General features: G+C 50.7%; 1 protein-coding gene and 1 non-coding gene across 5 annotated transcripts; one reads left to right on the top strand and one right to left on the bottom strand.

Annotated features, from left to right (window-relative positions):
• Positions 1-11,316: 11,316 nt before the first annotated feature.
• On the bottom strand, positions 11,317-52,674 carry FLT4 (fms related receptor tyrosine kinase 4). 4 transcript variants are annotated; one of them, XM_061421255.1, is made up of 30 exons: positions 52,540-52,674; positions 38,634-38,730; positions 37,702-37,946; positions 37,391-37,503; positions 37,104-37,266; positions 36,772-36,911; positions 36,324-36,492; positions 35,911-36,028; positions 33,116-33,270; positions 32,865-33,027; positions 31,257-31,386; positions 30,004-30,112; positions 28,654-29,016; positions 28,226-28,372; positions 27,996-28,127; positions 27,714-27,820; positions 27,301-27,436; positions 26,723-26,827; positions 26,060-26,173; positions 25,804-25,892; positions 25,533-25,683; positions 24,860-24,954; positions 24,365-24,487; positions 23,016-23,127; positions 21,754-21,853; positions 21,289-21,394; positions 20,541-20,689; positions 19,391-19,511; positions 18,215-18,300; positions 11,317-13,212 (listed from the first exon to the last, which is right to left on the bottom strand). In XM_061421255.1, exons 1-30 carry the CDS (start codon positions 52,604-52,606, stop codon positions 13,020-13,022), a joined length of 4,098 nt encoding a protein of 1,365 aa, XP_061277239.1. In that variant the 5' UTR covers positions 52,607-52,674; the 3' UTR covers positions 11,317-13,019. The 4 variants fall into 4 exon arrangements, with proteins under 4 accessions (XP_061277239.1, XP_061277241.1, XP_061277240.1 ...); XM_061421257.1 differs by having other exon boundaries at positions 20,541-20,656; XM_061421256.1 differs by having other exon boundaries at positions 31,257-31,383.
• Positions 52,675-66,830: 14,156 nt separating this feature from the next.
• On the top strand, positions 66,831-66,949 carry LOC133252238 (5S ribosomal RNA). Its single transcript, XR_009737859.1, has one exon. It is a non-coding gene; the product is annotated as a 5S ribosomal RNA (ribosomal RNA).
• The last annotated feature ends 3,565 nt before the right edge of the window (positions 66,950-70,514 follow it).

Raw genomic sequence — 70,514 nt, 5'->3', positions numbered from 1 at the left:
GACCTAAATCAAATCCCTTATGATTATACAGTGGAAATGACAAATAGATTCAATGGATTAGATCTGATAGAATGCCTGAAGAACTATGGACAGAGGTTTGTGACACTGAACAGGAGGCAGTGACCAAGACCATCCCCAAGAAAAAGAAATGAAAAAAGGCAAAATGGTTGTCTGAGGAGGCCTTACAAATAGCTGTGAAAAGAGAAGTGAAAGGCAAAGGAGAAAAGGAAAGATATACCTGTTTGAGTGCAGAGTTCTAAAGAATAGCAAGGAGAGATAAGAAAGCCTTCCTCAGTGATCAGTGCAAAGAAATAAAGGAAAAAAATAGAATGGTAAAGACTAGAGATCTCTTCAAGAAAATTAGAGATACCAAGGGAACATTTCATGCAGAGATAGGCTCAATAAAGAACAGAAATTCTATCCTAACAGAGACTGAAGATATTAAGAAGAGGTGGCAAGAATACACAGAACTGTACAAAAAAATCTTCATGACCCAGATAATCACAATGGTGTGATCCCTCACCTAGAGCCAGACATCTGGAATGTGAAGTCAAGTGGGCATTAGGAAGCATCACTATGAACAAAGCTAGTGGAGGTGATGGAATTCCAGTTGAGCTATTTCAAATCCTAAAAGATAATGCTGTGAAAGTGCTGCACTCAATATGCCAGCAAATTTGGAAAACTCAGCAATGGCCATGGACTGGAAATGGTTAGTTTTCATTCCAATCCCAAAGAAAGGCAATCCCAAAGAATGTTCAAACTACCGCACAATTGCACTCATCTCACACACTAGTAAAGTAATGCTCAAAATTCTCCAAGCCAGGCTTCAGCAGTATGTGAACCGTGAACTTCAAGATGTTCAAGCTGATTTTAGAAAAGGCAGAGGAACAAGAGATCAAATTGCCAACATTGACTGGATCATTGAAAAAGCAAGAGAGTTCCAGAAAAACATCTATTTCTGCTTTATTGACTATGCCAAAGCCTTTGACTGTGTGAATCACAATACACTGTGGAAAATTCTGAAAGAGATGGGAATACCAGACCACCTGACCTGCTGTTGAGAAACCTATATGCAGGTCAAAAAGCAACAGTTAGAACTGGACATGGAACAACAGACTGGTTCCAAATAGGAAATGGAATATGCCAAGGCTCTATACTATCACCCTGCTTATTTAACTTATATGCAGAGTATATCATGAGAAACGCTGGGCTGGAAGAAGCACAAGCTAGAATCAAGATTGCTGGGAGAAATATCAATAACCTCAGATATGCAGATGATACCACCCTTATCGCAGAAAGCCCAAGAAGAACTAAAGAGCCTCCTGATGAAAGTGAAAGAGGAGAGTGGAAAAGTTGGCTTAAAGCTTAACATTCAGAAAACTAAGATCATGCCATCCAGTACCATCATTTCATGACAAATATATGGGGAAACAATGAAAACAGTGGCAGACTTTATTTTTTGGGGCTCCAAAATCACTGCAGATGGTGACTGCAGCCGTGAAATTAAAAGATGCTTACTCCTTGGAAGAAAAGTTATGACCAACCTAGACAGCGTATTAAAACACAGAGACATTATTTTGCCAACAAAGGTCTATCTAGTCAAGGCTATGGTTTTTCCAGTAGTCACGTACGGATGTGAGAGTTGGACCATAAAAAGGGCTGAGCACTGAAGAATTGATGCTTTTGAACTGTGGTGTTGGAGAAGACTCTTGAGAGTCCCTTGGACTGCATTGAGATCCAACCAGTTCATCCTAAAGGAAATCAGTCCTGAATATTCATTGGAAGGACTGATGCTGAAGCTGAAACTCCAATGCTTTGGCTACCTGATGGGAAAAACTGACTCATTGGAAAAGACCCTGATGCTGGGAAAGATTGAAGGTGGGAGGAGAAGGGGACAACTGAGGATTAGATGGTTGGATAGCATCACTGACTCAATGGACATGAGTTTGAGTAAACTCCGGGAGTTGGTGACGGACAGGGAAGCCTGGCATGCTGCAGTCCATGGGGTCGCAAAGAGTCAGACACGACTGAGCAACTGAACTGAACTGAACTGATGCGTCAATAAAAAAATATAATCCATGTTGGACCCATTATTTTATATATATATATAACTATATATGTTCATTACTATGATGTTTTTCTGATTTAAAGCGAAATACAATGAAACCTTTCCATGTCCTAAGTGCATCACTGGTCCTTAGCTCTTCTCTGGAATTCACGTATCTTATGGAGAGCATCAGCCCTGAACAGAAGTAACTGGAGAACACCTAGCACGTTGTCAGAGAAGCTCTATGGGCCTCTCCCAGCTTCTGGTGTGTATCTCTGTTCATTCTGCTCATGACGCCAATTGTCTTGCTGTATCTCACTGTGTTCACTGTTCACTGAACCCAGGGTAGGCAAGGCTAAAGCTAAGATTCTGGAAAAAGACTTGAGGAGCCATGGGAACTGCAGACACCTTTATTCTCTCCTGGCTGACTCGGCAGCCATAGCATAACCTAACACTACACAACCTCTCTCCTGGCTGACACAGCAGCCGTAATAGTATTGTCTCCTCGCTGACGCACAAGCTGTGGCAGTAGACACACTACATTCGCTCCTCTTGTGGCTGACACAACAGACACAGCCATGATACAGCATTAAAACCACCACTTTCTAGGTGGAGCTCATATAGCCTGTGACCAAGCGAGTACCTCGTGACGTGCATGCGTGGTGCTACAAATGATCTCAGCTGTTACATAGTCATTATTTACAAAATGTGGGGTGAGAGAGCCCGAACGGGCCATCATGGCCAATTTGCTCTCTCCCCACACTCCACCCGCTGAGGGTCTCTCACCTCATGTTCTATGCACAGTCCATCTTCTGCGATACTCCCTTGATGAATAACGCTGACCCTTGGACTTACATCCTGCAACAGCAGTAGCTACAACAACAAACAGTTACATTCCCCAGTACATTGCAAAACCCAATGCCAGGTATCACCTGGGACTCGTGTTCCAGTCCTTGCACTCATGGGGCTAGAAGAGCCACCCACCACAGGCACAGTGCCTTTATCTCCCGTGGCCAAGTTCAGTCTACTGTCTGTCCATGTGAAATTGCAGGAACATCTCCACAGGGGCAACTCCACTGCCGTGGGATTTTTTCTTTTTTTTTTTTTTTTGCAGCATTCACATGATCACACTTTGTCCTAATCTGAGGACACTGTCTTTCTAACGCACTATCTACATCCTAGGACACAGCCTCTACAGTACTCTGTTCTAAATCTGTATCACAGGACACAGCTTTATAGTACACCTTCACACAAATCAGCCCACATTGCATCCGTATAACCCAGTGGGACCCCTGCCAGCTCAGGCCCCCTTTGGGATCTTCACATTTTTAAAATGTAGTCTTGCATGCCATCCCTCTACTTCTCTTGGTGAGGACCCACAAACCCCCCACAGGTGCGGGGCCCACCCCTGTGTTCCAGAATTGCAAAAGGCAAGCTGCCAAGGTTTCCCCTTGCTTTTTGCCAAAACTGCTTACCCCAGTGGACCAATGGCTCCTGAGTATATGGTTGATACGTCATCAACTCAGTCACATTGGGGCCCATTGAGGATGTCCCCCCTGGGCCATAAGGTGCTCGTGCTTCACTTTTTGCTGCACAATGGGCCTCTCTGCCAAGTGGGAACCCTCAGTCTCAAAACGTTCATCATCACTGTCACTTACCACCTTGCTGTCAGAGATGCTGGGTTCTTCAGGGCCACAGGGTTCTTGCTGTAACACCAATATACATTGCTCTAGTTCTTCCAAGCGTCTGCACATTGTGCGCTAGCATGGCAACACAGAGGGCATGATACATACTTGCCTTCAGGTCAATCAGGAAAATCCACCCCCCAGTGCCAGCAGCAGTCCGTGCATTCTTATTTGGCAAATGGGAACTCACCACCTGTAACGCCTTTCACTGCTATCCAGTGAACCGTCCACTGCTTCCCAGTCTTCCACCAGAGCCCACACTGAGAGGATTGCAGCCACATGGCACCACATGCTATATGGTGGCTACTGGCTTCCTCCATCCAGTGGAGCCTCCATCCCCTACCTGCTGGGTATTCTGCTGACTGCCTATTGTATGGCTGATCCTGTTTGTGATGCCAGTTGTCTCACTGTATCTCACTGTGTGCACTGCTTGCTGGACCCAGGGTAGGCAAGTCACGAGCTAAGAGTCTGGAAAAAGACTCGAAGAGCCATAGGAACTGCAGACACGTTTATTCTCTCCTGGCTGATGCAGTACCATAGCGGCAGACACACTATATTCTCTCGTCTAGTGGCTGACCCAAGGGACACAGCCACGAAACAGCAGTAAACGCCACTGCTTTCTAGGTGGAGCTCATATATCCCTACAACACAAAGTAGCCCATGACCAAGTGAGCACCTCATGATGCTCATTGGCAGTGCTACAAATGATCTCAGCTGTTACATAGTCATTATTTACAAAATGTGGGGTGAGAGAGCCTGAACAGGCCATGTTGGTCAATTTGCTCTCTCCCCACATGGTGGCTGCCAGCATTCCTCAGCTTGTGGCCACACCACTCCAGTATCTGAGTGATCACACATGATCACACTGCCCCTTCCTTTTATATGTGTGTGTGAGAGAGAAAGAAAAGTCTCTGCCTCCCTCTTAAAAGACTTATATGTGATTTCATTCAGGGCTCATTGTATAATCCAAGATAATCTTATTTCAAGGCAATTAACTTCATCACATATGCTGAGAGTCTTTTTCCACATAAAGTAACATTCAGAGGTTCAGGAATTGGAAGCTGGATATTTTAGGGATACTTCTAAGGCCACCTCATCCTGAAGGCTCTGCATGACATCCCCATCAAGTCCGTAGAGGGTGCTCAGAGGGATATTGGAAGCCCACTTGGCTCAGGGCGAGGGTGCAGAGGTGAGCAGAAGACATCCGGATCCACCTGGGCCTCCCGGATCTGGATCCTGCACGCCTTCCTCCTGCTGGCAGGGACTGGGGTGGCACAGAGATGCCCCTCCTGCAGATGACATGACCAGCCTGTCCTGGGCAGCTCTGGCAGTCCCAGGTGCAGTTCACATACCAAATCTGGGGGCTGAGGCAGACCATGGGGCTAACCAGACCTGGGAGCCAGGTGCTCAGACGGAGTGCTTCCACAGGGAGCCGAGGGCACATGCAGCCACCTCTGCCTGGGCCTCCTCTGTGGCTCTGACTTCAGCAAACCCCTGGAAAGGGCATCTGGCAGTGGTCCCTGTGTTGTGACAGGGACCAGTGGCTCCTTCACACTGGGCTGGGGCTACCTTGCAAGCCACTCCCTGCCCCTGAGGTTCCAAGAGATCCCTCAGTCTCTTCCCATTCTCTTTCTGTTAGATTAGCATCTGTGTTTCTGAGCTCTGTCTGAGAATCTGGCTAAGTAAATTATTAAGCAAACTGGAACAGATTATGGACACCAATTCCACTTCTCACTGAGGGTTAGGGTTAGGGTCAGCCCTAACCCAGCTTCGCCTTTCACACCAGTGGGCAGCTGGAGCCTTGGTTACTGTACATCACTGGAGGGCTCTTGATGCCCACAGTTTTTTGTTTTTGTTTTTTTTTTTTTACAATAACTCACTATGCTGTAGTCTCCTCATATTTGTGATGTTTCTCAAGTATAAACTCCTGAGTCAATCTCTGAAGCCAGTGCACATACAAGCCTGTAAACAGCCCCCACGGTGCCTTGCCTCATTCCTTGGTGCTCCTTTCCCAAGGAAGGTGGGGATGGAAGGGCAGTCTTGAGTTGGTTCCCAGGGTCCTGAGGCCCCTTTGCCATAGCCTGGTCTCAGAGACTCCCCCTGCCCTTATGGCTCCCCTCTCCCCTCCCAGGGATGTCCTCGTGGGCCAGGACTTGCCACACCAACCAACCAGGAGAAGATCCCTCCCTCTCCTGTCCTGAGTAGTCACCACTACTCAGGCAGTCATGCCCAGGGCCCTCCTGGGAGCTCAGATGAGGCCATCCCAGCAAGGCTTCAGGGTTCTCCCTTGTACAGGTCAGAGCAGCTGATGGTAAGCTGGTGGGGGAGGGCCAGAGCAGAAAGCTTGCTGGGCTCGGAGCTGTGTGGTCCTCCCCATGGTCACACCGTGAGTCTCTGCCAATACCAACTTTTGGCTCTTCCCTCCTCCTCCTAGCTCATTCATCTGGGCCCTGGGCTCTGGACTATGTCACCAGCACTTCTATTCCTGCCTCCATGGGCACCTTCCCTTGGGTCAATATTTATCTGGCTCCCTCAGCTACTTCCTTCTTCCCTTCCCCTGTGCAGGGCCCTCCTTCTCTCAGAGCCCTGCTGTGGGGAGGGTGGACAGGGTCAGCTGCCATCCACATGGTTTTGCTGTGTGAAAGGGGTGCACTGCACTGGTAAAAGTGATGGGCTATGGCTTAAGCAAAGAATGAAATTCTGCCTTTTCAGCTAGGTGTCTGGCAGCCAGCAGTACCAAACCTCAGACACTATTTCAGGCTAGGGGGACAAGCTGCTATCCTTAGGCCCAGTGTTGCTCTGCTCCAAGTGGCCAAGCTGTGTCCTGCATAATTAAGTCCAGTTTGCCTGTTTCAGCCTGAGCTAGAGTGGGGTCCTACAATTCGTGGACTGAAGGTATGGTCAGCAGTGGTTCCTTACATGGAGTGGCATCACTCTTGTGAATCAGAAGAAAGGCAGCTCAGAGAATGTTGGTGACCTGCCAGGGGTCTGCAGCCAGTTCTGGGTGTGTCTGCAGGGTCTCCTCAGTCTCACCTTATGCCTTCTAGTGCCGCTCAGGACTGGAAGGTCCCCCGCTGACTAGCACCTTGCGCTGCCTCTACACACAGGGGCTGGGGGCAGCCATCTGCCAGCTGAGCAGTGGGAGTTGGTGGATCAAGCCCGGAGGGACATCCCAGCCCAGAGCCCACCCATACAGAGATGTACTCCCTGCCGTTCCAAAGTGAGGACGCTCTGAAGCTTATTCAACAGCTTCAAACCCAAGGGTTTGATAGCAATCCCTTTGTTATTCCCATCTCTCACAGGCCATGGAGGGAACCATGATATCCATCAGTGCCCAGGGTGGGCAGACCCCCTTCTAGGGTGCCCATGCCTGACTGTACTGATCTACACAAACCAGCTCTGATGGACATCACCCTGGGAGACATTCTGACCTAACTGGACCTCATGTCCCATGGAGGCTGACTGAGGCTTTCAAAGATGCTGCCTTACCACCTTCCTAAGCGCTCAATTCTGTCTCTCCAACCTTTCTGAATTCTTCCCTTAGCCCCTTTGTATTTCCCTGTCAGTATCCCTCACCCCCTACCCTGCCTCCCCCGCACATCAGCACTGAGCTGATGACAAACTTTACCTCCTCTGGCTACAGCTGGAAAGTAAAGGGGTTTCCACCTGGATCTAAAGAGACAGAGGTGCTCTCATTCGCTGTGCACCAGGCCAGGGACGACTCACTCACAGTGGTGGCTGCAGCCAGCTGCTCTAGCAGAGCCTCAGAGGAGGCTCACTGACTTCCAGAAGGTGCCCGTTTGGTCTCATACAAGCGATATATTTTCTTCTATTAACGTCATCTTGACCCTAATCCTCCTAAAAATAGGCTTTTCCACCTTCTCCTACTGAAGCCCTAACCAACTAGCTGAGAATAACTCTGTCCCCATCCTGTGGCTGCAGCCCCCAAAGTCTCTGTGATTCCTGAGAGGGGTATTTGTGGGTGGCTGAGTTCCCATTTATTCTGCCATGGGGAATGGGTGTGGAAATGGATGTATGTTTGTATGAGGATATGGGGCTTCCCTGATGGCTCAGACGATAAAGAATCCGCATGCCATGCAGGAGACCTGGGTTTAATCCCTGGTTTAATCCCTGGGTTCGATCTCTGGGTTGGGCAGATCCCCCGGAGAAGGAAAGGGCAACCCACTCCAGTATTCTTACCTGCAAAATTCCTTGGACAGAGGAGCCTGGCGGGCTACAGTCTATGGGGTTGCAGAGTTGGACACGGCTGAGCGACTAACACACACACACACACACACACACACAAACACACACATATGGATAGATAGATACATGGAGAGAGGGATGGATGCGTGCATGGGTGTGGATAGATGGATGGGTGGACAGATGGGTGGATGGATGGCACAGTGGGTATCTGGATGATGAGCATGGGAGGTGTTGGTGTTGGGTACCACTTCAGACAGGGTCTTTTCAAGCTGAATTAATGTTGCATTGAAGGACATGACTTGGTGAGGGCAGGGCTTCCTCCTCAGTGTGGTCACTCCTAGGGGCATTTAAATTGTTACCTCATTGTCAAGGTGGCAACATAGCAAGTCACAAATAAGAAACTAAGGCCCAAAGGGGCAGTGCCTGGCCCAGGGCCACGCAGCCTCAGGGTGCCGTAGTCACCACTCTTTGCTGTGAGAAGCCTGCAGAGCAGCCTGGCCCAGGCTCTCTGCCCGGTGGCTCAAGGCACCTGGGCCCCACTCAGGGGCGCTCAGGGGCAGGCCTCCATCCTGGCAATGCTGCAGTTCCCGCTATGAACCTGCATGTGGACATCTGGTGGGGTGGACCCCAGGACATAGGCACTGGCTAGTGCCTCAGACACTGTCTCCAGCGGATTATCTGGGCTGAGTGTCCGGCCTCAAGTTGGCCTGGCACTGCTAAAGACAAGCGGCCTGAGGGCTCCACGTGGGGGTGAGGGAGGCCAGTGTCTGTGCTGGAAGCTGCTTTCTGGGTTCCTCCTGCAGACAGTGAACACTGAGTTCATGGATCCTGCATGTCTGAGGGCACTGACAGGGCTGGGCATCCTAGCTGACCCACTCGGGTGTCCCTCTATCTCCCCAGGAGCTCAGCATTGCCACTCCATCCAGCAAGTCCTGGGTGCTTCCAGTACTGCTCTCCCCTCTCTTCTCAACTATTTCTTCTCCCATTTGGACGCTGGCCCCTGCCCAGACCCGAGGAAGTCAGGAAGCCCCCTCCCTGGGTGTGGGTCAGGCCTCATGCCCCCATTATTCTCTCATCCTCAGAGCTCTTTCCCTGGCACTTGCGCTCCTGGACTGAGAATGCCCTGGGCCTCAGGCAGTGTGGGTAGAGGAGGTTTCAGTTCAGTTCAGTTCAGTCGCTCAGTCGTGTCCGACTCTTTGTGACCCCATGAGTCGCAGCACTCCAGGCCTCCCTGTCCATCACCAACTCCCGGAGTTCACTCAGACTCACGTCCATCGAGTCAGTGATGCCATCCAGCCATCTCATCCTCTGTCGTCCCCTTCTCCTCCTGCCCACAATCCCTCCCAGCATCAGAGTCTTTTCCAATGAGTCAACTCTTCTCATTAGCTGGCCAAAGTACTGGAGTTTCAGCTTTAGCATCATTCCTTCCAAAGAAATCCCAGGGCTGATCTCCTTCAGAATGGACTGGTTGGATCTCCTTGCAGTCCAAGGGACTCTCAAGAGTCTTCTCCAACACCACAGTTCAAAAGCATCAGTTCTTCAGCACTCAGCTTTCTTCACAGTCCAACTCTCACATCCATACATGACCACTGGAAAAATCATAGCCTTGACTAGACAGACCTTTGTTGTGAAAGTAATGTCTCTGCTTTTGAATATGCTATCTAGGTTGGTCATAACTTTCCTTCCAAGGAGTAAGCGTCTTTTAATTTCATGGCTGCAGTCACCATCTGCAGTGATTTTGGAGCCCAGAAAAATAAAGTCTGACACTGTTTACAGTGTTTCCCCATCTATTCCCCATGAATGATGGGACCAGATGCCAAGATCTTCATTTTCTGAATGTTGAGCTTTAAGCCAACTTTTTAACTCTCCTCTTTCACTTTCATCAAGAGGCTTTTGAGTTCCTCTTCACTTTCTGCCATAAGGGTGATATCATCTGCATATCTGAGGTTATTAGTATTTCTCCCGGCAATCTTGATTCCAGCTTGTGCTTCTTCCAGCCCAGCATTTCTCATGATGTACTCTGCATATAAGTTAAATAAGCAGGGTGACAATATACAGCCTTGACGTACTCCTTTTCCTATTTGGAACCAGTCTGTTGTTCCATGCCCAGTTCTAACTGTTTGCTTCCTGACCTGCATACAAATTTCTCAAGAGGCTGGTCAGGTGGTTTGGTATTCGCTTCTCTTTCAGAATTTTCCACAGAAGAAGCCAGGTTAGGCACTTAACTGAGTGGAGTTGAGCCCCAGTGTCCCACTGCTTCTAGCGCCCTCTGCTGGTGGCTTTTGGGGGACTCCACAGCAGAGTGAAAGTTAAGTTGCACAGTAGTGTCCGACTCTTTGAGACCCCGTGGACTGTAGCCCCCCAGTCTTCTCCATCCGTGGGATTCTCCAGGCAAGGATACTGGAGTGGGTTGCCATTTCCTTCTCCAGGGGATCTTCCCGACCCAGGGATTGGACCCAGGTCTCCTACATTGCAGGCAGATGCTTTAACCTCTGAGCCACCAGGAAAGCCACACAGCAGAGTGAAAAAGCTGGCTTAAAATTCAACATTCAAAAAACGAAGATTATGGAATCTGGTCCCATCACTTCATGGCAAACATATGGGGAAAAAGTGGAAACAGTGTCAGATTTCATCTTCTTGGGCTCCAAAATCAGAGGACAGTGACTGAAGCCACGAAGTTAAAAGACACTTGATCCTTGGAAGAATAGTTACGACAAACCTAGACAGTATATTAAAAAGCAGAGCCATCATTTTGCTGACAAAGATCCATATAGTCAAAGCTATGGTTTTCTCCGTAGTCATGTATGGGTGTGACAGTTGGACCATAAAGAATGCTGAGTGCTGAAGAATTGATGCTTTCCAACTGTGATGTTGGAGAAGACTCTTGAGAGTCCCTTGGACTGCAAGGAGATCAAACCAGTCAATCCTAAAGAAAACCAACCCTGAATATTCATTGGAAGGACTGATGCTGAAGCTGAAGTTTCAGTACTTTGGCCACCTGATGTGAAGAACTGACTGATTGGAGAAGACCTTGATGCTGGGAAAGACTGAGGGCAAGAGAAGTGGGTAACGGAGGATGAGACAGTTGGATGGCATCACTGACTCAATGGACATGAGTTTGAGCAAACTCTGGAGATACTGAAGGACAGGGAAGCCTGGCGTGCTGTAGTTCACAGGGTGGCCAAGAGTCAGACACAACTGAGTGACTGAACAATAACAACCTTTGGGCAGAGAAAGGGGGCATGAGTTACCTCTACTGCCGTTTCCTTTGCATGGCCTGTCCAATGGGCTTGTAGGGCTGATGATCAGGTGGGAGGAAGGCTAGAATAAAATCTTAATAGAGATCTGGAATTTAGCTGAGAATCTATTCACTGTAACTCAAGACTGGCATCAAATTTATTATTATCTTTTGTTAAATACTTTATCTTTTTGGAGCATATGTTCTGCAAGGGGTAGGGGGAGGTTTTCTTCTCAATACATTTTTGTGTGTGCAGTTATGTGACAGGAGCATAGGTGGACACATGTCGGGAGGGGTCTTGGGCCTGGGCCACTGCACGGAAGTCCTTGAGATGCTTCTCTGATTGAAACACCCTCTGGACCTCAACCAGGTAAACCTGAGACCCAGGTCTTACAAGCAGGTGATATCAGGGGAGAAGGACACCTGGGGACAGTTAGGGTTACAGCCACACTTACATTCAATGTATCTTAAAGGAACAATATACAACGTGGTTGGAGTGGGGGGGGGGCGGTGGTTCCTGCCGGGCACGCCCCTGCTCGCTGCACGGCCGCCTGTCCTGCAAGCGTCTCATGGTGGGGAGCGGGGTGTCAACCTCCGTGATACTAACTGGGATGAGGGTCTTTCTCCTGGGGTGTGGGTGGCCAGGCAGTGCGGAATGGTCCAGCCTCCAGAGGGCCCTCCACTGTTCTGTGGCAGCAGAGGCTTGACCTGCCAGACCACTGATGTCAGGTACAGATCAGGGGGCAGGAGACAGGGGCCTCCATGGGGGTGTAGGGGCATCTGTGGATTGCCTCCTGGTATACAGTAATACTGGTGGGTCCTCTGGGCCAGCCCCAAAGCCTTTCTTGAAGGAACCCATAGTATTTGCCTCTCATAAGGATGTTCACAGCTTGGGTGGCACCTTGGGTAGCAGATCCAGGCCCCAGAGGGAAGAACCAGGTGGCTTTCCAATGGGCAGCTCTAGACCATCAGATGACTCTTCCAATTCTGGACCAGGCAGGTACGGCTGGGGGCCTTCTCCAGAAAGAAGTGGTAGCCACAGTGGGGTCTTTTATGACAGCAGTTGACTGGGTGTCAGAGGCAAGAATTTTCCAGATTCAGAAACACCTTTCCTGGGTTCCCTTCAGACTGAAGTTTTTAAAAGTAAATTCTTCACAGCAGCTCAAATAGCCTCTGAAATTCTAATAAAAAAAAAAAAAGTTGAATAGTTCTCAGCACTCAGGAGAAGAAGGCTGCTGTAACTGGTTTGGAACTGCAGAGATGGCTACTCTGAGCTGCTTGGTCAGGCTCAGGAAAGGAGACTTCCATTCCTCTCCACTCAAATTTCTCATTTGTTGCTTTGAGTTGGAAATATGGCACCTTGTCTGAGCCTTGGAAAGGCAAATGAAGAAAGCCATTCCCACAGGAAGGGGCAGTATTTGGGGCAGGGCTGGGAGACCACAGTTCGACCTGGACTATTATGTTATTCTCATATTTCTCATCAGAAGTCAGGGATCACACCATCTACCATGCTGAGAGAGGCACCCAAAGAGATATTATTTCCTATGAGAGTGCTCAGCCCAGAGCTGGCCCCTGTGGATGTTGAACTAAGTGGAACCTGAATCTGAAGGGGAGGAGGGCCCCAGAGATCTGCAGGGTGTCCTGGGCAGGCATGGTGATGGAATTGAAGGGAACGCTGGAACCTGGGTTTTACTCTTCCTAGCTAAGGAGGAAGAAATGTCTCCTGGCCCAAACTAGATGAGATAAGCTTCCAGCCTGGGTCTCTAGCCCTCTGTTCACTGGCCAGGCGTGACCCCCACCCACTGTAGAGCCCAGGGTCCAGGGTGGCTTGTCCGAAGCTGCTTTAGTAGCTGCTGTCTGTGAAGAAGGGCGATCGGGCGGCTGGGGTGCTGGCGCTCTCCTCCGGGGGCCCTGCCAGCTCCCCATACTCGCTGTTGTAGAACACCTGGCCCCGGGGCCCCGGGTCGGGCCACCGCCTCCCTTGGGGGTCGAGGTGTGCCGTGGTCATGCTCACATTCCTGCCTGGTCCTTTACAGCTGCAGACAGAGGAAGGTGACATCAGTCAGAAAAGAGTAACGATCGGAACTGTGTTCAGGTCTGACTGGAATCACCAGAAACAACCAGAGCAACAAGCAAAGCCAATGGAAACACACACACATTTGACTTAAATAGAAAAACAAAGCAATGTGCCTGCTGGCAAACACCAGGACGTTCTTTGTCATGCCTGGGCACGGGACAATGGAGAAAGCCTGACTCCATCCCCCTCAAACCTGCTTCTCTCCCAGTCTTGCTCATCTCTGTAAATGGCACCAACGTTGATTTAATGTCTCAAGCACCCAGGTGTCATCCTTTCCTCCTCCCCTTCCCTCACCCCTCACATCCAGCCCACACGGCAGTCCTGTCCTTTCCGAGCTGAAATGCACGCTCCACCTCTTCTTTAGAGTGAGCTGCCATGACCGCGTGCTCTGTACTGCCCTATCACATCTTTTTTCTCCCACTCATGCCTCCCTATAGGCCAGCCTTCAGAGATCCTTCAAGTTACACCCTTCAACACAACTCATTCACTACAACTCACTCTCTGAATAAAGTCCAAGCTTCTGCCCCAGGCCCAGAAGGTGCTGCAGCTTCCGGTCCCCTCCTGCCTCACCGATGGCCCAGTGATTCCCCCTCCTTAGCATTCATTTTCTTTGAGATTTCTGCAAGGTTGTTTCATTGTTTTTGCTTTGCATGGTGCTATTGAAAAGCCTGATGCTTCAATCTCTCTCTCTCTTTTTTTTGGGGTGACTTGGTGTTTTACCTGGATGTTTATCTCTAGCTGAACTTGATAGTTCAACTGGGATATGTCTCAGAGTTTACTCTTTTTGGACCAGTTTTCCCAGGTACCCTTCTAAAATGTAGATTTGGTCTCCTTTTATTTAAGAGCATTATCTTGAATTACATATTTAAATATTAGTTCTATTTCACTGTTGGCATTTTTCTTCTTCAGAGACACCAGTTGTACATCTGTGGGAGTTTTCTATTTAACTTCTAAAATTTTCACATTCCTTCTGACCCTTTAGACCTCTTGATTTATTCTTGACCTCTTTTCATATCTATCAAATGTGCCCTCCACTGCAAGTCTGATCGTATTTAATTGTCCCTTGGGCACTCTGCTTTTCATTTTTGAGAGGCTTTGTCTTTTATTTCAATTTCGTGCATAAATTTAGTCGGCTCCCATTTGATATTGTTACACTTCGTCCATTTTTATTCTGAATTTTTGAATTTATGATTCATAGTGCAGCTACTTATTTCACTATGAATTTATGCTGCTGTGTTGTATCACAGTTTTTCCATGCTATTTTTGGAGTGTTTATGGCTACTGAAAAGTTTTAATTCTGATTTTCTTTTTTATTCTTATAATAACTGTATGGATAGTGCTCATTTTTTTTTCTGTTCATGCTTATCAGGCTGAGATTACCTTAATGGGTTTGATCTGACTGCAAGGAGATCAAACCAGTCCATCTAAAGGAAATCAGTCCTGAATATTCATTGGAAGGACTGATGCTGAAGCTGAAACTCCAATACTTTGGCCACCTGATGCAAAGAACTGAATCACTGGAAAAGACCCCGATGCTGGGAAAGATTGAAGGCAGGAGGAGAAGGGGATGGCAGAAGATGAGATGGTTGGATGACTTCACCAACTTGATGGACATGAGTTTGAACAATCTCCAGGAGTTGGTGATGGACGGGAAGCCTGGCGTGCTGCAGTCCATGGGGTTGCAAAGATTCGGACACGACTGAGTGACTGAACTGAACTGAACTACCCTATGGCAGGAGGGCCAGGAATGTAGGTGTCTCCGTAGCTTTCTTCATTCAGGAGTACTGTAACACCATAACCCCTTGAATCCAACTGCATCCCTCTCTCCAAAGGCTCCATTCACGTCCCATGCTGTATCACCAGTGGGGACTTGCCAGTCACTTAAGAGGGAGTGCTGGACGCCTCCCCAGCTGCTGCTGTGCAGCCGCACTGACCAACCACAAGCCCAGGGCTTGCAGATCTCCCTTTCACCTAGAGTTGGATGAACTGCCATGTCACAGGGAATGGGATATGGCATCCTAAGTGCCACTGAAAGGACTGGGTGAGTCACCTTGAAGTGAGGATGAGTTAACTTTCCACAGGATGAGTACTAACCAGTGGTTAACAGAAGATAGGAAAGAACTGAGGAGATAAACTCCTTCCTTCTCCCTGACAGATGCTTTCAAGGCACGTTCCATCCCACCTCTACATCTGTTTGGGGAATGTTCCATTTGCCAAGTGACCAGCTACACCTCTTTGTGGCTCATCACAATGTGTTTCTAAGGGAACCTGGGAAGAGAATAATGTCCTCTGTTGCTTCCATCATGATGTGCAGTTTCTGTAATGAAGAGACCCTTGGGTGTGTAACTGTCTTTTCAACTCTTAATATAACCTTGCTTCTATAAGACTCTTCTCCAACTCTCCTCTTCCTTCCCCACGAGGCACCTGAGAGGCACGCTCCCCTCCTGCTCACTGTCCTTTCAGAAGCAGAGCCTTCCTAAGGCCACTGTCCTAGTGCTCACACTCTGGAATCTCCTCAGTCTGCATGGCCATGGTCCCAAGGACCTGGAAGGTCCCCTCTCAGGGGGCAGTTCCCAGATGGCTCTCCCCAGCCAGGCTGTGGGCATGGCTCTGCTGGTTCTGCTGCTGAGTTCTCTACTCACACACAACTGGAGTCTCTCCCTTGCTTATGTCACAGTCACGGACTCTGAGAGGTCTTGTTTCATGTGCTGATTTTAGAAAGATGTGTGGAGACTGGAATTTAAGTACTTAACATCCTCAGCTCATCCTCTTACTGAAATACTTTTTGGGGAGATTAAAAAAAAGTTTGGTAAAGAAAAATTAGCCAGAAACTATTTTTGTTGAATAAATAAAAAGCATTAATTTTTCAAAACTCAGTTACTCATAGAGGTTACCTGACAGAATCAATGAAAACAAAGAAGGAGGCCAAGATGCATGCTAGAGGTTCAGCAGTCATCTGCAAGCACGCGACCCCACAAACCTGCGTGTTCACAGTGCTGCACGCATGCCTTTGCGGGCTGCTGGGAAGGTAACAGATATTTGGCTAAGTTGCAGAGATCTTAATGATACCTGCCAGAAAGGTGAAGAATGACCTCAACTATCCTACTGTGATACAAACTAACACCTGTGGTCTCGGGTAAACTATTCAATGATAACACCTATTGATTCAAAAACAGCCTAGGCAGAAGACAAGTGGAACTACACCAGATGCCCCAAAAGGGGTCCCTGAAAGACACAGGTGTCACACAAGGATCTGGAAACAGCAAAAAAGAGCACTGTTTTATATTAATATAATATTTTAGGTTCTATCATTTAAACAGCTATGAGCAAGTCAATTACTAAAGTAAATAAGCAGCAGCACAGATGGATACGGGGCACATGAAAAGATGTTCAATATCACTAACCATGGGAGAAATGAAAATAAAAACTACAGTGAGATATCACTTCACTCTGGTCAAAATGGCCATCACCAAAAAACCCACAAACAATAAATGCTGGAGAGGGTGTGGAGAGAAGGGAGCCCTTCTTCAATGTTGCTGGGAATGTAAATTGATATAGTCACTACGGAGAACAGTATGGAGGTTCCTTAAAAAACGAAAAATAGAGCTACCACATGGCCCTGCTATCCCAACTCCTGGGCATATATCCAGAGAAAAACATGATCCGAAAGGATGCATGCATCTCAGTATCCATTGCAGCACTGTTTACAATAGCCAAGACATGGAAGCAACCTAAATGTCCATCGACAGAGGAATGGATAACGATGTGGTACATATATACATCGGAATATTACTCAGCCATGAAAAATAACGAAATAATGCCACTTGGAGCAACATGGATGGGCCTAGACACTGTCATACATACTGAATGAAGTGAGTCAGACAGAGAAGGACAAAGATCATATGACATCCCTTACATGTGGGTGCAATCCAAAAAGATGATACAAAACAGAAAGAGACTCACAGTCTTAAAGAGTGAACTTACAGTTGCTGAGGGAAAAGATGGGCAGAGGGGATATCTAGGGAGTCTGGGATGGACATGTATACACTGCTATATTTAAAAAGGCAACCTACAAGGATGTACGTATAGCACATGGAGCGCTGCTCAATGTTATGTGGCAGCCTAGATGGGAGGGGAGTTTGGGGGAGAATGGACACGTGTGTATTTATGGCTGAGTCCCTTCACTGTTCACTTGAAACTATCACAACATTGTTAACCCGCTGTACCCCAATACAAATAAAAAGTTAAAAGACTGCATGCAAAAAGACACTAATCTTCATTTATGGTTCTATATGCAACAGAGTATCTTAGGCCATTGCCCAGACCCATCTTTAATGTGCAGTTTCCACTGGATTTTAAGAGATGCTGTGTGAAAAAAGAATTGTGTGCTTCTCTATGAAGTTGAAAAAATGGATCAAAAGTTTAAAAAAAAATGCACACATTTAACTATTTAATGTATACCCTTAAAAGTTTAAATATTCAGATCTATTTTTAAAGAGTGGAGATATCTTCTTGGAAAATGGAGGTCATTGTTTATGGAGCTCACCCCCTATGCAAGCACGCTGGAAGATTTCTCTGTAACTGTATTCTCATCAAAAAAGTACAACAGCCAGTTCTAGGTCACATGATCTGTGGCCTCCCCTGGCTGGGTGAAGGGTGTTACATCCATTGGACACAGCCAATGTTTCTTGGATTCACAAAGAGGTTATTGTCTAGTATCTGTCAAAGGGGAGGGAGGTTTGGGGACCAGCACCAGGGTGCTGGGTCAGGACAGTGACGAGGGGTGGGGCTTATGGGAAGGCTGGTGGACAAAATCCTCAAGTCCCAGTGTGGTCTGCCTTGAACACACAAAAAGGTAATTTGGAGACATGAAAAGTTTCAGGTAAGAGAGTGAGAGGCACATGCAGGCCTGGCCTCCCTGCACTGGGCCCTGGCCAGGAGGGGGCCTCCAGAAGCCCTACCTGAGCCTGCTCTCTTCTCTGTGCCTGCTCTCCAGCTGCTCAAACTCCTCGGAGGCCAGCACCATCCCACTGTCCGTCTGGCTGTCCTGCGCAGAGAGATCATGCCAAGGTTGTGGGTGGGCCCTAGGAAGGCCCGTCTGTAGGCAGCTGCCCCTCAGACCTGCCCCTCTGCTGCCTGGACACTCATCCTGCATGTGGGAAACAGGCCTCCGTTCCATCCAGAGGCTGTTGGTCAGGGTTACACACCCCTGCCACAGAGGGAGGAACTGTGACTGGTGGGGCCACACCCTATGATTCAAGAGGGTGGCAAGACTGGGACGCCCCTTTTGGGAGATACACAAGGCAGCCATACACCTGCTCAGGACACAGCAGAGCAGGAGCACCGGGAGAAACAGGGGAAGTCTAGAAAGAACCTGACAGCTCACAGTACAGAAAAAGGATCCTCAGATGCGTCCAAGGATTGGCAGGGCTATGTCACAATCAGTGTGACTTGGAGTGGTCTTGATTTCTGTGGAGGGGGACTGAACCGCACTCTCATCAAAGATGGGAGGCCCTCCCCCTATGCCTTTATCTGACCCTGGGGATGGGAGGTTGGGTCTGCATGGCGCTGGTTCAGGACACCCATTGCAGCCCCTGTACCCAGCCCCACCCTGGGCCTGTACTCACTCCAGCCCCATCTGGATGGAGGCTAGAAGGCTGTGCTTTTACACAACGGTCAGATTGCCTCCAGCCTCACTGAGCTGTAAGAGGTCTCCTCTGCTTGACCGCATCTGAGAACATGAGTGGTCTTCCCGTGCCTCTTACCCTAGACTTCTTGTCTAGTGACACCATCTTCTCCTCTCCAGTCACGGGGCCCGATGGCCACCCAAGGAGGGCCCTGACTCGAGTCAATCCCAGGAGAACCATCTAGAAGGAGGAGCTGACTTTCCACTGGGTTTCTACTGGGGTTTCTACCTTGCTAGGAGAAAGAGGCTGGGTGCTGGGGCGGGTGGGGGGAGGCCCTGGGTGAGTGAGGAGGGCTCAGGTGAAAGGAGCAGAGACATGGTGGCACTGGGCTCCCTGTGCTGAGCTGGCTTCTGCCATGAGCCTCAGGACTTCCTGACGTCCAGCTCCCTGTGGAAGGAGTCCAGCGGCCCTGACCTGGGGCGGGGGCACAGGCCCACTCACCCCACTTACCACTATGGCCTTGTAGGTAGTTGGGGTCATGGGAAATTCCTCAAACGTTTTCATCCTGGAGGAACCCTGGGTTTGCGTTCCTCTGGCAAGGCATCCCGGAAAGGACACACAGTTATAATATCTGTGGGGAGGAAACGGCAAGTGCTGAGAAGTGCCGTCCAGCACCCCTCCTGAACGCTCTCTCCACCTTTCCTTCTGCACCCCTCTCCTCTCGGGAAGGACCCCAGGGGCTGGTCTAGACGGCTCCCCAGGCCCCCGAGTCTTGCCTCTGCTCCCAGGCAAGACGAGCGAACCTCCCTGAGGCCACTGCTGGGGAGGATGTGGGAAGTGAGCAGCAGAGGGCACCTGGCCTGGGTGTGATGTGGAGCTGGAGAGAGGCTGGGGGAGGACTTCCCTCCAGGACAGGCCACCCTATGCAGGACAGGCAGTACTGATGTCACAAGCCCCTGCCTGGCCTGCACGTGTGTACGTGTGTGTGCACATTCGAGTGCCTACGGCGGGGCTGGTGGAAGGAACCTGGCAAAAACCAGCTGGGTGTTCCTGTTCCCCAGGCTCAGCCTTGCTCTCTGCTGGGGAAGATGGCGTGGAGAGTCCCGAGCTCTTCTCTCAGCAACACCAACGCGAATGTGGATGTACGACCTTCTTGGAATGTAAATATTCACTAGCCTCTGACCCCAAACTCTGGATACTTAGGCTCCATTCTAAATCCTGAATAAGGTTAGTGAGTGACCAGCCCCACCCTTGGGGTCCCTGGGAACTCGCCCCTCTCCCCGCCTGCTCCGTTTTATTTCCTTACAGGGTGGAGCTGGCCAGGCCGTGGTGCCTGAGAGCGGCGCTCCCTTGAAATTGATGGTGGAGGGCCTTTCAGGGCCTAGGAGTGTGGGCAAGCGGAGGAAGCCAGAGGGAAGAACTGAGGGGCGTGGAGAAAAGCAAAGTTCAGAGGCCACATGGGCTTGCAAGGACTTGAGACTGACCACACCCACCAGGGCATCAGCGATGCTGTCACTTAGCTCTTTGAGTTGATAAACAATGGCCTCTTAAGTCCTTCTCCTTCACTTTTCCTTGATGACTGATGACTTACTTGTCCAAACTGCTTTCCCCTTGCCTGGGGGACCCTTGGATCTGAAGGCGGGGTGGGGGAGGGGCTGACCTGGCGGCCAGGCTGTGCTGGTGCAGGCTCAGCGGGCTGTCCTCTGTGTCAGCATCCGTCTCTGTGGTGTGCATGGCCGTGGTGGATGCCTGCAAGAAGCTGCCTTCCTCCGAGCTCTGAGAACCACAAGGAGCCACGCAGTCATCTTCCTGGCAGGAATGGCACAAAAAGCCAGGGTCAGAGGCTCCTTGGCCCCACTTCGCCCCTACTCCTGCACTCAGGACTTCCAGAGTTCCTGATCCTTCAAGTGCTATTCTCAAGGGCTCCAAGGGCTAAAGGAGCTGGGCAAGTTCTCCCCACAGCCCTTCCAGGTGCCCCATCTAAGGAGGAGGCAGGCATAATAACAGCATCCTCGTTTCAGAGCCTGGCTGTCCCACAGCCTTGAACATCGGTACTTCCCACCCTCACCTTGGGGGAGCACTGGCCCCCAAGTGCCCATCTCAAGTCCCTGAGACTGGGGCAGCAGGCAGCTCCCTGCTTCCTCCTCCAGGTCTCAGGGCTGCCCTGAGCCAGCCCTGAGCTTGGGGAGGGAGATACAAGTCAGAGGTGGGTGCAGGGGGCAGAGGGGCAAAGAGGGAGGGAGAAGAACATGCCACTCTTCTGCCAGGAGGTGGGGGCTCCTTGCTGGCTCCCTGAGGATCAGCCTGGGGCTCTTCGTGGGAAAGTTGGGCTCTGACCATCCATGTGATGGTCCCTGGCTTGAGGGCCAGAGGTTGCTGCAGCAGGACAGGGAGAGTCGGGGCCTCACCTGCTGGGCCCTGCCCTGAAGCAGGTTCCCCAGGATCTCCACCAGATCTGAGAATGCAGGCCTCTCTTTGGGGTCTCCCGCCCAGCAGCTCAGCATGATGCGGCGTCTGTGGGTATAGCTGGATGCTGGACGGCAGTCTGAGTGCACCCTGCACCTGAGCCCAGCAGACCCAAGTCTCCCACCTCCCGCCGATCCCTCACACCTGCTCTGCCTGCCTCCCTCCCCCGGGCTTAGGCAGGCCGTCCCTCCTACCTGCAAGGAGGAGAGTTGTCAGCAGACCCATGGTGGAGTGAGAGACGGTGTCTGCAGGCCTCCAGCCCGGCTTCTGTGCCTGAACTCCCTCCCACCTCCCACCCCTGCTGGCAAGCCCCCTTTCCCAAGCCTGCACACAACCCCCCTTATCTTTTCCTGGTGCTCACCCACCCCTACGGCCCCTCAGTGCCAGCGGCTTCCCGAGAGACTCACATGGCAGGAGTGGCTAGCTCCGGGGCCCGCATCCGGGTGCCCTCTTTCAGCCGCTGGCAGAACTCCTCATTGATCTGCACCCCAGGGTATGGGGAGGCCCCTGATGGTAGAACAGGATGGGGGCTGGGTGGGGAGCAGGCTACCGCTGTTCAGCTCAGGTCCGACCCACTTCTGCCCCGGCCCCTTATGGCAGGGAGCTCACCCTGCTGCCCCCCTCCCCTCGGACGAGTTCTTTGTTTGTTTAAGAGGATGGTGGCACCCGCTTGTGAGAACTGCTATGAGCATCAGAGCTTTCACAGGCACACTGGCGGAAATGCTTCCCACCCTGGGACCGTCAGGGTCAGTAGAGCTTTGCTGAGCCAGTTGAGTGGCCCTGTCACAGTGAGCCCTCTTCAGAGAAGCCTTCTCCAGTTCTTCCTTAAGTCCTGTGGGCTCTACCAGCAAAAAGGACCTAGCTCCTGCAAGCCATACAGTAGTGGAAAGGCCCTTTTAAGACAAGAGTCCCTCCCTCAAACCCTGCACGGCTCCCAGTAGACTTAAATCCCAGGCCCTCACCCCAGAGGGCCTGCAGGGGCTGCCTGGACCACCAGTACAAGCTTTTGCGGCATCTGCCAATGCTGACTGCTTACACCCTGCTCAGCTCCCAACACAAGGACCACGGCCCTGACCAACCCTGCACCCTGGACTGCTGTTGTGCAGGCCCTCTTGCCTCCAGCCCACCCATCGTCGTTAGCCTGCCCGTCCTGGCCCCTCTGGCTCACACCCAGCACTGTCCTTCCTGTGCTCCCCGTGCGCTTTTATCTTTACTAACAGTACTGGTCATGGTTGCCATTCAGCCTTTTCACTTTTCTACTTGTTTCCCGCCTCACTCCCACCCTGGTTGGGGCCCCTCATCTTGGATCCAGTGAGGCCCGGTTTACTATGTGAGGCGTTAGCAGCTGTGGTCATCAAGGGAGCAGCTGGTCTCCTTCCAGATGCTCCCCAGACCCACGAAGCCAGGAGCAGTGTCCCCAATGGCTTGTGAGGAAGGGGCTCGGCCAGGGAGGGAGGGGTCTGGGGAACTCCTACGGCCTTTCCCTCTGTGACAGGTAACGAGCCCAGGAGCTGCTGGGTGAACACGGGGTTCTGCCGTGGGCACAGCCTGGACATGAGGGGGGACCCAGGGGGCCCTCCAAACAACTGTCTCAGAATGAGCGGGACTGCTCGGCCCAGGTGTGCATCTCTGCTGAGCTTGCCCTGCCCTGCCCCCTGCCTGTACTCACCCAGGGAGAAAATCTCCCAGAGCAGGACCCCAAAGGACCACACGTCGCTCTGCGTGGTGTACACCTTGTCGAAGATGCTCTCAGGGGCCATCCACTTCAGGGGCAGCCGGGCCTGTGGGATGGACGTGTGTCCCAATGGGGAAGGGAAGAATGGAGAGAGGCCAAACCCAGGGGCATCCCTCCCCTGCCCCTCTTCTCCCCAAGAAAGGCTCTTTGGTCAGGACCACCCTGTGTGTATTCAGATGGCTCCTGCAATTGGCTCTGTCCCTGCCGCCTCCCCCAACTCCATTCCAGAGGTGCCTGGTGACTTCTTTGAAGGCTTCTTCCCTGCTACTCTTCTGGGCAGACATCCAGTCCCTCTCTTCCCCTGTGCTCTCCCAGAGAAAACTTGTAGCCTGTCTCCAGCTCCAGACCCTCTGGCCCAGTATATTGAGGGATGCTGTATCCCTGCACACCCTCACCAGCTCCACCTCTATGCATTCACTTGGTCCCCACACTGGAAACCTGGCATCACTCCTGACCCCTCCTCTGGTGGCTCCTAATGTGACTTCCCTCCTATGGCTTCGACCTGGGAGCCTTGAGGACCATGGGCCTTCCTGACTTGCCTCTGCCTCCACCCTAGCACCCCCCACCCCTCTCTTGTTATAGCTTGTAGAGGGAGTTTCTGGACAGCTGACTGTTATCTCCACAGTCCCCACACACCTGAGAGTTAGAATAAAGGACAGAAGCCTGCACGGTGGGCCTCTCATTGTCTGTTGTTTAGTCGCCAAGTCGTGTCCGACTCTTGCAACCCCATGGACTGTAGCCCACCAGGCTCCTCTGTCCATGGAATTTCCCAAGCAAGAATATGGGAGTGGGTTGCCATTCCCTTCTCCATAGCCTGGACCCAATTTGCCTGTCAACCTCCCTCTAAGCCTCTTCCTTCATCCCCTGGGGTAAAACCCTAAACAAATGTAGATGCTCAGATGCCTGCTTGGCTACCTCTGAGCACCACCAAGGAGACACAAGCTGCCGCTAGCACCCAGGTATTTTTCTCTGACTGTGCTACACTAGGTGCGTCCACCTCGAGGACAGACGCCACGTAGGCTCTACCTCTGTATGGCCGGCCCCTACTGAGCAGGTGTGTGGAGTCAGTGCCCACCTAGTGGACCAAGAAGGCCAGACACAAGCTCCATTCGGAGCACTGGGGCCCTTGTTTGCCAGCTCCTGTCTCCACTCACCTGCTCCAGGTGCCTCAGCAGGGTCTCCAGGATCCCTGTGGGTGCAGACCTTCCAGGTCGATGGCAGTGAGTCCCCCACCCTGCTCCGTGGCCCACAGCCCCCAGCCCCGCTCTGTGGCCTGTACTCACACTGCCCTTGCGCACATAGTCAGGGTCCTTGTAGATGTCCCGGGCCAGGCCAAAGTCACAGATCTTCACCACGTCACTTTCTGACAGCAAGATGTTTCGAGCGGCCAGGTCCCTGTGGATACACTAGGGGGGTGAAGAGGAGCAGTGAGGCGATCAGAGCAGGCCCCTGTGGCCACACCCCCACCTAGAGCTCCAGGATGCCCTGCGTGAGTCCCGCTCTCTTGAGGATAGATTTCTGTGTGCCCCATAACTTGCCATGGAGAGAGCTGGTGGCACTGTGCAGACAGCGAAGAAGGCTGTGCAGTAGGACAGACTGGCTCTATACCTAGCTCTGCCTCTGACTAGCGGAATATCTTGGGAGTTCGGTTCTACCCTTTGGACTCAGTCTACAGCTCTGCAAAGTGGGAGAGATGTGCCTTGACTACGGCTTCACCGTGGGGTAAGCTGGTGAGTTTTGGCCTTTCTCCCCTTTGAAGAGACTGCTGGGGCAGTCACCTTTCGAGAGGCCAGGAACTCCATCCCTCGGGCCACCTGGAAGCTGTAGCAGACAAGGTCTTCCATGGTCAGCGGGCTCAGCCACAGGTCCTTGGCTGCACAAAGAAGTGAGGCTGGCTAGGAGGGTCCTCAGCTGTGACTCCCACTTTCCACCCAGCCCCAAAGGGAGCACTTACGTGTTCACTGAACCTGGCTGTGTCCCTCCTAGCCAGGCTTAACAAGCCTGCTGGCCCACTCTCCTGCCCCTCAGCTTCCCTTCTCTCTGTGGTATCCACTAACTACTCCTAGAGCAGTGAGTACTGTTGCCACACTAAACCTCTGCCTCTGCTACTTCTGCCTGGACCGCTCCCCACCATGTTTGCAGGGTAAACTCTTATTTATCTAGAAGACGACCAAATCAAACATCAGAAGTCTCACACCCCCAGGAGGTTGACCACGTTCAGGTGGTTACCCGTGTGGATTAGGATTTTGAGCTCCGACATTAGGGCGCACGGCTCGCTGGCTATGGCGCCCTCTGGCGGGAACATGGGGGCTTTGCTTCCTGAGGTGGCCTAAGGCAGAGTGCATTTCATACGCTCCCATGTTAAGTCCCTCCAGGAGGGCCCCAGGTTGGCTTATCCCAGGGTGCTGGAGCATGCCAGCCGTTTCGGGCAAGGGGAAGCCAGACTCTTACCTTCTTGGACTGGAGCGGCCCGCCCTGCCCCGCCCTTGCCCGTTAAGAGCCTTGTGAGGAGGGCCATGTCGCAGTTCCCTGGCCTCCTCTGGTCAGCCTTGGCGTCCTCCACCATGGAGCAGAAGCGCCTTCTCTGTTCAGCAGACTTCTCCTGCGATGCACAAAGCAGGTCGGAGCGGGAGGAGGCTCGCCATCTACTGGAAAGGCACTTTCCGCCCTCCCCACCCGGCTCACCAGCAGAGGCCTGGCCCTCGGTGGGGCGCCCACCTACCGCGCAGGGATTGAAGGCCTCTCGCTTGGTGCGCAAGAAGTTGGAGAGATTGCCATACTTGCAAAACTCCACGATCACCATGAGAGGGCCTGGAGCAGGGCAGGAGGGTGCGCTGGAGGGCAAGCACCATAGCCACGGCCCCGCCCCCAAGCCCTCCTGTGTCCCGCCTACTCCCGGCCCAGCTGGCCCTTCACACCCACAAAGATAAGGGCACCTTGGGGCTTCGCCCTCCCCGCAGGGCGCCCTAGTTCTTTACCATTGGGCTTGGTGCAAGCCCCCAGGAGGTTGACCACGTTGAGGTGGTTACCAATGTGGATTAGGATTTTGAGCTCCGACATCAGGGCGCGATGCTCGCTGGCTGTGGCGCCCTCTGGAAGCAACATGGGGGCTTTGCTTGGTTCCCGGCTCCACCTGGCCCCTGACCCAGGCCCTGAATATCCCTTTGTGCTGGCCACTAGCTCAGATGGTAAAGAATTCCCCTACAATGCAGGAGACACAGGAGTCCCAGGTTTGATCCCCGGGTCTGGAAGACCCCCTGGAGGAGGAAATGGCAACCCATTCCAGTATTCTTGCCTGGAGAATTCCATGGACAGAGGAGCCTGGTGGGGTACAGTTCATGAAGTAGCAAAGAGTTGGACACAACTGAGCGACTACTTTCACTTTCAGCTGAGCTGAGGCCTGGCCAGCTCTCTTACTGGTGGGGGTGCAGCAAATACCACCTCCCTCTCTGAGGCAAAAGGTTTAGGTGGGACTGATAAGTATTACTCAGAGGTGAGCTCCAGGCCATGGATTCCCTATATAACCTCTGGTAAGAATCTGTTCTGAACCTGTTTCCCCTCTGGCACCACAGACCCACCAGCCCACCCAGAGTTGCTGATCCTCACCAGCTCAGCCACCCCTTCTACCCATGACCCCACACCTTTCAGCATTTTCACAGCCACAGTGTCACAGCTGCTGCCCTTGTTGATGCCAAAGGCTGAGGCTTCCACCACCTTCCCAAAGGCCCCGTGGCCGAGGACTCTGCCTGTGGGCGCAGGGAGCCGGTTCCAGGTGAGCTGTATGGGGGTGTGGGTGGAGAGGACTGGGCAGAAGGGACAACCCCTGTGGAGGGCCAGGAAGGAAGGCCCAGGAGGGGGAGGAAAGTCAGGAGCCCCCCTGCCAAACAGGAAGTGCATGGGGAGCAGGGTGGGGAGAGAGGGAGGAGAGAGACTGACAGGAAGGCCTGCATCCTCTCCCAGCAGGTGTGACAGGCCCACCCTGCTCAGAGCAGCAGGAAGTGACCTCGGGGGGCCTGGGAATTGAGAGCCCCTATAATAGTTCTGGGGATGCGTGCCTAGATGGACAGGTCAGGCCAGGTGGGGGCCAGGTGGGACTTTCTGGCATGAGTTCTGAGAATAGAGGGATTGCAGGGCTCCAGCCTGTCTGACCCCAGAGCAGCTGAAGCAGTGTCTGCCCAGCAGGACTGGGTGGGTGAAGCAGGCTGGGAGCGGGTCTCACCGAGGTGCAGCCGTTCCCGGGGGAACTCCCATTGACTAGCATCGTAGGACAGGTATTCACACTGCTCCTCCAAAGGCACCTCCCCGGGGTCCATGATGATGGACAAGTAGCCAGTCTTGATGTCTGCATGGGTTGGCTGGGAGGTGGGGATGGGGACAGCTCACTGACTTGGCCATACCATCCTGGCTTTGGTAAAACTGTGCTCAGGACAGATGGCCTCTCCTTAGGGACTTCTGATACAGGAGGGGACAGATGGACAACCTCTTGTCCGCTAAGAGTGAAGCATGGAGGGGTCTGGGGGGCCTCCCAGGATACAAGGCTTCCAGGTGAGCCAGGGTGAACCATATTCCTTAACTTAAGGGCTGGGCAGGGTGGAGAGAGCCCATGAGCAGCTAGGGACGAGGAGTGCTTACCCTCCTCATGTTACAGAAGATGAGGAGAAGGAGGACCCAGAAAAAGACAGCGATGACTCCGGTGCCAACAAGGATCACGATCTCCATGCTGCCTTTATCCTCAGAGCCTGAGTGGGCAGAAAGAGGGGGGTGGCTACTGTGCACATATTGTGATGGGGGAGAGGGTGTACCCTTCCGGCGGCAGCCCTTCTGGTGGGCACAACTGGCAGTGAGGTGGCCGTGAGGAGACGGCATCGAGTGCGGGAAGAAGGTGGGCTCGGGGGCGCGAGGGGGAGGCGGGACCTTCCACAGCCACGCTGGCAGAGGAGTTGACGCAGCCCTTGGCGTTGCACACACTGCACAGATAGTGGCCCGCGTCCTCCTCGCGCACGCGCTGGATGCTCAGCCTCTGGTTCGAGTCCGCCAGGTCGATTCCTGCAGCGAGGGCGGTGGACGTTTGAGTTCAAGTAGGTCTGGGGCTTTGGCCTCAAGAGCTTCCGGACCCCGCCCTCCACCTATATCCATCCCCCTACCGGACTCTTCTTCCAGCAGCCTCTCATCTTTGTACCACACGATGCTGGGTACGTGCGTCCCAGCCACTGGGCACCGCATCTCCAAGGAATCGCTCACGTTCACCAGGAGGTCGCTTAGGTTCTGTGTGAGCCGTGGGGCTTCTAGGGCTGGGGGCGGGGGTCGAGAGAGAGCTGAGTGGAGCTGCAGAAAGCAGGAGGGCACTCCAGGAAAGGGCCCTCCAGTGCTAGGAGCTCTCCAAGCTGAAGGGTCAGGATTTGAGCTCGGGGTGGGCAGGGCTGTGCACCTCCCCGGAGGGGAAGGAGACGGGGATGGATGCTCTTGCAGGCTTGGGCTTGTGAATGGACTGCCCAGGCGCGTGTGGGGCGGGGGGTAAAGGCTCCTTGGGGAGCGCTGCCCTGACTAGCCCCTCTGGACCGGCTTGCCTCACCCTGCACGGACAGGTACTTCTTATGGCAGTGCTTGTCGTGGGTGCGCCGGTCCTGCACCTCGCACACGTAGTCGCCTTCGTCTTCTGGTGCCACACTGGGGATGGTGAGGGTGAGCGTGGCGTGGGGCTCCCCGGACGCCACCTCCTCCAGGCTGGCGGCCAGTGGCGTGGCAAACAGGTGCACGTTCTTGCAGTCAAGCAGCAGTGGGTTCCCCTGCGCATCATGCAGCGTGGACAGGTTGAGGCGGTACCAGTGCAAATGCTCATATGTGTAGTTGTCAGCCCGGCAGCTCAGGCGCACAGTCTGGCCCTCTAGGGGCTCTTCTGATGGCTCTGACTCTATGCTGAAGCCATCGGGGATGGCTGGGGAAGGAGGAACCACTCACTGTGACATTGTGAGGTGCTGGCGAACCTACCCACCTGCTCAGGGACTGTCTCTCTCTCTTTCTCATTGACCTTTGAACTCACTCAGCTCTCAAATAAGGGTGTATGTCACCCTACCTCGGCCAGGGACACCACTCTGGAGACCTCCTCTCCCTCTCCCTGACAAGAGACCGACTCTCTCAAGTCAATTCCACCAGGGGCTCCTCCTGCTGTGCCTCCCTCTAGTTTTTCCCGAACAAGCCCCAGCTGGGTACTGCCCCTACCTCTCCCAGGAGCCCAGGCCACCAATGAGTTTCTTGCCAGCAGCTGAGCAAGGGTGCAAGGGCCCATTCTCCCTCACTGCTGAGCACACTCCCACCCCTGTCCTCTTCCTGACACAGTCTGGTTCCATTAGCCTTTGGCAGTGGCTCCCGATTTCCTTTCATCCCTCTAGCTGTCCACTGTCGAGCTCCTATGGGCTCCTCTCTCCTGCAGAGTGTTTTCTTTGGCTCCACCTCTCTTCCAGGTGCCCGCATTTAAACCTCTGGGCCCAGTGACTGTCCTTCCATGGTCTTCTTAGTGTTCCTGAGGTCATTAACAGGTTTGAAAAATCTGAGGCAACCATGGACCTTCTTCCCAGGGCCAAATGCACATACGAACCAGCTGCTGTGCAGGATCCATGGCTCAGGAAGAGGGTGGGAGGGAAGCGGAGGTAGGTGGAGCTGTGGGGAACAAGATGGCACCCCTCGGGAGGCACCTCCTGGTCTAGGGGCAGATGGCGCTGCCTCATCCCAGTTCATGTGCCTATAGCCTCCAAATCTGTCCTCCTGCCAAGGCCCAGAGGCCCGGGGGGCTGGGGTTTCTCCTGGTGCCTCACAAGACACTCACTGGGGCCTCAACGCAGGTGTGTTTTCTCCTCCCATGCCTGGCCTCCTCCTGCGCCCACCTGGCTCCTGACCTCCATCCAGGCCTGCCCAAGTCACTCACTGGCCACGTAGAAGTAGATGAGACGCTCATCCTGGCCCACTTTGTTGAAGACCACGCACTTGTACATGGCGGACACATTGGCCTCCTGGATCACCAGCTTGCTCACCGTCTGGACAGGATACATGTCAGGTGTAAGGATCCATTCCCTGCCTAAGTTCCCCTACCCTAACCTCCTCTTTCTGCATGGAAGTTGCTGTGCCCACCAGAATAATGGGGGAAACTGAGGCTCTGGGCTGGAGATGACCAACGCTCAGAGACAGTACCAGGACTGGTGAGGCAAGGAGAAGGTGATGAGGTCCTCGGGCAGCAGCAAGCGGTGGCTCCCCTGAAAACTCAAGGGACAGCACGATGGACAGCTGGCCTCAGCTGTGGCTGGGGTCAGAAGGCAGTGTTAGGCAGGACCAGAGAGACCTCTGGCTGCAGATGGGCTCAGGCTGCTGCCATGCTGGGGAGGCGACAGGGGCCTGGTGGCACTGGGTTGGTCCAAGCCAGAGTTCCGATGCGCTCTGGTCACATCGAGCGTCAGCCTGTGGTCCCAGGAGTCGCTGTGTGCCCACAGACACCTCGGGGCTGCCCCCTGTGATGTGCCCACAAACACTTCGGGGCTGCCTGCAGCGCCTCTCAGTGCTCTAGGTTGTGGCAAGGGGAGGAGACGGGGTCCAGGGCTCCAGAAGGACTCTGGCCTGGGGGAGTGGGCAGCTTGGAGGCAGAGGAAGAGAGAGGGCCATAGGCTCTGCCTACCAGCCCAAGAGCCCACCCCCCAACCTCAAGCCGGGCACTTCCTGGCCAGCCTGGAACAGGAAGAGGCTCTGGAGGTGTGTAGGAAAACAGGAAGTGACTGTAGGAAGTGGGTGCCTTTGTTCAGTCCTTCCCCTGCTTGGCCTCTTCTAGGGATTGCCCCCAGCCTGGGCCAGACGTCTTTGGGGAGGATAAAGCTTGTCCCCAGCCCCAACTCTCCCAGCCTTTGCTAGTTTGGGCCCACAGCCGTGAATCTCAGCTTCCCTCTCTGGGAAGCAGCAGCAGGTCAGGCCCTTGCAGTCTATTGCAGGCAGGGAAGCTGATGTCCAGAGACATTGCAGAAAGGTTACTGACTCTCAGATGCTATTGCAAGAACTCTGCAAGTCCAGTGGAGACCGAGAAGGCTAGGAGAGGACCCCACCTCTCCTTCTGATCCCACCTTTCTTCTTCTGAAGAAAGGACCTCATCTCTCTCTCCTTCTCCCCCAGACACTCAGTGTCCTGGCTGGTCCATACCTTATTTTTGCCCTCCACAAACTCCGTCCAGGTGTCCAGGCTCTCAATGGGGTTCACAGCATCCTGTGTGGTCACCTCCCTCCAGTCCTGGCACTGTGGCATTCGGTCTCGCTGCTGCCGCCGCCGGCTGCTGGAGACAAGGAGGGACAAGGGCAGTTAGGGATCCAGGCAGAGGGGACTACACTAAGGGTAGGGTCAAGCTTTTCTCATACTCAGGGTCATCTCATCTCATGGTGGGGAAGGTTGGTCCCCCAAAGTAAGCGAGGAGGGCAGGGGCTTTGTTGCTGGCACACTGTTCAGGGCTCAGCAACCCATCCTGCATGGGCTGCCAGGCCCAGCCTTACCCAGTAGACCAGGATCTGTGCCTGCAGAGCATCACATGCCTGTGACTCTGTGCTAGTCCTCTGGTCTGCTGTGCCCCCTGCCCCTACCCACATGTGTCCCTTCCTGCAAAATCCACCTAGATCTCCTGGGGCAGCAAAGTCACTCCTGTTAACTCCTGCTACAGGAAGCCCTCTCCTTCCGTCCCTCTTCTACAGCTGCAGCCCCTCCCTGGGACGGCTGTGCATCCCAGCACCTTTGGGCTTCTGCTGGGATGAGGGTCTAAGGGGGAGGGCATGGCTCAAGGGAGGCTCTTGTCTGCCCTAGGGAAGCAGAACTCGCCCTAGGGCTCCGTAGTCATACAGGGCCTAACAGTAGAGCATCAGATGGAAGCACATTTAGAGGTGCCAGTGATCTGCAGCCTCATGGTCCAGAAGAATCTCTTATGAGCCTCGAGTGCTGTGGGCTGCCCACCCCTACTGAACCTCCCTAACTGACCATGCCAAGGGCCACAGTCTCTCTGCCAGTGTGGCTGCCTCGTCTCCCTTGGTTTCTCAGCTACTGTCCTTCCCCAGCCTGTGACCCTGTCCCCTGTCCCTTAGGATCTCTTGCTAAATGGCAAATGTGACTAGTCCCTCCCTTGCTCAGCACCATTCACTATCTCTCTAGTGCTTTCCAGACCACTAACCATCTTGGAGCCCTCCATTCCTGGCCCTTGCTGGTTCAAGTTTTCCGTTCTCCTGGACTGACTGTCCCACTGGCACCCAGGTAGGGCAGTGTGGCCCAGCAGTTGGGCAAGCTCTGCTGCTTACTGCCATGACATTAGGAAAGTCGTGTCCCTTCTCCAACCTCACTGTTTCTCTCTAAGGGGTAATGGTGAGCACTACACAGATGAACTTAGTGTGCCTTGGAGTTCACTCAGTACACGTCTCGCAAACCCAGCCCAGGCCTGCCTGCTTGGTGAGGGGTGTCCTCCCTAGTGCCCAGAGGCATGTCCTTTGGTCCCCTCCAGACGTGCAGTTGCGTGTCTGGGGAGCATCGCTTTCAAGGGAGAGGATGGTGGGGGCCGCACCATTCCTGTGTCCAGCCTGGCCTGACAGTACAAGGGAGGGTCTGAGCCTTGCTCAGGCAAGGTGAGGTCAGGGATTGACTTACAATGCATGAATCGTGATAGGGTTTGGGTTTAAAGTGGAGCTATGGGGGGGGGTGCTGGTAGTGAGAGGGGGTTATGGTTGAAGTTGGGGATGGGGCTGGGAAGTAGGGGAGGCGGGGTGGAGCTACACTCACAGGCTGCGCTGGCTGAAGGTCCTGCAGGGCGTCCACGGCCGCCAGTGCCACTGGATGCCGAGAGGAGGGGGCACCCCGTAGGCCGTGCAGGTGAGGGCCTGGCGGCTATGGCGGGAGTAGATGCTGGGGGAGGAGGCCTCCTTTTCGTGGATGTGGGGGGGTACTGGAGACACAGGCAGACAGCCAGTCAGTCAGCACACCCCCAGACACCCCCCTGTCCCCTCCCCCTCTCCTGCTCCACCCACACCTACCATTCACCACCAACTCTAGGCTGATGTTACGTCTCAGGCCAGCCGCGGTGTTCCACAGGGCCAGGGTGTAGATGCCCGCACTGGCCTCCGTCACCTCCTTGAGCACCAGAACATGGGGACTGTGGCGCCCGGACACTGCCTTTCTGTCCTTGTACCTGGCCCAGGGAAGGAGTTCAGGGGGCTGTGTGACCTCCGCCCCAGCCCTGTTCTGTCCCTTCTTCTCTGAAGCGCCCTAGCCCTGACCACTAGAACACGGTCAGGAAGTGGGAGAGGCCTCCCCGCCCCAGACCTGCTTCTGGGATGAGCAGCAGGAGTGAGGGCTGTGGCAGCCGACTCTGGACTGGGGAACAGACAGCTGCACAGATGGTCCTTGGGCTTGAGCTGCAAGGGCTCACAACACCCCCAGGCTCAGGACCAACGAGAGTCCCCAGGGGCCCTTGTCTCTGCCATAGGCTTCACGGGGCTGTGCTGTGAAGGAGTGGTCCCTGAGGGCGCAGCTCAGACCCTGACCACGTGTGGGTCTGGGAGCCCTGACCCTGACTCTGCCCTTCCTGGAGCTCTCCAGATGCGTGGGCTTCTTGTTGCCCTGCCCCCTTTCCCAGGGCCTGTGTACTCACTTTCCTGCTTTGCTTGGATGCTAGACACCTGCAGGGCTCCCTCTCTCCTATATCCACCATCATCCAGCCATCAGAGCAGCTGTGTGGATCAGGAGCTGGCCCTCGGCCCTGCATGCTAGCTGGCCCTCCGTGTCTGGACGCTAGTGTTCACACAGGCGCCTGTTGCTTGTCGGTTCCCACACTGAGCTGTACGTACGGCCACTGCCGTATGCCCTATGTGAAGAGCGGCACCCAGCACACATAGGCTCTCAGTGTACATGGGTATAAATGGATGACTCATACCCCAAAGGAGACTCCTCTCCAGTCCTGAGTTGGGAATGAACGCAAGCTCTGGCCTCTGCCTGGAAGTAGCCCTCAGGAAGGCATCGTCTTCTGGTTTACTAAGCCAGAGAGACACGAGGAAAGCACAGCCCTCGGGATGGAAAGTAACAGCGAGGGGCATATAGGGGCCTGGCTCTCAACTGCTGCACCACAGCCCATTCAGAAGAGGTTTGACTTGCCAGAAGTAATACAGCAGGGCAGGGCAGAGTAAGGCCAGGCTGGGAGGCCTGCTGGGCTCTGGTGCAGAATCCTAGTTGCTACCTACTGCGTTTGTGATTCTAGGCACACTCCTTCACTGCCCCAAGCCCCCGAGTCTTCACCTAAAAACCAGGGAAACCAAATGCTCCTTCTTGTAGGTGTGGTCAGGTCTCCCAAGATATAGCCTTGGGGTCAGCATGGTGCTGGACACACAAAGGCTGCTTCGGGGGCGAGGACCAGCCTGTCCACTAGATTTCTGTCTGTTCACTTGCTAGTAATCACCACATGATTACCTGGAAGACTGGACCCTGGTGGGGCTATGCTCACCACTAATGCCCCGGGGCAGGTGTCCCAGTGGACAGTGGGCCCAGAGGAGCACTTCTTGGAGGCAGATATTGACCAAGTGAGAGAAAAAAAAGAAAGGGCCAGATGTGGTGGGAATGGCAAGAGGAAGTCAGCTGCCTGAGGATCAGGCCTGGACCAGATCTTTGATGCAACAGAGCTGGCCACTCTCCCAGACAGGGTCAGTACTACTGGCCTTGGAAAGCAGGGGACAGGGCCTTAGTCCAGACTGCACCAGTGCCCTTCAGGATACTATCTCAAGTGTCCAGGTCCTGCACCAGGTGGCCCTGACGGACCCCAAAGCCTGTGCCTCACAGGGAGAGTCACAGAAGTCCCAGGCCCAGGGTTTCCAGGGCCCTCCCAGGAGAAGCCTGCTTCCGGACTATGGCCAGAGAAGTGGGATGCTGGCTGAGAATGTCTGGGCTTCTTCTTGCCAAGCTCTAGCCTTTCAGAAAAGGTCATCCTGTCTGGTAGGAGGTGCTCCAGGCTAGAAAGGCGAGGCTCCCCTGGCCAATTGTGAAAGAGCAGATGAGTCCCGGGAGGCTCAGGGCTTGGGCAGGAATGCCTTTACCCTTTCCTGGCCTATTTCCCTCCTGTGTATGATGAGAGTCAGACTAGAGTGTGATCTCCCAGGATCAGGCCATATAGACTGCTCAGGAGGCTGAAGGGTGCATGGTGGGGTGCTGTGCCTTCCCGAGTTCTCGGGGAGCATCTGGTGAAAGTAAAGCCACCACTGAGGGACCTCTTTCTGACTCTTGGCATACCCTGCAAGGTGTACCTTATTCTCAGGTCACACCCAGAGCAGGGATCTTGAACTTGTAGGCCTCCCGGAAGCTCTAGTTCACTGGCACACAGCTCTCGGGCCCAGCCCAGAAATCCTTGTGAAACTCTTATCATATCTCTAAAATTCTGGTTAGAAGTATCCTGGGGGTGGCAACCTGTTTGGAGAGGAGCCTAGGAGACCTGAAGCCATTCCTGTATGATCCCCTCCAGTGGGGGCCCTCAGGCTGAGTGGGTGCAGGAAAGAGTTAGATAAAGCCCTGTGCTATGCCCACCACACCCACACATAACAGGAGGCCAGTATTCACACTCTTTCACAGTTTAGCAGCAATTCAGGCCAATCTTCCCTCTAGCCAAAATACCACATGATGTGTATATTCCTTGGAATCTTCATAGGGGGTCCCCCACTCCAGGCATAGGTCCCCATCTAGGTCTCAGGAAGTAGGCCCTGATGGGGGGAATTTTGCCCTTCTCTCTCTGTGGCTCTTTCTTGCACTGGACTTGGTGGGTAGGGAGGGGCAGGAACAAGGGAGGTACCATTGGAACTCTGGTGGGGGATAAGCCGCCAGCTTCACGGGCAGCTTCACCAGCTCATCTCCTGCCGTGGCCTCTAGAACCGGACCCTTGAGCCACTCGACGCTGATGAAGGGCTTCTCTGTCAGACAGGAGACATCAGGGTAAAGCCAGGGCTGGTGTGGCTGACCCACCACCACCCAGGGATTTGCAGCCACCCCCAGTGGCCAGATGCCCTGCTCTCTGGGGCGTGGGAACTGGGCAGTCCATCCACTCATGACCCTCCCTTCCCTCTGGCTGGACTCCACATTATTCGGGTGCACCATGACCTATGACCCTGGGCCCACACTGCACAAGAACCCTTGTGCTCCAGGCTTGACAACTGACACCCAACCTAGCCCAGGCCATGCTGGGCACAATGGCCTGACAGGCCGTACCATGCACAATGACCTCAGTGCTCTCCTGGAACTGCTGGATACCATTGTTGGCCTGGCACACGTACGGGCCCAAGTCACGCTGGCTGACGTTGTGGATGGTGAGGATGCTGGAGAGCTCTGTGTGAGTCTGCTGGGAGCGCCGCTCTGGTACCCACTTACCCCGCTCTGCCTGCCCAGGACCAGGGGAAGAACAGGGTCAGAGCAAGTGGGCTCTGACAGAACTGACCCCCATAGGCACACCCCACCCCCCCCAGCCCAACCAGCAGCAGCTCCAGAAGACTTGGACTCAGACTCTGAGTTTTCCTTGGCATAGGAAAACTTCCCTATCAGACAGGGGCTCCTGGGACAGAGGGAAGTACGTGTGGGCCAGACCAGGGTGAGTGTGGGCCGCGACAGGGATTCCTGGGGATGATTCAGGTACAGCCCCTGCCAGGGATGCTGAGCTCACCTGCTTCCCTGGATAGTTCCAGTCAAAGGTGACACCTGAGTTGAACTCGGCCCACACGGTACAGTTCAGGACTAGTTTTTCCCCAACCAGCAGCTCCAGCGATCTCTTGGGGAACAGCTGGATGTCATAGAGCTCATTGCCTGGTGACACATGCACAGGGACCCCCATGCCCTTTGTAGGACAGTGCATGTAGAGTACAGGGCACAGGGCATCCCCTGAGACCAGCCAAACCATGGTACCTACAGCCCCACTGCTGGGAGTTAGAGGGTTCCTGTCCAGGACATGGGGAGTAGTCGCTGGGGAGGGTCCTACAGCCCCAGGCAGCCCCCTACCTGTGATGTGCACAACAAAGGGGTTGGACAGGAAGGCCTGGCCGCCCCAGGTGGTCTCACATTGCAGGTACAGGGCATCGCGCAGCAGAGGGGTGGGCACCCGCATGCCCCGGCGGTCATCCCACACCACCTCCTGTCCATCAGGCTGCAGTGCTGAGCTTTGCTGTAGGGACGCAGTGGCTGTCAGGGCCCAGCTACCCCCTGCCCCTTGGCCAGACGACTGGCCATTTTCCCAGGGACAGAACTGGAGGGCCGGATTGAGGGTAGAGATTGGGGTGGGGCTGTACCGAGCGCAACGTGACGTTCAGGCCGGGGATGGACACCAGGCAGGGCACCCACGTGGAGTCCTTCCTGTTGACCAGGAGTGTGTCTGGCTTGTTGATGAATGGCTGCTCCCAGTCTGAAGAGAGGGGACAGGGTGTGTGGCGGGGTGGGGCTCAGGGAGTCTCTGCCCAGGTGTGGAGCTGCAGGGCAGCGCCCCCTCCCCCAGGGTCCCAAGGCTGGGGTTGCAGCCACAGATGCCAGCCACCTCTTGAGGACCCAGGACCCTGCCCATGGCTCCTGAGTACCCTTGGGGGTGGGTGCTGGGCTCTCTCACCTCTCACAAACACGTAGGTGCTGGCCGCAGTTGTGCCCTCAATGCGAGCCTTGATGTACTTGTAGTAGCAGCGGTAGCTGCCTGTGTTGTTGGCGTGGGCCTCCTGCAGCTGCAGAACCTTGCAGTAGGGCCGGGTGTCTGTGCCTTCACAGTCTCGCACGGTCCCCGTGTCCTCACCATCCTTCTCCTCTGGGACTGGTGCATCCTGAGCCCCCGGCCAGGCCCACTCCAGGGGGTGCTGCCCCCTGGCGAAGGAGACAGGACATCAAGAGAAGCCCAGGCCACAGCCCTGGGGGACAGTCCCTGTGGAGCCTCTCAGAGGCCCAGCCTTGCTCATAGCTGATCCCATTCAGAGGTCAGGGTAGACCAGCACTTGGGGAGGGTACCCTTGAGCCTCCTGGGGCCTCGACCTGGCTCCTGGGCCTGCATTTGGCAGGCTGTCCTTCAGAAAAGCCTGAGCCTCAGATTACAGCTGGGGCTGAAGGGAAGATCACAGCTTGGCAGTCTGTGCGGGTGGGTCTGGGGCCAGTGAAGGGTGGCTGAGTGTGGGTGCAGGCAACCTATGGTGCAGGCAGCATCCGTGTAGGGTGACCTGGGGGTGGGCATGGGGTGGCCTGGGTCACTACGGGTTGACTCAAGAATGGATGCAGGGTGATAGATCTGTGGTCCGTAGGAGATTGTGAGGTGGGTATGGGTGAAATGGGGTAGGCTGCAGGATGCCTGCGTCTACAGGGCAGGGGATGGTCTGTGCCTCTAGGAACCTACACTGAAGCCACCTGGGAGCACCCCTAAGCCTTGAGGCCTCTCTGCCTTGGGGCTGGGGTGCTGCCTTCTGAGTCCTCTGCCACCATCAGCTCTGCCTTCTATAGTCTCCATGGTCTGCTAGGTAGGAGAGACCCAGGCCCAAGCCCCCCTGGGTGAGGGCGGAATACCTGCAGGAGATGGACAGGCTGTCACTGGAATCGATGACATATGTCTCTTCCGTGATGTTCAGGGTTGGTGGGGTCATGGAGTAGCCACTGGCCAGGCCTGGGTTGGGAGATAGGGTTAGCATGGGATTGGGTCATAAGTTCACAGGATGATATCCATCTGGTGCTGGCGGGCCCCTCTGCAGGGCAGGTGCTGCCTAGCCTTTCAGCCCAGAGCAGGACTGATATGGCCCAAGACGTCTGGGAACCTCCGCCTCAGGCTTAGCCTGCCCACTGGCTGCAGCCCCAAGTGAGCCCTGATTGAGGCCTGGGCTGAACTCAGGCCTCTGGTCCCCCAGGAGTGGAGCTGCCGACATGAAGTCAACAGGGGAGACCACAGGCTTTCTCCCACATTAGGCAAAGCCTGCAGTACATTTCCTTGGCATTAAGACACCCCCTAGCCACTGCCTGTGAGGGGGTCCTGCACAGCGCAGCTCCCCAAACATGCCCCAGACTGAGGCCTTGGTTTCTCCCTGGGATTCTTCCTGTGGCCTTACCCTCTTCTACATCCCATGGAGTCCATCTCACATGTGCTTGGTTCCATCAGTTTCCCTTTGCCCCCAAGGGACCTTCAGGCTGCCCTTGCTCCCCACTCCCTGCTCCCCCTGCCTCAGCCCCTCCATGATTCCAACAGGTCTAACCCCCAAACAGAGAACTGCCTCGCCTGGTTAAACACTTACTGTAGCCCTCCAGGACCTCGGCCCTGCTGCCCACATGGCTTCTTAGTCTCCATCTTCCTCCCAGCAGGAGAGTGTTGCGTGCGTGTGTACACATGTGTGTGCATGTGTGCACGTGTGTGTTGTCTTTGTGTGCATGGGCGTCTGTGGGCATAGATCTGTGTTTATAGGACTGATGATGAGTGCTGTGTGTGTGTGATTTTGTGCATGTGTGTTACTGACATGTCTGTGTGTGTGTGTGTATGTGTGTGCGTATGATCCTGGAGGAGTGTGGGAGCAGGCCCCAGGGGAGGTCTGGGCCTAGAACTCTGGCAGATGCATCCTGCCAGGACCATCCTGAGACAACAGGAAGTGAGGACTGTGTGGCTGGAGGCCCGGGGCTGTGTTCTGTCCCTCCCCCGAGTCCCTGTCCTCCTGGGGGGCACAGCCCACTGCCCTGCCCTAGGCCCCAGTCCCACAGGTCCAGTTCCTCTGCCCTCCCCAGTTCAGCCTCCTGAGGCTTAGAGTCTTGCCCTGGCAGCAAACTGTGGGAGGCAGACCTTGGAGGAATCCCCACTATAGTGGGTTCTACCTCACCCTGACCCCAGGCTGCCCTAGAAAGCAGCACAGGATGGCACACTCTGCACACCAAGATCTCATTTCAGCATCACATGGACAAGACAGCTCCCAGGGTCTGGCCTCCTGCTGGCCAGACTTCTCTATGTACCACACCACCACTGGTCAGAGGCAGAAGGTCCTCATTGAGCATCTAATCCAACTAGCATCTAGTCCAGCCAGGGAACCTGAGGCCCTCCAGCTGGACTGCGTGGCCAGCTGCTGGGACCACTATGCAGTCTCTCCTTAGCTTGAATCCAGTGCACCCACTCCTGGCACTCAGGACAGAGGCCCCACCCTGGGATCCCCAGGTGGGAAAGTAGCAGGTCCATTCTTTCCCAGGGTGGGTTCTGGCTCCCCATCATACTTCCTCACCTGGCCCTGGGGCTGCTCAGGTGGAGAGGCCCCACAGTGGGGATGATTCCTTCTGGTGGTGAGGGGCTGGGAGTGAATGCCAGGAGGACACCTCTAAGGTGGGTTTTGAAAGAGAAATAGGATTTTCCAGGCAGTGGAATGTGAATAAAGCCACTCTACAAACTGGCTTCTGAGCTACAGAAGCGGAGGAGGGGCAGGGATGATGGACTTGGGTTTGTGTGAAGGGATGAAAGAACCAGCTCCCAAGTGGACCACTCAGGGGTCAGGCCTGAGGCTGGCATTTGGGCACCAGAGGAGACAGGCAGCAGCCAGGACCTATTTGCCCTGGGTCATTTGTGCCCCATTGTGAGGGCTGTAGTGTTACTCTGGGGCCCCCAGGAAGGCCAAGCTAGGGCCTCCTTCCCTGAGGTGCTTCTCCAGGGCATGCCCTTGACACTAGAGCTACGGCAGTCGTCAGCCCAGCTTCCTTTGCCAGCTCTCCTTTGCTCCCAAGATAAAGCGGGGAGACCCCAGGCCTCTCCCTCTGCCCACTCCTCTTCTTTCCGGCTTTATCGAGACATCTGACAGGCACAGACTTCTCACTATCATCCCAGAGTGCCAGACTTCATCTTGAAGTCTCTGTGTTCATTTTTTCACCCTGGACATTTGTACTTCCTTCCCTCCTGTGGATCTTCCTCTTTAGGTTCTAATTCACGAGTCCCTCTATAAGGGGCAGTCACTCAGGAGAGACTCAGGTGGTGCTGGTCCCTAGGCTCATGCTGTTAGAACACTTACTAGACTGAATCATGGTTTTCTGGTCACATCTGAACAGAGACTGCATTTTATTCATCTTCCTAACCTTAGTACACAAGAGGTACACACCTAAAATTGAGGATATGTATTCAAGAATACGTAGGCAAACTGGGAGATTGTTGAGCGACAGGGAGGACTGATGTGCTCCAGTCCATGGGGCTGCAGAGTTGGACATGATTTGGTGAGTGAACAACAACAAATTCAAGAATGGTAGGATGGATGAAGGATGATCAGATGAATGAATGGGTGAATATGTGGAAGGATGGTGGGTTGAGTGGCTGGATGGGGTATGGAGCCTATAGGAGCTTCCTTCCTAGAGGCTACCATACCACCAAAGGAAGCATCTGAATCACTGTGCTAAATGGGAGGTTCATCCACTATGCTTGCTGACCCTTTCACCCATCTGAGAGCCTTTCCTTTATTGCCACATGCCCTGAATTTCCCCGGTGCTCCTTTTCTCCCCCGCCTCTTCCACTGCACCCTGTGTGAGCAGTCGTCTGTGCTGTACACATCACTGGCCTCCTCCATCCTTCCTGCCTTAACTGAAATCTGCATTTCTGAGGACACCGCTGCCCCTGGGGTGGTTACTGCTCCCCATTGCACATGTTGGAGAACTCCTTGTGGTCACTTCCCCTTTTCCAGCAGCACCACCCACTCCCCACTAAAGCTGTCATCAGCCCTGTCCTGGTCATTTCCCCTCATTCTCTGCTCCTGGCTCTTCAGGCTCCCCGACCTCAATCCAGGCCATTTCTCAGAACTTCGGCAGCCACAGGACTGAGTCACCAGCACCCCACCTTTGCGGTCCTCATCCCCATTGTCCCCCGCCTTCAACCCCTCACTTCCTGGGCATACCCTGGTCTTGGTCCGCACCAGAAGCTGTCACCATCAAGTGCCTGTTCTCCTGTACTTCTTGCTTTGCCTCCTCTGTCTCCTACTAAATCTCACCAGTGCTAAGTCCTTCAACCTCATCAAAATATCCAGGCCAGGAGCCCCTCTGCACTGCCACCTCCTCCTGGCCCCGCCCCTCTCCTGGCACTGCATGGCCCACAGCCCATCATCCTGCATGCTCCCTTGCCCCTGCCTGCTTCCCCAGCCCTGCAGTGCCCATGCCCCTGAGAGGCTCAGCATGCAGCGCAAAGCCCGGGACCCGTGCTGCCTCCCCACTCTCCTGGTGGCAGAGCCTGAGTGGCCTCGGGCTGAAGTTCAGGGCAGTCCCTCCTCCTTCCCTCTCAGCACTAATGAAGTAGAGGCATCAGATGGAGACCCCTCATCTTCCCACACTCTAATCTCACACCCTTCCCACACCCACATCTCTGACATTCCTGCTCCCAAGGCCAAGCCCTCCAACATGTCGGGGATCCCAACCCCCCCAGATCTGACCTCTGCAGATCATTTCTTTCTTTTCTGGCTACCAACTTTCCTCTATGCAGTCATCTCCCATCTTGTAAACAAACAAATAAACAAAAACTCTCCACTTCCTTGATCCTGTATTCCCTTCCCCTTTTCTACCCCCATTCATAGCAAAAATTCTGTTCACTGCCTCCTTCCTTTCACATTTCCTCATCTTCCCACAGAGTGCAGCCTCCCTCTACTTCATGGAGCCACTGGCAAGGTATCCTGTGGCCTCTGTGCCGCTGCAGGAGGCTCTCCAGGGCAGGGAGCAGAGCTGTCCCCTCTTCTGCTAGCTTCTGTGAGCTCACCCTCCCCTTGTCTTCCATCCCTTCTGCCCAGCACCAAATACTGTTCCTAAGTGGTCATGTATTAGGTTGGCCAAAAAGTCCATTCAGGTTATTCCATACGATCATATGGAAAAACCTGAACAACATTTTTGGCCGACCCAGTACTTACAAAATCTCTACCTCCAGCCCAGAGCCCCTTCTCTCAACTGCAGCTTTAAGGGACAAAATCATGCTTAAATGTCATTAGTGACATTCCACTATACTTCAAGGAACATCCAAACTTCTGACTGTGGCCTGGCCGTCATCCCCTTTCCATACCCTCCTGACCAGGAGGTGTGACCACTCTCACCTCCTGCTCTTGTCTTCCAGCCCCCGTGGCCCTAGGCTGTTCCATATCATGCCACGCTCCTTCCTACCCCAGGCTTTTACACACACCTCTCCTCCTGATGAGCCTCTGCTCACACGCCTTGCACAGCCAGGCCCTTCTCACTTTCAGGCCTCAGCTTAGACATGGTCTCTGCACTCCCACCCCCAAAACCTAAGTCCTCCTTTAAGCTCCACCTTAACCTCCTGGTTGGTTATTTCATTCTTCTTGTCATAATATGTAATTTTGTTATGTACTTAAGTTATGTTTTTCCATTTCCTCTCCTAGACAGTAAGTTTCAATGGTGTAAAGACCCAAACAGTCCCTTTTCCAGCCCACTCCATGCCGGGCACTGTACTTGACACAGAGTCAAGGCTCCATAAACCCTTGTTGAATGAGTAAACAAATGGACAGATGGACAAAAGCACAAATGAGTGGATGGATGAACGGAAGGATAGAAATGTGGAAAAAAGAAAGGGTGGCTAGATGGAAGGACAGATGGGCAGTCAGATGGAGGGATGGGTAGAAAGATGAATGGATGGGTGGAGAGAAGGATGAATGAATGGCTGACTGAACGAATGGCTGGTTGGCTAAACAGACGTCTGCAATCAACCTTTGGGTTAAAACTCTGTCGAACCTTGTTGTGCCTTTGTAAAAGATTCCAGTTTTAAAGGCCAGGTCCCCTGGTGACCATGAATAGCCCAGACTGCTCAGCAGCTGGGGAAGATTCAGGCCTGTGCTGCCATGCCTGAGGCTCTATACTGCCCAGCCCCCACGTGCAACCCCAAAGAAGGCGCATCCTTCCTGCCTGGCTGTTGTCTGTCCCCGCTGTCCTTCCCTTCCCGAAGCAGGAAGCACTGTCATCCTGGCCTCTGCTGCACTCCCCCTGCCTTCCTGTTCCTGGCCCAGGAACTGGCTTCTTCCTTCCCCTGGCCAGCAGCCCTGGCCCCCTGGCCTGAGCAGAGCAGTCAGGGTAGGCGCCAGGCTGAGGTCAGGGGGCCAGAGTGCATCCCTCCTCTTCCCTGTGCTGTCAGCAGCCTTGGGCGGGGGGCCGTGGGGTCAGCCGCAGGTGCTGGGTATGGGAGCAGCACCCCGGGATCTTGGGTGAGGGTAGACAGGAGGGTGGGAAGGCCGGTGGGCTAGATACTGACCACATCCCAGCACTTAGCGCCTCATTTGATCCTTACACTTACTGGGAAAGAGGGATGGATTGGGAGTCCAGTCAACAGGGAGGACACTGGGGCTCCAGCCTCCACGTCAGTGGTAACCAGCAGCTGTGCAGGAGCCCAAGTCCAGGCCCAACCCTGCCCGGGACTTGGCCCTCACACTTCTCCATCTCCTCCTGCCCATTGCCACTGCTAGTGCCAGTCTCCTGACCTCTCTGCTCCCTAGCATTCTCCTCCCTGGCCTCCAATTTGTCCCTCAGCCCAAAGGACACCTTCCCTGGCTCCTTGTGGCCCTCTGGATCTGTAAAGGCCCTTGGCCCAGCCTCCAGAGCTCTGCCCTGCCCCACTGGCCCCCTTCCTGGTCACCTCCCAATGCTTCTGCCACACAGTCAGGGTATCAGCCACACCCAACGTCCCCCGTGGAGCACCCCAGGCACTCATGCACCACACAGGGAAGGGCTGTACCACTGAGTGGCTCCTGAGGGCCAGGGTGTCACTGGGCCACGTCTCTGTCCTGAGGGCCAGCACTACCCACCCAGGCCCATGATGTCAGGATGGTGCTCTAGCTCGGGGGTGCCATTCTACCTCTGGCAGTGTGTTGCAGTAGTGGTTTTTGCATTTGGCAATTTCCTATTTCAGGCCCTGTCATGATCACCAGTGGGTAAGAGGGGCTGTACAGCAGTTCTGCTAGTCGGATCCATGGTCTCCTGAGCAGCTATGCCCTGCAGACTGGGGGCAAGCTGAGGGGGAAGCACCAGGGCCAGGTGAGGCCAGGTGGGGGCTCTGTGCAGCAGTCCCAGGGCTCAGCCAAGTTGGAGAGCCTGCTCTCCCATCACTCTTGGGGCCGGGCTTGTGCATTGACCTTGGGGGAAGGCTCACGGCGTGTTCTGCCTTGGCGTTCCCCTCCAGCCCCACATAGATGGCAGTCTCTGTGCCTCCAGAGAACAAGGGTGAGGGCATCGGTCCTCCCACCTCCCGCCCTGCAGGCCTGAGAAAGCTACGCCGGGAGGGGCTGTTCAGAGAGAGTGCTCAGCCCTGAGAACCCAGCCGTGTCCCCTCCAGTGTCACTCTGACTGTATGACCTTGGGCAAGTCACTTCCCCCATCCACGCTTATGAAATGAGAATTGTCCCCAGGATCATTGAGAACCACAGACCACAAATAACGTACGATCACACGAAGAACCGTGGTAAGAATGTGCTGTTGCGGGCTGAGGCACACTGAGAGGCACACTGAGAGCCTCTCCCAGCCTTGGAAAAGCTTTGCCTTTCACAGCTGGAGCAGCTACTGTGACTTGGTGCCCTGGCCACAGTGCCAAGGTTGCGGGGCAGTCAGAGAAAGTCTTACCAGTGGAAGGGAGTGTTCACATGAGTTGAAAAGGACTTTGTAGAATGAATAAGAAATCGCTGGTCCAGGAGGAGGGCGCAGAGGGCAGAGGGCCATGTGGCAGAGTGCTGGTGACCTTGGGCTGTCAGGCAGGCAGAGCTGTCAGGGAGCGGGCGCACAGCATGGGGCAATAAGGCCCCAGAGTGGGGCCATGGGTCACAGGCCTAGCCTTAGGCTCTTGGCAGGCTCATTTAACTGGAGCCCTGCTTAAGGTGCGCTTCCTCCTCCTAGAGGGGCTGTCTAGAGCCCTCTAGTCTAGAGCCCCAAGACTTCAAGCCCACCTCTGAGCTCCCCCACCCTCTCTGGCAGCTCTCCTGAGCTCCAGCCCTAGGGGGCTCTGCTTCCCAGCTGTTTCCTGCCAAGTGCCCCCAGCCCTAAGACCTAGACCATCCCTACCACTGAGGAGAACAAGGAGCCACAGGGTAGCACAGAAGTGTCCCCGAGCCCAGATAAGCAAGCATTAAAAGGATAGAGGATTCCCAGTATTGGCAAGGCTGTGGGCAAACAGGCACTCACAGAAATGAAAATTATGCTCATTCACTTTGACCCTCAAATTCTGCTTACTCCAATACATCCTGTTACGACAACAGACAACAAGCGCAGACACTTTCTGTATGCCAGCACAGCCTACACACTTGTGCATACCACACCCCTCTATTGCCCCCCTGAAAGAAGAAAGTGAAAATGTTAGTCATTCAGTCATGTCCGGCTCTCTGCGACCCCATGGACTGTAGCCTGCCAGGTTCCTCGGTCCATGGGATTCTCCAAGCAAAAATACTGAAGTGGGTAGCCATTCCCTTCTCCAGGGGATCTTCCCAACCCAGGGGTCAAACCCAGGTCTCCTGCATTGCAGGCAGATTCTTTACCGTTTGAACCACCAGGGAAGCCCCCTGAGGTGGGTACTATCCTGATCATTTTGCAGATGAAAAAACGAAGACACAGAGGTTCACTTACTAGTCAGAGATTATCTTTGGGTGACAGGATTATGGAGACTGCTGTTTACTCTATACCTCCTCAGAATCAGCACCAACAGCAGAGTGGCTGGAAGCACCAGGCTTGCTCCTCGCCTCTCCCTACCACCCTGGCAAAGTGCTTTGCACTCCCAGAGCTCCAACACTGAGCAGTAGATGTCCTCTAGCCTGAGTGCGACCCCTAGATGTTCTGGGACTGCCCTTTTCAGCCCCTTTCCTCGCCATCTGACTGACTGGCCAGCCTCAGTGTCCCATCCTTGGGTTACCACACTTTTGTCTCCCCACTGGTCCAGGCCTTTCACAGTGGTTAGAGGATTCTTTGAGAACACAAATCCTTCTTCTACCTAAAACCATTTCCTGCCTCTCTGCTGCTTGGAGACGGAATCTGAGCTTCTCATATGACTCTCTAGTCACACTTGTCACTTGCCTGGTACCTACTCCAGCCCTAGGCTTGCATTTTTAGGTTCCTGGGAGCCTCTCTGCACATGTCCACAGCTTCATGCAGCAGCTTGACTCATTACACTCAACAGTTCCTCAGTGCAAGAATTAGATCCTTTCCAGGGTGGCATCGCCAGCATGGGACTTGGCCCTGGATTGCTCTTGACTGGCTTTGAGGATCCAGGGAACAAAATTAGAGTGCACAGTGTGTGGGCAGAGGTGGAGGTGGGGATGGAGGGGCAGAGGTCCTGCACCGAAGCAGGCACATCTGTCAGGGGCAGGTCCAGGGGGAAGCAACGTGTCTAGCGGCATGCTGCTTTTGAAAGCTCTCTGGGGCATCTAGGTGAAAATGTCCACAAGGTGGTCAGCAATTTAGGACCCCACATGCCCACCTTGCTGGAATATGGGCACACCAGCTATGCCTGCCCCTTCCTGCTCCTCAGCCCTTATGCCATCTGGCACCAGACCCCAGACACCTGTCACTTCCCTCAGAGCTGCTCTGACAATCTAATGAGCCATTTCACTCCTCTAATTTTCTAATTAATTTTACTAATCTCCAAAATGGGGACAGTAGCCTACATCACAAGGTTAAAATCTTCACACACCCCATGTGGAGAAATTTGATTAACCATTTCAGACTGAGGTGGGACTCACTGGCAGTGTGTGTGCACATGTGTGTATGTGTGTGCATGAGTGCTGCTTCACACAAACAAAACTTCATTAGGTAGAATTCTGAAGAGCTTTGAGGATGGTGTTTAGGTTGGGTAAGGATGAGAGCTTTCCGTGAACCTACCCTAAAGCTTAGATTCTGTGCTCCTGGGGCACACAAGGGGTGGGGAATGAGGCTCTCTTCCTGCCCTAGTAGATCCTTCCCACTTGGTGCAGCATCACCTTCTGCCTGAAATTCTTAGCAGCCTCTGGCATGTATGTGGAGCACAAGAAAGCTCACACACTGAGGCTGTGGTGTGGGTGCAGGCTAGGTGGATATGCGGCTCGGGCTTCTCTTGGAGGAGGCCCTCTAGCAGGAGGGCCTGTCCCACCAGCCCAAGAGGACTGAGGGGCTGAGGAAGGCTCAGATCTGTGTTTCAGAGTGGTCCTGCTAAAGCAATTTTTGGAAGCAGGGAGTGTTGGAGAGGCTGAGTGGGACTGTAGGCTGCTTGAGTACCCACAGGGGGTGAGATGGGGGAAGAGCGCTTTAGTCGGTGTAGGGATCCCCATGCAGCAGTCATGGGTGCAGCCAGCTTTACCAGGCAGTTGCCCTGGCCTTTCTGGGGTCAGGGCTCTGTTCTGTGGCGGCAGGACGGGCAGTGTTATCAGACAGCCCAGCTGGCTCAGAGGTGGCCCCCCAGTGCTGCTAAATCTGGGCCACGGGCTCCTGCTGCAGGAAGAGGGAACGCAGGCAGGATGTCCTCTCCTGTGGCCGGCAAGTCCTTTCCCATGAACCCATGCTGACCTCACTGGCCACGTGGCGGGGCTCCCCCACTTGCCACCCTGACTTGTGCGTGCTCACAGGGCCATCCGCACCCCATCCGGGCCTCGGAGATGGGGGTGGCCTGGGACACTGGAGCCAGGCAGGGCTGTGCCTCTTTTGGGCCACACCCAGCCTCAGTGGCAGCCAGTCCCAAAACCTGCATCTTCCTGCTCCCAGACTTCTCCCTTCGGTGTGACCGGAAAACGGAGATCCCAGAGGAAGCCAGTGTCTGAAAAGGATCGAAACTCAGGAATCCCTGGCTCCAGCTGGACACATGGGCCATGTCTTGCTCAGAGGTCGGTGCAAGGAGTGTGGGAGTCTCTGGACTCCTCTCCCTACCCATTCCCCTTCGCCAAGGGATATCTCAGGACTGTGGGGCACGGACTGGGTCCTAGTGGAGAGAAATCTGCATGGTGGCGGGAAACACCAAAATGGCAGCAGGAGGGGTGTAAGCTAGATGCAGAGAAAAACTTCCCCTCGTGACTGAGACCCCACTTAATTCCCCTGGATTCTCTGATTTCCCTCTATCATATCACACTCCCAACTTTCTTCCTTCCTGCCTTTGACTGGAGGCCCTGCCTCCCCAGTGGAACGCCTCATCTTTCCCCATCTCCTCCTCTTCTCAGGGTTCCCATCTGGTAAACAATTTCATGATCTATTCTGCCACTTCAGCCAGAGACTGGCACTCGTCCCTCTCTCTCCACCATCCCCTGCGGCCTCCTTCCCTGGTATATCTCCTGGGTACACCCGCAGCCTCCTTGTTGTGGCCTTGTATCTGCTCTTGCCCCTCTGGTGATGCATTCAGGAGAGTCTGACCACGTGGCTCCCTGCTCACACCCCCCCCTTTCCAGGTGTGCTGCTAGCTTCTGCGTCTCCATTTCTTGTCTCTTCCACCCCGTCGCTCTGCCCCCAGGACTCCAGCCTCATCTGATCACCATCTGACTTTTCTGTCTCTGGGCCTTTGAGGCAGTCTTTGCCCTGCTTGGAACCCCTTTCCTGGAGTCTGCAGACCCCTCCAGGAAGCTCCAAGCTGGAAGCAACTTGGTGAAGCCCACACCACCAGCTGGACCTCACTGGTCACTGAGCACTCTCACCCCTGGGCTCCGATGTCATGTTTGTGTCCCTGCAAGTCTGGCACTTGAGAAGCTCCTGCAGAGTGGACTTGGTCCAAATCTTCCCTTTGCCACCCTGAGCAGACACTGTAGCTTTCACCTTGCACAGGACTACAGTCCCCTTCCCTGGTTAGGCTGCCTGCCACTGCCTGGGGGTCAGGGTGGGGGTGGCACGGCAAGGAGATGGCCAAACAGTCCCCTTGTTACACCTCGTGCCCAGCCTGGCACTGGGTCATGTGGACACTGTGCTGTGGGGAGGCAAAGAGTCCTTTGGCCACACTGACCCAGTGCCTCCAGCACTCTGGGTATGTAAGCACACCTGTATGTGAGTCCTCAGAGCACTGAGCTAAGGCCAGTGCTCCACCCGCACTGACTCACATGCCCACCCCACTCCCATACCTCTGTCCACATCTGGCTCTGGCTCAGGGCTGAGGAGCACAGACGGTGAAGAGCTGGGATGGTCATGTGTGTCTCAGTCGTGGCAGGAGCCAGTATCCTCATGGCAGGCCAACCAAGCTTCCTGGCAATTGCCTCCTTCCCCACATGTCCCTGAGCTGACTGCCCACTGTTCAGAGGCACAAACAACCTTTCTAGAGTCTAAGCCCCAAGAGATAAAGCCTGTGGGAGGTGGCCTCTGCCATCTACTTTCTCTAGAGGGACACGATTGGGGTAAAGAGTCCAGCGCCAAGCACAGCCCCTCAGAGCCTGCCAGCTTGTTGCAGTGCTGTGTGTGGACAAACTGAGGCACAAGGAGAGGAAGGGAGGGGTCCAGGCAACACAGAAAGTAATTTAGGGGTAGAGCCAGGAAGGAGCCAGCTCTGGGACAAGCACTGCATCTCTGAGGGTCATCTTCAGGGCCAGGCTGCTCACCTGCCAGCACGTGGCCTCCCACGGTGGCCACGCTGACAGCTGGCAGCACTGGAATGTCTGTGCTTCTGCTCCAGCAGCCCCATCAGTCTAGGGGCTTCTCAGGTCCTCTTCAGCCCCAAATGGGTGGCACAAGTATAAGGCTCAGGGACTGTGGCCATGGTCTGCTCTCAATGGGTTATCTCCCTACCAGCCATGCCCTGGTCCAGCCAAGGCCGTCCCCCTCCACGGGCCCCTTAGCTTCATTCTCTCTCTTCTCCCTCACTGCCCAACTTTGGTAAGAACCACCTGTACTCACTGCAAGACTGACTTATACCCGCTCTGTCTGCCACCTTCCACTCTGCTCTACTCAGGAGCACCAGGACATGAGTCTCTCCTGGTTTTCCTTACACCCTGCACGTTGGATGTTTTCTGTCTCCCTGGAAGCCTCTCACTCTCTGGTCCCCTCCTTGGGGAAGACGGTCCCATGCTGGGACAGCTTCCTCTTTAGCCTCTCTTCTGAGCCTTGGACACTATACCCACTGCCCGCCGGATGTCTTCTCAAGGTGGGGTCTCCCACTCCTCAGCCCTGAAGTCCAACCACGGCACCTGTGAAAGCTTGGTCCTGGGAAGGGTGCAGGGGAGCAAAGAGGCAGCCCCTCTGCTCAGACTTGCCCTGACTTGGAGGCCAGAAGATGTCTTCTTCCATCCTCCTCCCCCTAGGTTCACCCACACGTCCCTTCACTCCACTCTCCCCAGCCCTTCAGCCTATATAGACACACAGAACAGGGTTCCGGTACCCCAAAGACCTGGATTGAACATGTCCTTTACTACTGGCTTCCTGAGGACTTTGGGGGAAGTTACCCCTGTCCTTGGTCCAAGTGTTCCCATTTGTAAAAAGGGTCTAACATTTCCTTGTGAGGATTAAAAGAAATGAAACATGTAAAGTCAGTATTCAAAGCCAACAGTGTTTAAAAATAGAGGTACCCATTTCTCCCTTCAGATCTCTCAGAACTACTCCCTCAAACACTGGGGACCCATAATCGGTCCTCTACCCTCTGACCTCCAGGGTCACTGGATCTCTCATGGGCTTCCAGCTCATCTACCTCTCATTCCTGATGCTTTACCCCTGACATCTCCAAACAGCCATCCCTCCCTCACCCCCCAAATTCTCTTCCCTCCAGTCCCTCAGAGGCAACCTTTAGTCATGTTCCCATCACCTGTTTCCACACTGCCCCTCCTGTGTTGAAGACCCTTCCTTGCAGCCCCTGCCTTATGATCCTTAGCTTGGCCATCCAGGGTGCTACCCCTCAAACACGGCGAGGGCCGGCCTTCTGCCTCTCCTGCCATGCTGATCATTTACGAGTTGCTGACTCAAGATTAGCCTCAAATTCCAACACCTGCACCCACTCTTTCCGGATTACGCCTGTCTCCCTCCGTCCCGAGTTTTTGCCCCAGTAGTCCTTGGCCTGGGGAAAGTGAACAGCAACCAGAGTTCCCTCAGGAGTACTGATCTTGAGCGCAGACTAGAGTCGCGGGGAAGTGCGCGCCCCAGACTACGACCCGGCGGGGACTGCAACCTCTGCGTTGGGGGACAACCTCAGTGCCCGCAGATCCCAGGATAGAGTAGTGCGGTGCCCCGACTCCGCAGAAAAGCGTGCAAGCAAGAAAAGGATTCAGGCTGAGGATGCAGCGCGAAGGGGCCCGGGTTAAAGGGAGCTGAACCATAGACCGTGGAGTGAAGTCGAGAACCCATCTCCACGCTGCTGGGCTGCCCCGCGGCCCGTCCTCTCTCTTTCCTCATCCCGGCAAGCTCGGCCCGACTCTGTGCTCCTTCCGGGATCTGAATTCCTGGCTCTCAACCCTGTCTCCCCTCGTGCCCAAGGGTCCCGCGGGCCCCGTCCCCCGACCGGTCTCGCGTCCCTGCAGTCCCACCATTTGCCCAGGGAAAGCGTCCCCGCTCGTGGCCAGCTGCGCACTGGGGCAGGCGGAGGGCTCACCACGCTCGTTGTCGAGCAGTCCGAGGCAGAGCCACAGGCGCAGGCACAACGCGGCACCCCGCTGCATCTCCGGCCGCGGTGGCGCGGATCAAACGTGCGACCGCAGCTCTCGCTTGAGTGTGGGCGCGAGGCACCGCGCAGGCGGGGCCGGGGCGGGGCTGCGACCGGGCCGGGGCGGGGCCGGGGCGCCCGCGGCGGGCCTGGGAATCGAAAAGCAGCCCTCGCACCTCTTAGGACCGCCCTCTAGCCTAGGAGACTGCCCCAGAGATGTGAGGGTGCTGGTGGGAGGGAAGGCTGGTCCTTGCCCCACTTCCGAGTCAACCACAACCCTTCAGGCTGGCCATTGTGAGTTAAAAAGGGCATGAACCCAGCCGCCAAGATTGGACAAAACGTGGCAGCACGTATTTTTCTGTAATTTTCTTCAGTTAATAAATACTATATTTAAAGTAGGAAAAAGAAGAAAGCAATATAATTTAAAATAGCAATACATCAAATCTTTGAGACCATTCAGTAAACTTTATCTTACTGCCTACGTGGCGAAGATGGAGACTGTACCCTTGGGGCCAGGCACCCAGTATAACTAACCTCTATCCTGCAGGCATGTCCTCTTTAGATTTCCTCCAAATAGTTTTGCTCTGAGCTCATTCATAAGTCCTTTCATCAGGTGACAGTTTGCTCTCTGACTTGGCAACCCTTTCATAGACTTCCTTTCTCTTTTCAGTTCTGTCTCTAGAATTTTCCTATTTAAAAACAAATCCCATGAGCATGACTGTCTCCCTCTCCTGCTTTCATAATCACACTTTTACTATCCCTCCCCCTACCACCTGCAAAAGTCCATTCATCCTTGTCAAAAACCATTGTTGAAAACAATTGTTACTAATCTCTAATGCAAGAAAGAATTGAATTTAAGTTGTAATCATATATGGAGTATTTAATAAATAATGTGAAAAGTAGGCAACCAAATAAATGAAGTTAGATCCTTTTCCTCAACCACATGTTGATTTTCTTTCAACTTTTGTTTTTAGTTTTAATATATTGAAATTTAGTTTTAATATATTGTATTTAGTTTTAATATATTGATATATAATCAATGTATTATAAATGCAAGTTTTAAAGCAAATACTTCTGTTTCAGTCCCACAGATTAAAGAATATAAAATGGCGCGAGCTTTCCAGAAGCTTTCCCTTTCTCCTCCTTAATCCCCAAATCCTGACTTTATCATTTCCCTGCTTTTCTTTATCATTTTATTTCCCAGACATGTTTTGCTTGTTTTTTAGCCTTATTTAAATGGATTCATTGCACAATCTTTTGCTCAGCATCTTTTGTGAGATTCATGTGTATCGCTATGAAGACCTACGAAAAAGTGAGTGTTAGTCAGTCAGTCTTGTCTGATTCTTTGTGACCGCATGGACTGTAGCCCACCAGGCTCCTCTGTCCATGGATTTCTCCAGGCAAGAATACTGGAGTGGGTTGCCATTTCCTTCTCTAGGGGATCTTCCTGACCCGGGATTGAACCTAGGTCTCCTGCATTGCAGGAAGATCCTTTACAGACTGAGCCACCGGGCACGCCCGATACTTCACTGAAGACCAATACTTCACTCATTTTTACTGATGCATAGTCTTCTGTGTGATGCAACATAGTTCATTTGTGCACTGTTGATGGAAGTTTGAATTGTTACCAGTTTCCAACTTTTGCTACAAACATGCTTTTATATGTTTCTTGGTATACATGTCGGAGAAGGCAATGGCACCCCACTCCAGTACTCTTGCCTGGAAAATCCCGTGGATGGAGGAGCCTGGTAGGCTGCAGTCCATGGGGTCGCTAAGAGTCGGGCACGATTGAGCGACTTCACTTTCACTTTTCACTTTTCACTTTCATGCATTGGAGAAGGCAATGGCAACCCACTCCAGTGTTCTTGCCTGGAGAATCCCAGGGATGGGCAAGCCTGGTGGGCTGCTGTCTATGGGGTCACACAGAGTCGGACACGACTGAAGTGACTTAGCAGCAGTAGCAGGTATACATGTGCCCTATTCTCTAAGTTATATGTACAAGAATGATACTACTACATTTCTTCTACTTTGTAGTTGGTACCAATTATTCTTCCATTATTTGTATATTTTGCACTCCATGGCAGTGTAATTAGTTCCCTGTGTTCCACACCTTCACTGACACATATTGTCAGTTTTAGTTTTCGAATTTAGCCATTTTAATTGATTTGTAGTGGCATCTCTTTATGGTTTTCACTAGATTTTCCCTAATTGATGTTGAATTTGAGTACATTTTTATAATTTTCCATTTGAATGTCAAGTCTTTTGCTTCTTAGCACTGCCTATTGTCTTTTTCTTATTGATTTGTAGGCATTTTTTTTTCTTTTGGCTGCTGAAATGTTTTAATCTATTTTTAAAAAAACTTTTAATTTTGTATTGAGGTGTAGCCAGTTAACAAACAATGCAATGTTGTAATAGTTTTAGGTGAACAGTGAGGGGACTCAGCTATATATATATATATATACATATATATATACTCCCCCAAACTCCCCTCCCATCCAGACTGTTACATAACATTGAACAGGGTTCCACGTGCTATAACACTAGGTCCTTCTTGGTTATCCATTTAAAATACAGCAGTGTGTACATGTCCATCCCCAAATCCCTAATTACCCTTTCCCCCGTCCTTCCCCTTGGCAACCTTAAGTTCTCTAAGTCTCTAAGTTCTCTAAGTAATTTTCTTTGTATCATTTCTTTTTAGAGTCCATGTATAATGGATGTCATACAATATTTCTCCTTCTATGTCTGACTTACTTCATTAAGTATGACACTCTCTATGTCTTTCCATGTTGCTGCAAGTGGCATTATTTCGTTCTTATTCATGGCTGAGTAATATTCCTATATATATATGTACCACATCTTTATCCATTCCTCTGTCGATGGATATTTAGGTTTCTTCCATGTCTTGGCTATTGTAAACAGCACTGCAATGAATATTGGGATGCATGCATCCTTTCGGATCATGTTTTTCTCTGGATATATGCCAAGGAGTGGGATTGCAGTGACATATGGTAGCTCTATTTTTAGTTTTTTAAGGAACTTCCTTACTGTTCTCCATCGTGGCTGTATCGATTTACATTCCCACCAACAGTGTAGGAGGATTCCCCTTCTCTTCACATCCTCTCCAGCATTTATTGTTTGTTGATTTAAAAATTTTGTTTTAATTGGAGAATAATTACTTTACAGTACTGTGGTGGTTTATGGCATACTTAGACATGAATCAACCAGGGGTGCACAGGTGTCCCTCATCCTGAACCCCCTCCCCCCTCCCTCCCCACCCCATCCCTCTGGGTAGTCCCAGAGCACCATCTTTGAGTGCCTGCTTCATGCATCAAACTTGCACTGGTCATCTATTTTACATATGGTAATATATGTGTTTCAATGCTGTTCTCTCAAAACATCCCACCCTTGCCTTCTCCCACAGAGTACAAAAGTCTGTTCTTCACATCTATGTCTCTTTTGCAGACTTGCATATAGGATTGTCATTACCATCTTTCTAAATTCCATATATATGCATTCATATACTGTATTGGTGTTTCTCTTTCTGACTTACTTCACTCTGTATAATAGGCTCCAGTTTCATCCACCTCATTAGAAAAGACTCAAATGAATTCTTTTTTAAAGCTGAGTAATATTCTATTGTGTATATGCATCACAACTTCCTTATCCATTTATCTGCCAATGGACATCTAGGTTGCTTTTATGTCCTAGCTATTGTAAACAGTGTGCAATGAACTTTGGGGTACATGTGTTTCTTTAAATTCTGGTTTCCTTGGTGTGTATGCCCAACAGTGGGATTGTTGGTTCATATGGCAGTTCTATTTCCACTTTTTAAAGGAATCTTGTTGGTGGATGTTTTGGGTAATAGGCATTCTGGCTGGTGTGAGGTGATATCTCGTTGTAGTTTGGACTTCCATTTCTCTAATAATTGGCGATGTTGAACATCTTTTCATGTGCCTAGTGGCCATCTGTATGTCTTTTGAGAAATGTCTATTTAGGTCTTCTGCCCATTGTTTTGAGTGGGTTGTTTGTTTTGATGCCATTAGGCATCATTTGCTATTTGTAAAATTTGGAGACTAATCCTTATTGGTCATATTATTTGCAAATATTTCCTTCCAATTTGTGGGTAGTCATTTCATTTTGTTTATTTTTTCCTTTACTGTGCAGAAGCTTTTGCATTTATTTTTGTTATTATTTTCATTATTTTTGGAAACAGATTGAAGAAGACATTGCTGTGATTTATGTCAGAGAGTGTTCTGCCTGTTTTCCTCTAGGAGTTTTATAGTATCTGATCTAACATTTAGGTCATTAATCCATTCTGAGATTACTTTTGTGAATGATATTACAGAAAGAATGATCTAATTTCATTTTTTTTTTACATGTAGCTATCCAGTTTCCCCAGCACCATTTGTTGAAGAGACTGTCTTTCCAATATTGTGTAATCTTGCCTCCTTTGTCATAGGTGCATGGGTTTCAGGGCTTTCTATACAGTAACATTGATCTATAGTTCTATTTTTGTGCCAGTACCATACTATTTTGATGACTGTGGCTTTGTAGTATGGTCTGAAGCCAGGGAGCCTGATTCCTCCAGCTTTATTGTTCTTTTTCAAGATTGATTTGGCTATTTGGGGCCTTTTGTGTCCCTATACAAAATTTGAGATTTTTTTCCTAGTTCTCTGAAAAACATCATTGGTAGTTTGATAGAAATTACCTTGAGTCTATAGATTGCCTTGGGTAGTTTAGTCATTTTGACGGTATTGATTCTTACACTCCACAAGCTTGATATATCTTCCCATCTGTTTATGACTTTGATTTCTTTCATCACCATCTTATAGTTTTTGGAGTACAGGCTTTTTATGTCCTTAGGTAGGTTTATTCCTAGGTATTTTATTCTTTTTGATGTGATAGTAAATAGAAATGTTTCTTAATTTCTCTTTCTGATCTTTCCTTGTTAGTGTATAGAAATCCAACAGGTTTCTGTGTATTAACTTTGTAACCAGCAACGTTATCAAGTTCACTGATGAGCTCCAGTAGTTTTCTGGTACCACCTTTAGGATTTTCTACATATAGTATCATGGCATCTGCCATCAGTGACAGTTTAACTTCTTCTCTTCCAATTTGGATTCCATTTACTTCTTTGATTGCTATAGCTAAGACTTCCAAAACTATGTTGAATAAAAGTGGTAAAGCAGATAGAAGAAGTAAGAACTACAATCCTGCAGTGGCTAGAATGAAAACCACATCACAGAAGGTTAATCAGAATGAAGAAGCAGAGTGTTAGTTCCCCAGATAAAGGGACAAGATAAAACCCCAGAGGGAGACTCTGGTTCAAGTTGGCAGAGTAGAAGAACGTGTGCTCTTCTCCTCCTGAGAACACCAAAATTACAACTAATTGTTGAACAGCCATTGACAGGAGGATGCTGGAACCCAGCAAAAAAGATACTGCACATCCAAAGACAAAGAAGAAACTGCAGCGAGATGGTAGAAGGGGTGCAAACACAATAAAATCAAATCCTATACCCACTGAGTGGGCAACTCACAACCTGGAGAACCATATAATACCCAAAGAATCCCACTGTTATGAAGGTTCTGAGCCTCATATCAGGCTTCCCAGCCTAGGGAGCTGGCAAAGGAATTGGAAATCCCCAGGGAGTCTGACTTTGAAGGCCAGTGGCATTTGATTTAAGACTTCCACAGGACTGGGGAAAACAGAGACTCTATTCTTGGATGGCACGTACAAAACCTTGTGCACATTTAGACCAAAGAGAAAGGAGCAGTGATCCCACAGGAGACTGAACTGGACTTACCTGCTAGTGTTGGAGGGTCTACAGTGGAGGAGTGGGGGTGACAATGGGTCACCCTGGGATGGGGGCACTGGCAGCAGCTGTCCTAGAAATAACTCCGTGGCATAAGTCCTCTTGGAGGTCACTGTTAACCCTATTATAGAGTCTCCATAGACCCCAGGGCTGCATCCCCATAGGCCAAACAACTAACAGGAAGGGAGAGCACCACCACCCATCAGCAGATTTTTAAATTTAAGTTTTACTGAGATTGGCTCTGCCCACAAATGCCCTGTTTTCCCCACCACCAGTGCCTCCCATCAGGAAGCTTATACAAGCCTCTTAGCCTCATCCATCAGAGGGCAGCAGCAGAATAAAGAAGAACCACAATTTCACAGTGGCTAGAATCAAAATCACACCACAGAAAGTTAACCAGGATGAAAAAAACATAGAGTTTTGTCCCAGATGAAAGGACAACATAAAACTCCAGAAAACCAACCAAATGGAGATAGGCAACCCTACAGAAATAGAAATCAGAATAATGATAGTGAAGATGATCCAAGATTTTGGGAAAAGAATGGAGGCAAACATTGAGAAGATGCAAGAAATAATTACCAGTGACCTAGAAGAACTAAAGAACAAACAGAGATGAACAATACACTAGAAGAAATCAATTAGCAGAATAAGTGATGCAGAAGAATGGATAAGTGACCTGGAGGGAAGAATGGTGGAAATCACTGCTGTAGAACAGGATGTAGAAAAATGAATGGAAAAAAAAGACAGCCTAAGAGACCTCTGGAACATTAAATGCACTAACATTCGCATTATAGGGGTTCCAGAAGAAGAGAGAGAGAAATGACCTGAGAAAACACTGAAGAAATAATGCCGAAAACTTCCCTAATATGGGAAAGGAAATAGTCAACCAAGTCCAGGAAGCATAGAGTGTCTCAGGCAGGATAAACCCAAGGAGGAACACACCAAGACACAGAGTAATCAAATGAATGAAAATTAAAGACAAAGGTAAAATATTAAAAGCAACAAGAGGAAAACAACAAGTAACATATAAGGGAACATCCATAAGGTTATCAACTGATTTCTCAACAGAAACTGTAGAAGTCAGAAGGGAATGGCATGATACATTTAAAGTAATGAAAAGGAAGAACCTATAACCAAGAATATTCTAACTAGCAAGACTCTTGTTCAAATTTGACAGAGAAATCAAAAGTTTTACAAATAAACAAAAGTTAAGAGAATTCAGCACCACCAAACAAGCTTTACAACAACTTCTAAAGGACCTTCTCTAGGCAGAAAATGCAAGCATAGGAAAAGACCTACACAAAATAAACCCAAAACAATTTAGAAAATGTTAATATGATCATACATATTGATAATTCTCTTAACTGGAAATGAATTAAATTCACAAACCACAAGACAAAGACTGGCTGGGCAGATGAAAACATCTGCATGTATATAATAATTTTCCTTCCACTTACCACATCATTCCACTTAACCCCCAAATTGTACATAATTATTTTATATTGTTAGGTTAATCATGTTTCCATTATGGCTTGCAATTGTAATTATATTTTATATTTTGTCTGGCTATTGATTGTGAAAACTGGTAAAGATCTTTTACTATTGTGATTATGTCAGTATTATTCACTTAATACCATTGTATCATGATTGGTCCACAGAAAATAATAGAAAAAATAGAATTAAAGTGGTGAGAGTTGACATTCTTGTCTTTTTCCTGATCTTAGAGGAAATACTTTCAGCTTTTCACTATTGAGTATGATGCTAGCTGTAGCTTTGTCATATATGGTCTTTACTATGCGGAGGCATGTACACGCTATGCCCACTTTTTAGAGAGATTTTACCATAAGTGGGTGCTGAATTTTGTCAAAAGCTTTTTCTATAGTTATTGAGATGATCATATGGTTTTTATTCTTCAATTTGGTGATATGGTGTACCACATTGATAGATTTGCACATATTGAAAAATGCTTGCATCCCTGGGCTTTCCTTGTGGTTCAGTTCGTAAAGAATCTACCCACAATGCAGGAGACCTGGGTTTGATCCCTGGGTTGGGAAGATCCTCTGGAGAAGGGAAAGGCTACCCACTCCAGTTTTCTGGCCTGGAGAATTCCATGGACTGTGTAATCCATGGGGTCCACAAAGAGTCGGACACAACTGAGCAACTTTCACTTTCTCACAGGGATGAATCCCGCTTGATCATGGTGCATGATCTTTTTAATGTACTGTTGGATTCTGTTTGTTAGTATTTTATTGAGGATTTTTGCATCTTTGTTCATCATTGTAATTAGTGTGTGTGTGTGTGTGTGTGTGTGTGTGTGGTATGTTTGTCTGGTTATAGTATCAGGGTGGTTGTGGCCTTGTAAAATGAGTTTGGAAGTTTTCCTTCCCCTCCAATTTCACAAGGATAGGTATTAACTCTTCTCCAAATGTTTGATAAAATTCGCCTGTGAAGCCATCTGGTCCTGGATTTTGTCTGTTGGGAGGTTTTTAATTACAGTTAAAATTTCAGTGCTTGTGATTTGTCAGTTCATATGCTTTATTTCTTCTTGGTTCAATCTAGGGAGATTGTACCTTTCTAATAATTTGTCCATTTCTTCCAGGTTGTCCAAATTTTATTGTTGTACAGTTGCTAATAGTAGTCTCTTATGATCCTTGGTTTTGGATTGATGCTTTTGAACTGTGATGTTGGAGAAGACTCTTGAGAGTTTCTTGGACTGCAAGGAGATCAAACCAGTCAATCCTGAAGGAAGTCAATCCTGAATATTCATTGGAAGGACTGATGCTGAAGCTGAAACTAATACTTTGGCCACCTGATACAAAGAACTGACTCATTGGAAAAGACCCTGATGCTGGGAAAGATTGAAGGCAGGAGGAGAAGAGAGAGAGAGAGGATGTGATGGTTGGATGGCATCACTGACTTGATGGACTTGAGTTAGAGCAAGCTTTGGGAGTTGATGATGGACTCCAGAGAAGTCTGGCATGCTGTAGTCCATGGGGTCACAAAAAGTCAGACATGACTGAGTGAGTGAATTGATCCTTGGTATTTTCATGTAGTCAGTAACTTCTTTTTGATTTCTAATTTTATTGATTTGAGTCTTCTCCATTTTTTCCCCTTGATGATTCTGGCTTAAGATTTACCAATTTTGTTTAAAATTTCAAAGATGCAGCTTTTAGTTTCATTGATGTTTGCAACTGTTTTCTTTGTCCCTATTTCATTTATTTACGCTCTGATATTTATGATTTCTTTCCTTTTTACTAACTCTGGGTTTTGTTTGTTTTTCTATCTCTAATTGTTAAAACAATTAGATGTAAACAAAAAACCACATAAAACAATTTAGGCGTAAGGTTAGACTGTTTACTTGAGACTTTTTTTTTTGTTTCTTGAGGAAAGATTAAGTATTGCCACAAACTTCACTCAGAATTGCTTTGCTGCATTCCAGAGTTTTCAGATCATTGTGCTTTCACTTTTCTCTAGATAGTTTTTGATTTCCTCTTCATCTTTTTCAGTGATCCATTGGTTGTTTAGTTGTGCAGCCTCTACATGTTTGTGTTTTTTTTATAGTTTTTCTTCTTGTGGTTTATTTCTAAACTAATAATGTTGTCATTGGAGAAGATGCTTGATATGATTTCAATTTTCTTAAATTTACCAGCGCTCATCTTGTGGCCCAGCAGGTGGTCAGTCCTGGAGAATGTATAGTGTACTACTTTTTGATGGAATCCTCAGTTATGTCAAACTGATCTAAAGTGTAACTTAAGGCCTGTGTTTCCATATTAATTTTCTGTCTGGATGATCTGTCCATTGATGAAAGTTGGGTGTTAAAGTTCCCCACTATTATTGTGTTACTCTTGACTTCTCCCTTTATGGTTATTAGAATTTGCTTACATATTGAGGTACTCCTATGTTGGTTGTATATATATTTGCTATATCTTCTTCTTGAATTGAACTCTTGATCATTATGTAGTGTCCTTGTCTCTTATAACAGTCTAAGTTTTAAAATTTATTTTGTCAGATACGAATATCACTACTCAAGCTTTCTTTTAATTTCCATTTGTATGGAATACTTTCTCCCATCCCCTTACTTTCAATCTGTAAGTGTCCCTAGGTCTGAGGTGAGTCTCTTATAGACAGTGTATGTATGTGTGTGTGTGTGTGTGTGTATATAAGATTTTATATATACGTGTATTTATATATAAAATCATGCTTCTGTACCCACCCAGCCAGTTTATGTCTTTTGGTTGGTGAACTTAATCCACTTATATTTAAGGTAATTATTGATATATATGATCCTATTGGGCTTCACATGTGGCTCCCTGGTTAAAAAAAAAAAAAAAGTTGCCTGACAAGCAGGAGATGTGGATTCAATCCCTGGGTCAGGAAGAGTCCCTGGAGAAGGAAATGGCAATCCACTCCAGTATTCTTGCCTGGGAAGTCCCTTGGGGAGAGGAGCCTGGTGGGCTACAGGGTTGCAAAATAATCAGACACGACTTAGTGACTAAATAGCAACAACAGTAATCCTATTACCATTTTCTTAATTGTTTTGGATTTATTTTTTGTACATCTTTCCTTCTCTGTGTTTCCTGCCTAGAGATGTTCTTGGCATTTGTTGCAAAACTAGTTTGGTGATGCTGAATTCTCTTACCTTTGCTTGTTTGTAAAACTTTTGATTTCTCTGTCAGATTTGAACAAGAGTCTTGCTAGTTAGAATATTCTTGGATATAGGTTTTTCCTTTTCATTACTTCAAATGTATCATGCCATTCCCTTCTGACTTCTACAGTTTCTGTTGAGAAATAAGTTGATAACTTATTTATCCCCTTGTATGTTATTTGTTGTTTTCCTCTTGTTGCTTTTAATATTTTATTTTTGTCTTTAATTTTAATCACTTTGACTACTATGTGTCTGGGTGTGTTTCTCTATGGTTTTATCCTGTCTGAGACTCTCTGTGCTTCCTGGACTTGGTCGACTATTTCTTTCCCATATTACAGATGTTTTCAGCTATTATTTCTTCAAATATTTTCTTGGGTCCTTTCTCTCCCTTTTCTCGTTCTGGGATCCCTATAATGTGAATATTGCTGTGTTTAATGTTGTTTTAGAGGTCTCTGAGGCTGTCTTCATTTTAATTCTTTTTTTAAAAATTCTGTTTTGTGGCAGTGATTTTCATCATTCTGTCTTCCAACTCATTTATCTGCTCTCAGTTATTCTGCTGTTTATTCCTTCTAGTGTATTGTTCATCTCTGTTTGTTTTGTAGTTCTTCTAGGTTATTGGTAAACATTTCTTTTACCTTCTCCATTATTTTTGCAACATCCTGGTTCATTTTCATTATCATTATTCTGAATCTTTTCCTGGAATGCTGCCTAGCTCCACTTTATTTAGCAGTTTTTTTTTTGGGGGGGGGGGGGTGGATTTTTACATTGTTCCTCCATCTGGGACATAATCCTTTTTATTTTGATTAGCTTTTTATGATTGTGGGTTTTGTTCTGAAGCCTGTGGGATTCTGGTTTTTCTTGCTTCTTCTGTCTGCCCTCTGGTGGATGAAGCTAAGAGGCTTATGTAAGCTTCCTGATGGGAGGGATGGGCTGTGGAGAAAACTGGGTATTGCCCTCAGTTCAGTCCAGTTCAGTTGCTCAGATGTGTCCCACTCTTTGGACCCCATGAATCCCAGCACGCCAGGTCTCCCTGTCCATCACCAACTACCTGAGTTCACTCAAACTCACATCCATTGAGTCAGTGATGCCATCCAGCCATCTCATCCTCTGTCGTCCCCTTCTCCTCCTGCCCCCAATCCCTCCCAGCATCAGAGTCTTTTCCAATGACTCAACCCTTCCCATGAGGTGGCCAAAGTACTGGAGTTTCAGCTTTAACATCATTACTTCCAAAGAACACCCAGGACTGATCTGCTTTTGAATGGACTGGTTGGATCTCCTTGCAGTCCAAGGGACTCTCAAGAGTCTTCTCCAACACCACAGTTCAAAAGAATCAATTCTTCGGCGCCCAGCTTTCTTCACAGTCCAACTCTCACATCCATACATGACTACTGGAAAAACCATAGCCTTGACTAGACGGACCTTTGTTGGCAAAGTAATGTCTCTGCTTTTGAATATGCTATCTAGGTTGGTCATAACTTTCCTTCCAAGGAGTAAGCGTCTTTTAATTTCATGGCTGCAATCACCATCTGCAGTGATTTTGGAGCCCCCCAAAATAAAGTCTGACACTGTATCCACTGTTTCCCCATCAATTTCCCATGAAGTGATGGGACCAGATGCCATGATCTTCATTTTCTGAATGTTGAGCTTTAAGCCAACTTTTTAACTCTCCTCTTTCACTTTGATCAAGAGGCTTTTTAGTTCCTCTTCACTTTCTGCCATAAGGGTGGTGTCTTCTGCATCTGAGGTTATTGATATTTCTCCTGGAAATCTTGATTCCAGCTTCTGTTTCTTCCAGCCCAGCATTTCTCATGATGTACTCTGCATATAAGTTAAATAAGCAGGGTGACAATATACAGCCTTGACATCCTCCTTTTCCTATTTGGAAGCAGTCTGTTGTTCCATGTCCAGTTCTAACTGTTGCTTCCTGATCTGCATACAGGTTTCTCAAGAGGCAGGTCAGGTGGTCTGGCATTCCCATCTCTTTCAGAATTTTCCACAGTGTATTATGATCCACACAGTCAAAAGCTTTGACATATCAATAAAGCAGAAATAGATGTTTTTCTGGAACTCTCTTGCTTTTTTGATGATCCAGTGGATGTTGGGAATTTGATCTCTGGTTTCTCTGCCTTTTCTAACACCAGCTTGAATATCTGGAAGTTCATGGTTCACGTATTGCTGAAGCCTGGCTTGGAGAATTTTGAGCATTACTTTACTAGTGTGTGAGATGAGTGCAATTGTGTGGTAGTTTGAGCATTCTTTGGGATTGCCTTTCTTTGGGATTGGAATGAAAACTAACCTTTTCCAGTCCTGTGGCCACTGCTGAGTTTTCCAAATTTGCTGGCATATTGAGTGCAGCACTTCCACAGCATCATTTTTCAGGATTTGAAATAGCTCCACTGGAATTCCATCACCTCCAGTAGCTTTGTTCATAGTGATGCTTTCTAAGGCCCACTTGACTTCACATCCTAGGATGTCTGGCTCTAGGTCAGTGATCACACTATCATGATTATCTTGGTGGTGAAGATCTTTTTTGTACAGTTCTTCTGTGTATTCTTGCCACCTCTTCTTAATATCTTCTGCTTCTGTTAGGTCCCTACCATTTCTGTCCTTTATCGAGCCCATCTTTGCATGAAATATTCCCTTAGTATATCTAATTTTCTTGAAGAGATCTCCAGTCTTCCCCATTCTGTTGTTTTCCCATTCTGTTGTTCTCTGGTTTTACTCAATAAAACTTTAATTTGATTATCTGCTGATGGGTGGGGCTGTACTCCCTCCCTGTTGGTTGTTTGGCTCATGCCAGTGGTTACCTCCCAGGAGTGCTGCTGCCAGTGTCCTGCTGCAAGTCACTGCTGACCCACGCCTCCACAGGAGACCCTCTAACACTGTCAGGGAGGTCTTTTTCAGTCTCCTGAAGTGTCACCGCTACTTTCCTCTGAGTCCTGTTGTGGACAAGGTTTTGTTTATACTCTCAAAGAGTGGAATCTCTGTTTTCCCCAGTCCTGTGGAAGTCATGCAATCAAATCTCACTGGCCTTGAAGGTAAGTCAGACTCTCTGGGAATTCCTAGTTTCTTTGCTGGATCCCCAGACTGGGAAGCCTTACTTGAACCTTCACAACAGAAACATGTGCACCTTCACAACAGTGAGAGAACCTCTGGTTTATTTTTCTCCAGTTTGTGGGCCACCTTCCCAGTGGGTGTGTGATTTGATTTTATCATGATTGTGTCCTTCTATGGTCTTGTTGAAGCTTCTTTTTTTCCTTGGACACGGGATATCTTTTTTCTGGTAGGTTCCAGCACCCTCCTGTCAATGACTGTTCAACAGCTAGTTGTGATTTTGGTGGTCTCGCAGGAGATGAGTGCACATCCTTCTACTCTGTAATCTTGAATCAATCTCTTTTTGTGGTTTTGATTGGCATTTCCCTCATGGTTAGTGATGTTCAACCTCTTTTCTTGTACTTACTGGCCATTTGTACATATTTGGAGAAATGTCTATTCAAGTCCTTTGCCCATTTTTAAAAATTGAGTTTTTTTTTTTTTTTCCTTCCCTTTTACCCTTTTTTTCTGATATGTTTCTTTGGCAGAGAAGAAACAAACTCTGACTCTATGTTGGAAACTGTTTTTATTGCTTTTCATTGCTTTTGTTATTATAATCATACATAATTGCCTGCCTCAGAGGACCTTGACCTGTTACCTGAACTTAAGCTAAAGTGCCTTTGTTCAGCTCACAGAGAGATAATCTGACCTTGCCCACCTGTGAATAGAATACATTAACACACCCCAAAGTCTATGGCCATACCAGCCTGAACGCACCCGATCTCATCGGATCTCGGAAGCTAAGCAAGGTCGGGTCTGGTTAGTACTTGGATGGGAGACCGCCTGGGAATACCAGGTGCTGTAGGCTTTTGGGGCTTCCCTAGTGGCTCAGAGGTTAAAGCGTCTGCCTACAATGTGGGAGACCTGGGTTCGATCCCTGGGTTGGGAAGATCCCTTGGAGAAGGAAATGGTAACCCACTCCAGTATTCTTGCCCAGAGAATCCCATGGATGTAGAAGCCTGGTAGGCTAGAGTCCACGGGGTCGCAAAGAGTTGGACATGACTGAGCGACTTCACTTCAACTTCATCTTCCAAAGACTAGAAATGTTTTGCACTGAAGATCCTTTCACTTTATTTCCCCACTGCCTCTCCTTCTCTATTCTGCCTTTTGACTTTGATTCCTTATAGCCTCTCTCCTTGGCCCTGCAAAAGAATGTGGCTTCCAAACCCCAACAAGATGGTTACTTTGAGACATTAGTCTACCATCTTCTCTGTCAGCTGGTCCAAATAAAGTCGTATGCCTTCCCTCAACACCTTGTCCCTTGGATTTATTGGCCTCTTGTGCAGTGAGCAGAGTGAGCTTGTACTCAGTAACATTGTTTTTGAAAATATGTATGTTTTTATTTAGTTGGCTGCACTGGATCTTAGTTGTGGCACACTGGCTCTTCGATCTTCGTTGTGGCATGTGTGTCCTTTTTTTAGTTGTGTATGTGAGATCTTTTATTTGTGATGTGTGGAGTCTTTTGTTGCAGCGTGTGCAATCTTTAGTTACTGCATATGAACTCTTAGTTGTGGCTTGTGGGATCTAGTTTCCTGACAAGGGCTTAGTCCTGGGCCCCTTCTACACTTGGGAGTGTGATGTCCTAGTCACTGAGCCAATAGGGAATTCCCCCTAGTGAATTTCCATTCAGTTCAGTTAACTTGCCCAGTCATGTCCAACTCTTTGCGACCCCATAGTCTGCAGCACGCCAGGCTTCCCTGTCCATCACCACCTCAGAGAGCTTGCTCAAACTCATGTCCATCAAGTCCATCTCATCCTCTGTTGACCCTTTTTCCTCCTACCTTCAATCTGTCCCAGCCTCAGGGTCTTTTCCAATGAGTCAATTCTTTGCATCCAGTGGCCAAATTGTTGGAGTTTCCAGCTTCAGCATCAGTCCTTCCAATCAATATTCAGGATTGATTTCCTTAGGATTAACTGGTTTGATCTCCTTGCTGTCCAAGGGACTCTCAAGTCTTCTCCAACACCACAGTTCAAAAAGCATCAATTCTTCTGCGCTCAGCTTTCTTCACAGTCCAACTCTCACATCCATACATGACCACTGGAAAAACCATAGCCTTGATTAGACGGACCTTTGTTGGCAAAGTAATGTCTCTGCTTTTTAATATGCTATCTAGGTTGGTAGTGCCTGGATAATAGGACTTTTCCTTAAGGAAGCTAACAAAAATCTTAGTGTTCCTTGGTGGATTTGCTATTGGTATCTTAAAAAAACAAAAACAAAAACAAACAACTGAGGTAACATTTGCATATAATAAAATACACAGATTTTAAGTGTATCAATTAAGCATCAATTCTCTGGTGCTCAGCTTTCTTTATTGTCCAGCTCTCACATCCATACATACATGACTATTGGAAAGACCATAGCTTTGACTATATGGACCTTTGTCTGTAAAGTAGTGTCTCTGCTTTTTAATATGCTGTCTAGGTTGGTCATAGCTTTTCTTCCAAGCAGCAAGTGTCTTTTAATTTTTTAATCACTGCAGTAACCATCTGCAGTGATTTTGGAGCCTGAGAAAATAATGTCTGTCACTCTTTCCACTGTTTCCCCATCTATTTGCCATGAAGTGATGGGGCCAGATGCCATAATCTTAGTTTTCTGAATGTTGAGTTTTAAGCCAACCTTTTCACTCTCCTCTTTCACTTTCATCAAGAGGCTCTTTAGTTCTTCTTTTTCTGCCATAAGTGTGGTGTCATCTACGTGTCTGAGGTTATTGATATTTCTCCATGAAATCTTGATTCCAACTTGTGCTTCATCCAGTCCAGCATTTTACAAGATGTACTCTGCATATAAGGTAAATAATTAAGGTAACAATATACAGCCTTGACCTACTCCTTTCCCAATTTGGAACCAGTCTGTTTTTCCATGTCTGATTCTAACTGTTGCTTCTTGACCTGCATACAGGTTTCTCAGGTAAGGTGGTTTGGTATTCCCATCTCTTGAAGAATTTTCCAGTTTGCTGTGATTCACATGGTCCAAGGCTTTAGCATAGTCAATGGAGCAGAAATAGATATTTTTTTCTGGATTTCTCTTGTTTTTTTCTATGATCCAACGGATGTTGGCAATTTGATCTCTGGCTCCTCTGCCTTTTCTAAATCCAACTTGAATGTCTGTAAGTTCTTAGTTTATGTACTGTTTAAGCCTGGCTTGGAGAATTTTGAGCATTACTTTGCTAGCGTGTGAGATGAGTGCAATCTGTGGTAGTTTGAACAATCTTAGCATCATCTTATATGGGGATTGGAATGAAAACTGACCTTTTCCAGTCTTGTGGCCACTGCTGAATTTTCCAAATTTGCTGACATATTGAGTGCAGCACTTTAACAGCATCATCTTCTATGATTTGAAATTGCTCAGCTGGAATTTCATCACCTCCACTAACTTTGTTCGTAGTGATACTTCCTAAGGCCCACTTGACTTTGCACTCCAGGATGCCTGGCTCTAGGTGAGTGATCATACCATTGTGGTTATCTGAGACATTAAGATCTTTTTTGTATAGTTCTTCAGTGTATTTTTGCCACCTTTTCTTAATATTTTCTGCTTCTGTTAGGTCCGTACCACTTCTGTCCTTTATTGTGCCTATCTTTGCATGAAATGTTCCCTTGTTATCGCTAATTTTCTTGAAGAGATCTCTAGCCTTTCCCATTCTATTGTTTTCCTCTATTTCTTTGTATTGACAACTTAGGAAGGCTTTCTTATCTCCTCTTGCTATTCTTTGGAATTCTGCATTCAGATGGATATATCTTTCCTTTTCTCCTTTGCCTTTTGCTTCTCTTCTTTTCTCAGCTATTTGTAAGGCCTCCTCAGACAACCATTTTGCCTTTTTGCATTTCTTTTTCTTGGAGAGGTCTTTGTCACGGCCTCCTGTACAATTTATGAACCTCTGTCCATAGTTCTTCTGGCACTCTATCTATCATATCTAATCCCTTGAATCTATTTGTCACTTCCACTGTATAATCATAAGAGATTTTACTTAGGTCATACCTGAATGGTCTGCTGCTGCTGCTGCTAAGTCGCTTCAGTCATGTCCAGCTCTGTGCGACCCCATAGACAGCAGCCCACCAGGAGCCCCCGTCCGTGGGATTCTCCAGGCAAGAACACTGGAGTGGGTTGCTACGTCCTGCTCTAATGCATGAAAGTGAAAAGTGAAAAGTGAAAGTGAAGTCGCTCAGTCGTGTCTGACTCTTAGTGACCCCCTGGACTGCAGCCCACCAGGCTCCTCCATCCATGGGATTTTCCAGGCAAGAGTACTGGAGTGCGGTGCCATTGCCTTCTCCGACCTGAATGGTCTAGCGGTGTTCAATTTTAGTCTGAATTTTGCAATAAGGAGTTCATGATCTGAGCCACAGTCACCTCCAGGTCTTGTTTTTGCTGACTGTAC

Source organism: Bos javanicus, chromosome 7 (genome assembly GCF_032452875.1).
Source record: "Bos javanicus breed banteng chromosome 7, ARS-OSU_banteng_1.0, whole genome shotgun sequence".
NCBI lineage: Eukaryota > Metazoa > Chordata > Mammalia > Artiodactyla > Bovidae > Bos > Bos javanicus.
Note: the sequence above shows the minus strand (reverse complement) of the source record. Positions and strands in the feature narration are given on the sequence as shown.

Excerpts from the sequence above, each read along its gene's own strand:
- FLT4 (XM_061421255.1), bottom strand. The coding sequence starts at position 52,606 with ATGCAGCGGGGTGCCGCGTTGTGCCTGCGCCTGTGGCTCTGCCTCGGA. Across the intron at positions 37,267-37,390 it reads TGAACGTCACGTTGCGCTCG|CAAAGCTCAGCACTGCAGCC; the intron begins GTACAGCCCCAC and ends GCGTCCCTACAG. Across the intron at positions 31,387-32,864 it reads ACCTTCAGCCAGCGCAGCCT|CAGCCGGCGGCGGCAGCAGC; the intron begins GTGAGTGTAGCT and ends CCTTGTCTCCAG.